Source organism: Archocentrus centrarchus, chromosome 21 (assembly GCF_007364275.1).
Source record: "Archocentrus centrarchus isolate MPI-CPG fArcCen1 chromosome 21, fArcCen1, whole genome shotgun sequence".
In the NCBI taxonomy this organism is placed as follows: domain Eukaryota; kingdom Metazoa; phylum Chordata; class Actinopteri; order Cichliformes; family Cichlidae; genus Archocentrus; species Archocentrus centrarchus.
Window position 1 is genome coordinate 1214839 of NC_044366.1, and position 72089 is coordinate 1286927.

Genomic DNA, 72089 nt, shown 5'->3' on the forward strand with positions numbered 1-72089 from the left:
TGCGTGTTTAAACCTTTACACCAAATGACTTTGGCTTTGCAGTAAATGTATAAAAACAACCAGAAAATCCTGATTAAATAGAAATTTTTTTTTTTAAATCTATGGAGAGAAGCCGGGAGGAACCTCGGGAACAGCTGCATGTGTCCCAGCTGTCCTCCTGAGCTCTTAATTTGAAGCCCAGTCACTTCCTATTGGTGGACAGAGAGCACTTGCCGAACGTCACTCGGTGGTTTCCGAATGCTCTTTGATGGGGGCGGCAGTAGGGGGCGCTGTGGGAGCAGCCCGGGTCTGTCCGGCTCTCAGGTCCCTGATATCGGCCCACCGTCAGCAGCCACTGCGGGACCCGCGGCCCGCCCGCCGGTGCAGATCCCGGTGATGTACCTGCGTGCTCCTCCTCACATGCTGGAGCTGAGACGAAGCCTCAAAGCTCTGAGGTCACCTGCCGCCTCCCGCTGGAGCCGGAGCCCAGGGAGCTTCAGGGGACGCTGGAGGCTCCTGTCCGGGGGGGCTCAGAGACGCGCTGAGCTTCATTGGCGTTTAAGTTCAGAAACTTTGGTCTTGAGGAGGGCCGTCTCCCCCAGAGTCCCGTTAAATGAAGTAATCAGACTTTGTGGTTGTTCAGCAGGCTTTGTGTCAGTTTTGTCCCTTTACTGTGGTTTCTGTCTTCTTAAAAAAATCTTTTCTTTCTTTGTATTTTGCTCATTTATAATTTTTTTTTTTTTTTTTTAAACATTTATTAATTTCTTTTGCACGTTTTTCCTCTTTGGTTCCTTTTTTGTAGAAGAATGAAATGAAGGGATTCATGGCCATGATAATACTCAGTGATAATACGCTGTGTCAGTCTGAGGCTGTACTGGTCAAACTGACAAATGCTCTAAATTAAGATGAGTTCATCATCATCATCATCATCAAAGGATTTATTTACTGGAATAAAAGACTTGAAATAACTTAATCTGTGTCTGAAGTACAGAACGAGTGTTACAAACTGCAGAATAAAACAACCACCGCAGCGCTTTATCAAACTTTATTACTCTCAGCTTGATGACCTGTTTATGATGTTTGCTCCAAATTATATACAAATCAAATACACAACCAAAGTCACCAAACATGGCAAAGCGCAACACATCTGCCTCTGAGCCACACACAGGGTTAAGGTGCTGCAGTGAAGATGAAGGGAGGAAAGGAAAGGAGAGAGGACAGGAGGGAGGAGAGGAGAAGTGGAGGGAGTGACGTCAAACCCAAAAAACCCGCTGAGCTCATTTTCACCCATTTTGTGGTGGAAAGTTCCAGAGGCTTTGAGCACACAGCTTCCCTGCCTGGCCTCCATGAACTGGCTGAAAACCATTATGGTGGTGTGGAATCGCCCAGTTTAGCAGACGGGACATCAGGAAAAGCTGTGGAAAAATCCCAGTCAGAGCGCCGAGCACTGGCTGTGAATGTGAGCGCGCGCTGTTTGTGTTTATCAGACCAGCTGAGCTGCAGCCTGTTGCATAATGACATGTGTTTCTGCTCAGGAAGGAGGACGCGTTCCCGCAGGCTCTGATTCCACAGTGCAGGATGGAGCCTGACAGTCACAGAGCAGGGAGAAGTGCCCACAGTCGGGTTACTGATCGGGAGCACGGACTGTATATAAAGATGGACACACAGCAGCTCTCCAAAAGAATCACCTTCTCCCTCTGGTGGCCGGTTGCAGTAAAGGTTATAAACCCCGCCCAGTCCAAATAAAGTAGACCTTAAATTTTAGCTTTTCCCAAAAGCAGTTTTTATTCAGGCTCTGATTGCTAACCATGTGACATTTTGGACAGGCCTAGAGACCCAGTGACCATCAGGAAACCTCCAGGTGGGAAAAAGAAGTGTTCCTCACCATAGCCCTCACTGTGATTGCTTCGGTCACTGTAGTTTGCATGAAATGGTGCAGCACGCTCTTTGTGACCAAATTCACCCAGCAACCATCCAGCAACCATCCAGCAACCGCACAGCAACTCACACATGATCTTTCATGTTATCAACTGCTTAGGTGGGACTGGGCCTACAAAACTTTGGGTGCTTAGCAGAGTTTGGTGTCAGGACACTGTTCCACGGTCACTGTGAAGGTTGTTAACATAATATTTTGATACCGTCATCCTCGAGCAACGTGTGCATGACACCACAGGAGAAACCTGAATATCGCCCGTGTTTGTCTGCATGTTCATTTTCCTGAAAAGGGAACATTTCTGGTTTTACAGAGGAGGTTTCAGAGGGTTCCTGTCAGTAATTTAGGCTCTGCTCCACAACAACAGACCTCTGTGTTTACATTTGCACAGGAAATGAAATCATTTTAAGCTTATGGCTTAAATCAGTTCCATATACAGCCACTAGATTGAGACAAACTACCAGGAAACAAAGACGAAAAGTGATCTGCACATCTTTATGCACAGATTTGCACCGGCAGCGGCTGATACCCCCCCGCTGTGTGATGCAGCACAGAGACGCCTGCACAGGTCCGTCTGAAGTGCAAAGGTCTCAGAGGGCTTTGCTGCTCCTTTGTTTCCTGGACAGAGAAGTGAAACTGCAGGAAAGTGAACCCTCTCTGAACGTGTTCACACCAGATTTTTGTGCATAATCAAATCCAGTTTAAGAAAAGGGAGAAGGCCCTCTCCTGGCTTTGATCATGCTAGCCTGGACTGGACTTCCTGCTGTGAAGGAAAATTTGAATCTGGAAAGCAAATCAAAGCATTTTCTGACCAAACGGGAATCAGAGAAAAAGTCATTTAACAGCTGGAGGCTCATTCTGCACTCCAGTAAACCTCTCAGACCCACAATGCACTGCGCACAAGCATGGCTCTGAAGTTTCTGTTTGCATGAACATTTGCACAGAGGCACCGAGCAGGGTGCAAACTAATTAAGGAAGAGAAAGCAGTGTGGGTGTGGAGCGTCTGCTCTCCTGGTTTCCACGTTTCTAACTCCCAGCTTTGATCCAGTTTGAGCGGATGTTTGATCCGGATGATACGATTCCCTCGTCGCACAGTTTTAATGAGGCTTTTGTTGCTCCCACCGTTTACTCTGAACTGTGATTACACGCTGACACGTTCACAGCGATGCTGTGCACGCACACACACAGACACACCCACATGTTTGTGTGCACGCAGAGAAAGCCAGAGGCCTCTGAATGATCTGCACAGCACAAGTGTTGGCCCCAGTTCGTGTTTGTGAGAGCAGCTTTCACAGAGGCTCTCACAGGACATGAGCCAGAGAGCCGGAGCTTCAGCCTTAGAGCGAGTGAGAAAATCTCCCTGAAACAAAAACACAGAGTCCTGACAAACAGCTGCAAAGAGCCGCCCGCTCCGCCCTCACGGAGCCCCGCTGGTTAACGGCGGCGCGGTTCGGCAGAGCCGGAGTCACGGTCTCCGTCCGAGCCGAGTGAGACCTGTTGGCTGCTGACAGGAGATCCTAACCCCGGGACTCTGTTCATCGGGCGTCCATTTTAACCTGTTTCCAAACAGCTTGTTTTATTAGGCCATCTGCACGCAATGAGAGCAGCTGGAAAAACGCAGCAGCTTCATAACACAGAGCCTGCAGAGCCGCTCTGTCCTCGTCTCTCTGCTTTCTACACATTCTCTTTACATTCTGTTTGCCAAAGGCGTCGTCCTTAAATCTACACAGCCGTTTGTCATAATTCATGCTTTCAAAGACAAAGCGGCAGACAAAGCTTTCTCTCAGACACAATCATCCAGCTCGGGCTCAGACACTGACCCCTCTCTGGAAGCGATCCAGCCAGCATTCACTGCAGCCAGCTGCCGCAGTACGTCTTGTTTTCATCGTGCTCTGTACCGACAGTATTTCAACATGTGGCAGGTGGAAGATCAGACACAGAAAAGCTCCTGCACAATCATTATGTAACACAGACTCTACAAAGACTGAGCTGTGGTCCACAGGAGATGAGCACATCTCTACTTTTTATTATCTGTGAGCAGCTCTCCAAGTGAGTCACGAGCTCCTGATTTTAAAGATGGGCGAAAACTGAAAGTAAAAAACAGAAACCATGAATCGCCAAAGCAGCTTCAGTGCTTCACTCTCTGTCATAATCATATTATCTCTTCAAATGTCTCATAATATGGTCTTCATCAGTAAATGGAGCCACGTGTTGTGCTGAATGCCCCTGACCCACCCAAAGAGCTCTTATATGGGGCTCACTGCTGTCCTTGTCTCTTGTGAAGAAGGACCTTTGGATGTGGAGGTCCTCTGTGATGGTTCTCCAATCTTGATTCCCATTCGCTTTTCCCTCCACAGTTCTAAAGGTCTCGACTCAGAGTCAAACAGGGATCCTTGTGTTCGTCCTTGGTGGGTAGCGTCCTGAGGAGGATTCCCCTCACCCACCCTGAGCTCATTAATGTAGGGTCTTCAAGTCTAGGAAACCCATTTTTATAAAGGATATCCCTGCAGATGAGGCTGTGATGATGGAGAGGTGTTCATCAGATTTAGGATAATCAAACCGAGCAGTGAGTGCTCGGGTTCTCTGATTTGTGTTTTTGCTTTAAGTTGTCGCCCATTTAAATTTAAGAGCTCAGAACCATCTACGATCCGACAGACCGCAGGGCCCAAAGCGTTACTGCTGTTCTGCTCTAACACCTGGATTGGACGGAGAGCTAACACCCACTTGGCAGCTGAAGCAGACTCTGGAACATCTCTTCTGTCTCTGGGAACAATCCTGTTGTTTGTCTCTCAGACATGCAGGAAGCCTGCAGGCTGTCTGCACAGTAATGACTTTATAGTTACAGTTGTTTAATCACCGTATGGCACCTAAGTCCACCACAGCTTTCAGTAACAGGTACACAGCACTCCTGAAAGTCTCATAAAGATCTAGAAATCTGTGATGGAGCCTAAACAACCTGCAGCTGATAGCTGGGAACACGAACCTTCACTGGAAAGGTTCAGGAAACTATGATCTGCTGTATTTTGGAGTCGTGATCTTCTAGATGAAATGTAAACGCTGGAGGAGAAACCTCAGTGAGACAAAGAGCAGACACCTCTGTGAGGGCTGCACCGTGTAAAAGCTCTGCAGCACTGAGTCATGTTAACACCTCATCCCATTTCAGCTGTTTCTTACTGCGAGCTGGACGAGTTTCCATTGAGTCACTCATACCTAATGGGGCACCTTTAAAGGGGCTGAATTTGGATCATTTACTAATGCTTTACAGATCACTTACAAGTCAATAACAAGCCAAACCTTTGGGGTGCCAGGCTGTAAAAATTCTTCTGGCTGTGGTTACAGCATCGTTTATTAACGGTGTAAATAAAGCTTTATGAACTCCTAACACCAATGAGTGAGCCACCAAGTGCACGGTGCATGTGACCGGGTCGGGTTATGGGTTACTTTTCGTTTTAGTCACATGCTAAAGAGGCATATTATCAGGATGAGTCTCCAGTGTCCTGATGGATATGGTTAACAGTCAGAGGTAAAAACAAACTGTATATTATTCTGCAGATATTTGGCCTCATAAAACTCCCAGCAGTTCCCGGCAGGTCTTAGTGTTGCCTGTAGATTCCCATAAACCTGAAGTCCCACGCTTCATGAAACCCAGAACCTCTGAATGGGTTCTTCTTCACCGGTGAAGGATTATTATGTAACTGGTTGACCATTATAAAGCTATCAGTTTCTACTTTAACTGGTACATTCATTATGGGCGTGTTACATGGTTCAAAAATGACAGTCAGAATATGTACATGCATGTAAAGATGCTCCTCCTTTGAGGCCGTGGTGTCGAACTCAGATCAGCTTCATACTGCGTTCCTGTTAGCTCATCAAAATTACAAGTTTTGGAGTGATAGCTAAAATAATATGACCGCTGTAAACATTCCCAAATCTCATGAATGCAGAAAATTAGAGGCAGTTCCTCTCCAGGACAGAAAGCCAGCAGCAGGTAGGTAGAACACCTGTACAATGTTAGTCAACAGTTTCGTCAGGGAGAGAAAGACGTCCACCTCGTCTGAGACAACGTTTAAAGACAGCAGAAGAAATGAAACACATCCCACCGACGCGGCAGTGCACCGTAAACTCCCAAATGTCGCACCTTCAGTACACGAAGGTAATGAGCAGGTCCTGCAGGGGGTCTGCACCCGTCTCACTGGGGTCATCAGAGGTGGGTGGAGTAAAGGGTAGGAGGGGGAAGTGCTGGGAAAGGGCGGGGGCAGGTGGTCCCGCCACACTGTACGCCTTCAGGGTGGAGAGCCCGTTCAGCACGGCGACATCCAGAAAGGTCATGTGTAGGAAGGAGGAGTCAAAGGCGAGGGCGTCCAGCTCTGCTGTGACCCCTGCTGGAGGGGAGATGGTCATTTCCTGGTCGGGGTAAGGAGCTTGGGGCACTGCGCTGTGGATCCCGAGAGTCCGCAGACCCCGCAGAGCCAGGTACCGGCTGTCCACAGGATTTGATCCACAGAAGGACAGCCGCAGGTGGCCCACCGTGCTGCTGTTCAGCAGCTCCTCCAGGACCCAGAGTTCCTTCACCCACACCGTGAGCGGCCCTGGCTCCCGGAGCCCAGCAGGGGGCAGAGCGGAGCGAGGGACGCTGTGGCATCGGCACAGCGAGTTGGCCAGCGCTTCGTTACAGTCTCGGATGGGGACGGAGCAGCTGCAGTTCCGCAGGCTGTGGCTCGTCGCGGCGCCGCTTTCATACAGCAGCGTCGTATTGGCTGGCAGAGGAGCTGCGGGGGCGGAGCTTGTTGTCTGGGGGCGGGCGGCGGTCAGAAAGAACAGCAAGCACAGTGACCATGGCAACAGGGCAGAGACTGAGTTTGGAGACATCTCCATGGAGATCAAACAGACTACATCTTCATCAGTTTGAGAGAGACGAGAGGAGAGGCCGACGAACCTGAGAACACACAGAGGAAGAGGAGGAGGAAGAGCGTTAGCATGGACACAGAAACTCGCCCTCTGTGTCCTCCAGTAACCTGCTCTGCTTTTCTACAACATGTGGAGACCAACTGAGTCCAGCACTTTATTTCCATCCAAGCCCTCTGCCACACACACACACACACACACACACACACACACACACACACACACACACACACACACACATAATTGAGCCACTTATTCCTTGCTCTGCAGCTTTATGGGCTGTTTTGGTTCCAGGCCTCGGGCTGGCGTTGGGCTGCTTATGAAGGTTTCCTGTGCCACGCTGCGCTGCGGTTAGCGAGGCAGCAGCCAGCCGCATTAAACGCTCAGGAATGATGAAACACTGGGTTCTTTATTCCTCCGTTCAGCAGCCGTGGAAAAGTGGACTGAATAAGCAGTCTGGACCTCCAGAGTCAAACTTTCCCCACTCCTCTTTTTCTCTGAAGGAGATTTTCCAGAGTTAATGCTGGACAAAAAATAATAATCTGCATTTAGTAATTTTATATTTTAGGCATTAAAATGGCTTCTTATGCTTCACCAACAATGCCAGCCTTTAAGTGCATGATTCTTATAACTGAGTTTCCATCAGTCTGCTGCTCCCCAGGCTGATGGAGCTGTGGAGACGTCAGCGCTCCACCTGCGAAGCCTCTGCTGAAATAAGGACCCACAAACCTGACAGCAGCTTCGTGCAGCGACTATGAAGAGGTCACTTTAGACTCTCTCCTGTCAAACCTTTAATGATAATGAGACATATTTAACATTTCCAAAACCACGGGCATGGAGAGGAGAGATAACCACGATCATGTGCTCACGTCTCCTGTCAGCACTCGAGTAAAGATGAATCATTTCTGTGCAGTTGCAGCAGAGGCTCTGAAACACTGCAGTCATTGTTCCCACACAGCCAGACGGGCTGAAACTGAGAGCTTGGTTGGAACCAGATGCATGCAGGGAGGTTGCGACATCTTCAAATCTGATTTTATTTTATTCTGAAGGCTGCACCCTCACTCTGCCACCGCCGGCCATTACAGTGTGATCAGCACTCTGATTGGTCAGACTGACTGACGGCCTTCAGGTTTTTTCACCAATCATAAAATCATCCTGTGGACAGGTGAACACATAGAACTGTGACAACACACCTGGCTGTGCCACATTCAACTTCCTGTTAATCCAGTTCTTCTGAAAGTGACCGAAAATAGAAGTGAAAGCAGCCGAATTGCTAAAATAAATATTCCCACCTGATTCTATGCAAAAACATTTTATTTTGGTTTCCACAAATCCAGCACAGGTCACATGTCTGAGCTGAAATACGACTCCTCTGTCCTTTTCTCTCACTGAAGCTGATTTTACCAACAGCAGCATTCTGCTCACGCCTGCTGATTGGTCTGTTAGAGGTCAACGGGACATACATCCATCCCATGCCATTTATATAGCTCCAAATCACAACAGTCGCCTCAAGGCGCTTTGTATTGTGGGTAAAGACCCTACAATAATACAGAGAAAACCCAACAGTCCAAACGACCCCTTATGAGCAGCACTTGGTGACAGTGGGAAGGAAAAACTCCCTTTAACAGGAAGAAACCTCCATCAGAACCAGGCTCAGGGAGGGGGGGTCATCTGCTGAGGGGGGGAGAGACAGAGATTAATAATAACTAATGATTAAATGCAGAGTGGAGTATAAACAAAGTAAATAAGGTGAATGAAAAGAAACAGTGCATTATGTGAACCCCCCAGCAGACTAGGCCTATAGCAGCATCACTAAGGGAGGGTTCAGGGTCACCTGATCCAGCCCTAACTATAAGCTTGATCATAAAGGAAAGTTTTAAGTTTTAAGCCTAATCATAGAAGTAGCGATAAGATGGGGCCTGATTATTCAAGACCTTGTATGTGAGGAGAATAATTTTAAATTCTATTCTAGATTTAACAGGGAGCCAATGAAGAGAAGCCAATATGGGAGAAATCTGCTCTCTCTTTCTAGTCCCTGTCAGTACTCTAGCTGCAGCATTTTGGATCAGCTGAAGGCTTTTCAGGGAGCTTTTAGGACAGCCTGATAATAATGAATTACAATAGTCCACCCTAGAAGTAATAAATGCATGAATTCAGCATCACTCTGAGAAAGGATGTTTCTAATTTTAGAAATATTGCACAAATGCAAAAAAGCAGTCCTACATATTTGTTTAATATGTGCATTGAAGGACATATCCTGGTCAAAAATGACTCCAAGATTTCTCACAGTGTTACTGGAGGCCAAAGTAATGCCATCCAGAGTAAGTATCTGGTTAGACACCATGTTTCTAAGATTTGTGGGGCCGAGAACAAGAACTTCAGTTTGATCTGAATTAAGAAGCAGGAAATTAGAGGTCATCCAGGCCTTAATGTCTTTAAGACATTCCATCCATCCATCCATCCATCCATAAATAAATAAATAAACAAATAACTGTTTGTGTCCCCATAGATGTACAAACTGATTATAACATCAGGACTACTTTACTGATCCTGGAATAGAGAAAACAGATGAATGAATTAGTTTAAACTGAGTGAATCTCAGAGCTTTTAATATGTTTATTACTGTTTTATTGATGGAGTTATTACTGTTAATTTGAGTGTTTCCTGAAGCTGCACTGAAACCAGTTTGCGGCCTGTTGACTGTCCTTCAGTGTCTGTGCTGTGAGTCGTTAGTGCTTATGTGCTGGGTGGGATTCGGACCTTTGGCCTCGTGTGACACTGCGAACAGTCGGGATTTAAAGCAATTAGCAGGTTTACGAGGCAAACTCCGGCTCACTGTTTCAGGAAACACTTCCCATCCCTGCACAGCCGCTCCAGCAGCCACATGGGACGCTGTTTATAGAAACGTTCCCAGACTTTATTTCTCAGAACACACAAACTGTTAACCTGCCAGCATTTATGGAGTTCAGTGCAGTGTAAACAGTGTGTGTGTGTGTATGTGTGTCTGCTGTAAAGTAAAGCCAGCCTTTTACGGGTCTCTTTCATGGAGTGTGTATATAAAAGCTGGACAGACTCACAGCTCATGGCCGCAGTGCATCAGCTGATGCTCGCTCAGACTCAGATACCTGCTAATCAGTAACATCCAAATAAAATCCCAGAATTCACTCAGCAAAGCTGGAGCTCCGCCTTCTTGGACGCTATGACGTTAAAGACATTTAACCTGTGGGCCTCACTGCTGGAGCCTCTGGTGGACATTAGAGGAACTGCAGATGGCTGATGATCCTAAGATTTGATTTGGATGTTAATTAGCTGTAATTAGCAGGTCACATGGAGTCTACATGGACATGGAGTCTTCCTCCATCTTTTACATACAGCATAAAGCAGTTAAACTGTGTTTACCATGAAAGTCCCGTTTCCGCTGTGATGACTGTGCAGCTATAAATAAACATGACTTCAGCGCGGCTGGTTTACAGTAGCAGCTGCCCTCCATCCTCCACCTCCTTACCTCACTGCTAATATTAGTCATCGTCTTTCCAGCTGTTCCCAGCATCTGGCTCTCCCACTCATGATATCAGTCACTTGGTGTGTTCCCTTGCTCTCTCTACCACTCCCTTTTCTCTTGTCTCTCTCTGTCTTTCTTTCCTCCATCTCCGTCTTTTAATCCCTGCAACGAGCTGCAGCTGCAGGGCCGGATGCTGGAAGGGAGGGCCGAACGAAGCTGAAAATCGACCACTGAAAACACATTCCACACACTGACACCACACTTTAATTCATCTCATATGAACTGATGTCATGTTTAGTTCTTTTGTCACACATGATGAACACACACTGGTTCTGTGTGAGTCTGTGAGAGAGCAGCACAGGCCGACCTGAAGGCAGAACAGTGATGGCGAAACGGGGTTGAAGCCTTGGTGCGAGGTGGCCGGCAGGAGAGGCTCAGCACATTCCTCTGACATCATGCTCCGCCACAGACACCACCCTAATCCACCCTTCCTCCATCTCCCTCTCAGCAGCTGCAGCTCTACAGGCGTCTGCAGGCTTCACTGCACCGAAGACCAAATGCAAACCGATTATCTAACAAGATTTATTGATTTATCCCCGAACGTTTTTTTTCGAGTTCTCGTGACCCAGTGGGCTACAGCGCGTGCTCCTTTGACTGCCAGCTTCAGACTTTATTGTGGTCCCTTCATGGTAACATCTCTAAAAACAACTCCCTTTTCACACTTGAGTAGCTCACAGCAGAACACAGGAGAGTTTGCAGATGTGGATAATAAATGCTGATGGAGCTGAGCCCTGTAGGAAGCAGCGGTCTCGCCGCGGTTTGCATTCATCGAGCAGTTTGGGCACTTCAGCAGATCTCTGGTTCGAGACTCCAGCTGTTTGTTTACAACTGCAGAAAATCTTAAAATGTGACACTGTGATATTAACCAAAGAGATGGCACAAGTTTATGAGTTCATGTTCCTCAGCACACAACAAGACGAGCCCAGACACGCCTGTCAAGTCTCCTGTTTCAGCCAGGAAACTCCTGTATTTTACCCCTCTGTCCCGCCTTCCTTTCCCATAAATTTACCGTATTATAATAATTTTTAAAAAAGCATTCCTCTGCCTCTCCAAACTGAATTATGTCACTAGCTTCGTGAGAACTGCCACCTGTAGTGACCTGGGTGGCAGTTCTCACGAGGTTAGTGCAGACAGCCGGAACAAACCCAGAACAACAACCGGACCTCGGTTGGGCTCAGTGTTGCCAACTTAGCAGCTTTTTAGACTTTTTTCCAAAAAGTGACTAGCAACAAATTTAGTGACTTTTTTCCGGTGATGGTGACTTTTGGAGAGTTTTGGAGATAAACGAGATAGACCTGAAATCCTCCACTGTCGCCGTGTTTTGTCTACATAAAGCCTTCGTATGCTTTGACATTGCCCAGACCTCGCTTCAACTCCACCCGCCAACTCCCGGGCCTCACTTAAACACTGAGGCCACCCACCTGCTCCCGCTGCCCCTTGCTGTGACAGCGAGGGGGACCCATCTCCATCCCCGGACCTCGCTTCAGCCTTTATCAAGCTTTGAGATGGCCGACAGCGGGTTTTCTTACACAAGTTAGCAACAGTGGCCCAGATAAAGGAGGGTTGAATGTAGCTAGCAGTCGCACCTCAGTGTTTTAGTTACATTTGATATTCTAACATTAAACAATGTTAGATATTGTGTGCCTTGGCGCACAATGACAATGAGTTGAATCTATCTATCTATTTAAGATAAGATAAAACTTTAATGATCCCACGACGGGGAAATTTGTGCATTGCAGCAGCTCAGTACAGAGAAAAAATGAAAAGGATGAGTAAGAACACATAACTAAACTAAAACTAAAATAGAATAGAATAAAATAAAATAGCAAAAAAACTATACACATATACATAAGCACTATATACATAAAATATATATAAATGTCAATACACACATTTACATATACACACATATATACACACATCAAAACACTATATACAGATATCAAAATATTATATACATTTGTAGCTGGTAAGGTACACAGCATACTACAGGACATCTACAGGACAAAATTGATCTATGTAATGTGGGTCTAGGCAAAGCATTAAGTTAAGTTATTTCCTAAAGTTCATTTGTAGTTCTAAACACATTAAGGGTGTTTTTTCTTCACTTTTTGTCTCTCCAAAGCTGTTTTTCCTCTCTCCTACAGCCTCAATTGTAACTATATGCAAATCACCAGTTATGCAAATTAGGTGATGATGTCATATAGCAACTTCTATTTTGGGCAGAGGCAAATTTCCCTTATTTTTAAATACAAATCTTGACAGGTATGGTCAGAGATGGAGAGCCTCATTTGGCCTCAGTCATGATTTGGTGCCTAAAAAACGAGCGTCGCTCCAAAAACCCCGAAAATCTGTTCCCACTGGAAACACACTGACATGTAAAACCAGGCTACGACGGAGGAGATCATGGCAGCTGCAAACTTCCTTTAGATGATCCCAGCACATTTATTCAACCTCAGAGTCACAGAAGCTATGCTGATGATTAAATGTGTGTCAGGATTCATGGAAGAGCAGGAAGAGGAAGGCTGAGGAACAAAGAGTTTACAGGCAGAGAACCAGGAGAACACAGGAACACTGATCGCTTTGGTCCACGCCGGAGTGAGATTACTGTCAGACAGAGGCACTGAAAACAATGAGCCAGGCTCCAATATTCAAATCAATAAGATAAGATAAGATAAGATAGTGTTTATTCATCACATGCACAGTTATACACAGTACAATGCACAGTGAAATGTATTTTGTACTTGCAACCATATATACACACACACATATAAATAAGAAGAATAAAAATAAAAATAAGTAATTCACACTATACACTATACACACTTTTACGTGGAATTATAGATTATAAATTATAATATTTACATTGTGCAATGATAGTCCAGTTAGGGCTCAGAGTTGAGCAGACAGATGGCTTGTGGGTAAAAACTCTTCTTCAACCTTTCAGTCTTAGTCCTCAGGCAGCGGTAACTCCGGCCTGATGGGAGCAGGGAGAAGAGAGAGTGTCCGGGGTGGCTGGGCTGTTTTAGGATCTTCATGGCCCTCAGCCTGCACTGCTTGGTGTAAATGTCCTGCAGGTTGGGGAGGGTGGTTCTGATGGTCCGTTCAGCTGAACGAACCACCCTTTTTAGTGCCATGAAGTCCTGCTTGGTGCAGTTTCCCATCCAGGTGGTGATGCTCCCACGCATGATGCTCTCGATGGTGCAGGCGTAAAAGTTCCTGAGCACCTTGAGTGGGAGCTTGAAGTCTCTCAGCCGCCTGAGGAGGTAGAGACGCTGTCTGGCCTTCTTCACAGTGATGTTTATGTGATGAGTCCAGGACAGGTCCTGTGAGATGGTCACTCCCAGGTATTTGAAAGTGTCCACTCTTTCCACCTCAGCACCACTGATGACAAGTGGATGGTAGTCCCTCTGCTGCTTCCTGCTGAAGTCCACGATCAGTTCCTTCGTTTTGCTGACATTGAGCAGGAGGTGGTTCTCCCGGCACCAGTTCTCCAGGCGGGAGACCTCTCTCCTGTAGGCTGTCTCCTCATTGTGGGAGATCAGTCCCACAACAGCAGTGTCGTCAGCAAACTTGATGATGACGTTGGACTCTGACGTGGCCTCGCAGGCATGGGTGTACAGTGAGTACAGCAGAGGGCTGAGCACACAGCCTTGGGGATATCCAGTGTTGAGGGTGAGGGAGGATGAGGTGAGGTGACCCACTCGTACCACCTGTGGTCTGCTGGTCAGGAAGCTGTGAACCCACCTGCACAGGGATGGGCCCAGGCCAAGGTCCAGCAGCTTAGAGACCAGCCTGGAGGGAACTATGGTGTTGAATGCTGAGCTGTAATCTACAAACAGCACTCTCACATAGTTCCCCTTACCAGTGTCTATGTGTGAAAGGGTCTTGTGGAGGAGGAAGGATATGGCGTCATCTGTGGATCTGTCTGGCCGGTATGCAAACTGTAGTGGGTCGAGGGTGGTAGGCAGTGAGGAGGTGATGAATGTCTTGATGAGTCTCTCAAAACACTTCATCACCACAGAGGTGAGCGCTATGGGCCTGAAGTCATTGGGGCTGCTGGGGTGTGGTTTCTTTGGGACAGGGACTATGATGGACTTTTTAAAGCAGGTGGGAATCACACACAGTTTCAGTGAGAGGTTGAATATCAGTGTAAACACAGGTGCCAGCTGGTCAGCGCAGGCCTTAAGGACACGTCCACTAATACCGTCTGGTCCAGCCGCTTTCCTGGTGTTTACACGTCTAAACGCCCTCCTCACGTCGCGCTCCGTCACAGTGAGTGTCTCCGCCCCTCCGGCCGGGAGCGCAGCGGGCTGTCGGCTTCCCGACTCAAAGCGCGCAAAGAAGATGTTGAGTTCATCAGCCAGAGAAGCGTCGGCACTCACCGGGTGTGTGTGTGGTGCTTTGTAGTCCGTGATGGTGCGTAGTCCCTGCCACAGTCCCCTGGAGTCAGACTGTTGTAGTTGCTGTTCCAGTCTGCGGCCGTAGCGATGTTTTGCCTCTTTCACCGCTCTGCGGACGTTGTATGATGCAACCTTGTAGTCCTCCATGTTCCCAGAGGCGAGGCTGGAGTTGTAGGCAACGGTGCGGGACCTCAGGGCGTCGCGGACAGATTTATCCACCCACGGCTTCTGGTTGGGAAAAGTCCTGATGGTCCTCCTAAGTGAAGTGTCATTAACAACTTTCCCAATAAATCCCACAACAGTTTCCGTAAACTCCTCGATGTCTCCGCCCGCGCTGCTGCGAAACATGTCCCAGTCGGTTGAATCCAACGCACCCTGCAGAGCGGCCTCTGTTTGATCAGACCACCGTGTCACTTCTCTCACAGCAGGGGGTTCCTGCCTGAGCCGTTGTTTGTATTTCGGCATGAGAAGGACAGAGGTGTGATCTGACTTTCCAAAAGGCGGAAGAGGCTTTGCTTTGTAGCCATCTTTGAATGGAGAGTAGCAGTGGTCTAGGGTCCTCTCTCCTCTGGTGGGGCAGTCGATGTGTTGAATCAACTCCGGTATTACCTTTTTCAAGTTTGCACTGTTAAAGTCCCCGGCTACGATGAGAGCCGCATCACGCTGGTTAGCCTGATAGGTGGAAATAGCCTCATGTAGCTCGGATAGTGCAGTATTTGTGTCCTGCCTGAGGTGGAATATAGACGGCGCTGAAAATGACCGAAGTGAACTCGTGGGGCAGGTAGTGGGGGCGGCATTTCAGGGTTAGGAGCTCCAGGTTAGGTGAACATGATTGTTTCAGAGGGACAACATTCCTACTGTCACACCAGTTGTTATTAATCATTAGGCACACACCTCCTCCTCTTGATTTTCCAGACTCACTCTGTCCGTGCGATGAACGCTGAAGAACTCCGACGGCTGTACGGCGTGGTCCGGTATGAGGGGGTCAGCCATGTCTCCGTGAGACAGATGATGTTGCAGTCCCTTATGTCCCTCTGAAACTGTATCCTGGCCCTGAGTTCGTCCAGCTTGTTATCCAGTGACTGGACATTAGCCAACAGGATGCTCGGCAGTGGCGTTTGGTGCGCTCTGCGCCTCAGCCTCTCTCTTACGCCGGCTCTTTTCCCTCGGGGCCTTGTCCATGACCTGGGTGCTCCGCGCCATCCTTTGTTTGAGCTGGCCCACTGGAAACGCAGGATCTCCTGGGGCCAAGCCGGGTCAGGAGAAAAAGGTGTCAGAATACAGCCAGAGTGCTGTAATAACGACCAGACCCCGGGACCCTGACTACATGAAAGTTTGACAATCATGGAGTAAAAGCCCAAAATTCCAACTCTTTAATCCAAAGGCTCAAGGATGGCAGACGGTCTGAATGAGGAGCAGGTAAAAGCAAACCTCATGAAATCATCCATTTAACAATCAATAACAATCCACAAATTTTCAGGGACCAGATGTCTGACTATGAACAATACACAGTGATGCAGGCAAAAAGCTGAATGCACACTCACAGGCACATGTTAGCATGTCATTAGCATTTTATTAGCATGTTGTTTATGTGCCATTAGTATGTCGTTAGCGTGTTGTTAGTATGCCGTTAGCGTGTTGTTAGCATGTCGTTAGCATGTCGTTAGTGTGTTGTTAGCATGTCGTTAGTGTGTTGTTAGCATGTCGTTAGTGTGTTAGCATTTCATTTGTGTGCCATTAGTATGCCGTTAGCGTGTTGTTAGCATGTCGTTAGCATGTTAGCATGTCGTTAGTGTGTTGTTAGCATGCCGTTAGCATGTCGATAGCATGTCTCAGTGTGTTGTTAGCATGTCGTTTGTGTGCCATTAGTATGCTGTTAGCATGTTGTTAGCATGTTAGCATGTCGTTAGTGTGTTAGCATGTCATCAGCGTGTCATTAGTGAAGATGCTCATCACTGAGTGTAAACATAAAGTCCACATGATGAAAATCTTCCTAAAAACAAAGCTAATGATGTTCTCACCCAGCAAACATTTTAAACAAGGTAACAAAGGAAAAGCTGCTAAAGCTAAAGCTAGCCAGAGCTCAGGGCCTCAGATGAGCAGTGAAAGGATCAAAGCAGTCAGGAAGGACATTACCGAGAAAAAAGAGAAAAGCCTCGATGTGCTGTTGTGTTGTGAAGTTGTAAACACTGCTGGAAAATGATGGCAGATTGTGTTCTGTAAATCTGCAGCAGGTAAAAGCTGTCAGGTAAAGGTGAGCATGCAGCAGCTTTAGCAGAGCGCTTCGTTTCAGTGGTTTCTGTGAGAGAAGATCCTGGAGTTTACTGCAGTGTGAGGGAAATGAAAATAAAGTTCTTAGAAAGAAATCGTTATGGGTGGGTCACGCTCAGAGAAAAATCAGACACTGCAGTCGGAGTTTGGATGCAGAGGTGGCAAAAGTACTGACATTCTGTACTTAAGTAGAAGTACAAGTACTTATGTTAAAAAATACTTTAGTAAAAGTCGAAGTACTGGTTCAACTTCTCTACTTAAGTAAAAGTAAAAAAGTACAGGCTCTGAAATGTACTCAAAGTAAGAAAGTAAAAGTAGTTTTTTGGAGGATGTTTCTACCTGCTACTTTTGTGTAAAACAAACCGAACCTCATTATATATTATTGTAATAATATAAAATAGTACATGAGAATACAAATGTTATTCCAATCTAAATTTTAATCCTAATGAATGCACTCAGCTTGAATCTGTTCTGTAGGACACAAACTGTTAAAGGGAATTTAAACACAGCTCTGTTCTCTGTGTCCTCCATAGTAGAGGGTGACTGTGCCTCCACCTAAACACCAACATGAGGATACTCAGGGGTTACAGTGGGATTCAGAAGGTGGAGGAACCCTAAGATCAGCTGTAGTGGCTCTGCATGGGGAGAAGAATCACAGCTTTCTATTGTGAGCTGCAGTAAATGATGTTGGTGTGCAGGCTGTGATCAGCTGACCTGCTGCTGCTGCTCTGAGGTTTACTGCTCTGTGTGGATGAAGTGAACTCACAAAGATGTAACCCAGTATTTCACAGCTCTCTGAGCTGATCTCCATCCCCTACACTGACAGCATACAGGCTGTAGAAATGTTGGATTCAGTGATCTCAGCATCAGCAGCTTTGATTCAAACTCATCTCTGCTGCACTGATGTAACCTGTAACTCTGACCATGAACACAAACACTGCGCTCCAGTCCAACACAGAGCTTTACTGTAAATACAGTACAACAAACTAACCTATTTATTACACACTAAACTGCAGCATTTTCATACAATCTTTGAATTACACAAAGTCAGCATCCTTCAGTTTATTTTCCAGTCCTTACCTTTAACTCTAACCTCTCTTCTTCCTCTCCTGTCCTCTTTCTCCATCTCTGAGTGAACTTCTCTCTCTTTGCTCTCCCTGAAATACAGCAGCTCTTCTTTTAGCTAGCAGACACACTGTGTGACAAACTGCACACACTTTGTGTGTTTGCTGATATTTGTTGAGCATTTAGAAATGTTGCATTTACCTGACACACGTTACTCCCTTCATGCTCGCTCCTCTTCAGTAGCGCTAGCTAAGCTGTTTATGTGCCGCAGCGCAACTTACGGACTCGGTCCGGCCCGATTATAGCGCTATAAATGATACATTAATTATATGGGTTTGCGTATTTAATCCCTTTGTACGAGATAAGCCCCGATGATGGAGGATACGCAGTACGATTGTCTCTTATGTGTTATTATTCCTCCATTTAGGCTCAGATCGTTTTATGTTTGAAGGCGCACTGACCGGAAATGCAAACTTCTCTCTGACGTTAAAAAGTAACGAGTCTGTTTGAAAATGTAAGAAGTAGAAAGTACAGATACTTGTGTAAAAATGTAGGGAGTAAAAGTAAAAAGTAGTCAGAAAAATAAATACTTAAGTAAAGTACAGATACCTGAAAAATCTACTTAAGTACAGAAACGAAGTATTTGTACTTCGTTACTTCCCACCTCTGTTTGGATGTTATGGTTACATGTATTTATAAAGTGAGCAAGTTTAACAGAAAAATTGTATTTCTCTGTATTTTTACCTTCTCAGCAGTTATTCTGCAGCAGCTGTTTAATACTAAGAGATGTTTGAAACAGATTTGGGGAACCTTTTAGTTCTCTGCTGCAAGCAGGAACTCAGCTGCACTTTGGTTTCTCAGATCAGCATCATCATCATCTCTGAAGAGCGCGGCTCTGAGAGGACAGGAGATGTTGGAGCAGCGTGAGGCTGTGAGGCTGACAGCAGACCTGCTTCATCACGTTGTTTAACAGCTCCTACTCGTCACTAACCCTCCATCAGCCTCTCTGGATCTCTGCACCTCTGTTTCCAGCAGCTGCTGCTGCAGACGCCCTCTCATGCATTTCTCCTTCATTTAGACTGCAGCCCGTTTATTTTCATGTACAGTAGAAACAAGTTAGCAGGCTGTAAAACTAAACTCCAGAGTCTCATAAGTGGCTGCTGTCCACCTCAGCTCTGAGCTCCAGCACAGCCCTGCTGTCTGAGCAGGGATGTTAATGAATGCAGAGGTGCAGCGCTCTGTGAGAACAGTGTGTTCAGATCCTCAAACACGTCACTGTGTGTGTGTGTGTGTGTGTCATTTAACCTGAAACACTCTGATTTAAAGATTTCAAACAGCTGCAGCGCGTCAGCCGTCACAAAAAATCGACTCTGTGATGGTGGATCCATGAATATATTCTTCATGTCTGCTGGATTTATTTCACTCAAACTGGGAGCAGACGGGAATGTCTGAATAAACACTGAATAAACACATAAAACAGAACAGCCACATCCAACCATCACATCCAACCACATGACGGGTGGATGGATGTGATGTTTCCAGAGGTCCAGCCTTTACTGAATTACTGATCAGATTATTAAGAAATTAAACACGTGCCCATTATTTCTTCCCAATGATTGACAGTGAATCTGGGATCTGAAGAGCCGGGAACTGAACCACTGACCTTGTGACACCACACTAAGTCACTTGTCGTTAGCTCCCCCCGATGACCCGTGTTAGCACAAACCAACACGTTTTTACGTGGTGCAAAGACTCAGATGGCTTCTCGCATGAGGTCTGACGATGATATCACAAAGAGCAAAGACAGTCGGCTTTACTGACGTAAATTTGTTGCCATCTTAAAACTTGAACATGAAGTTATCGGCTGTAACGCAGTGTTTCAGTCCAGGAGCCCCGAGGGTCTCAGAGCCCCGAGCTCTGAATGCTAAAACTGTGCTGAATCACTGAAGGTGCCTCCACACAGGCTGGAACATCTGCAGCAGTAAACACTCCAAACACACTCATCTCTGACGCGCCTCTGACACATCACAGGGTTTCATGGAGAAGATGTTTGGTCCAAGCTCTCCTCACCAATCAGGCGTGAGGAGGCTTTGACAGCACACAGGTAAACAGTCAGCCTGGGATTTGATATCTGACTCCTCAAACATGTGAGAAATGACTAGAAAAGCAAAGTAAAGCAGCTTCTTTGAGCTGACACGATCAAAACGTCCTGAACAGATATGCTTTTATGGATTTAGCTGTTATCAGCCACCAGGGCCCATCAGATCATGACTCAGCTGGTTCCTGTGATCTCAGCAGCGTCGGTGTGTGTGTGTGTGTGTGTGTGTGAGAGTACTCACACGGACGGCTCAGAGCTGGTTCAGGTAGCATGCTGCTGCCGTCCGGCTCCGGGCTGATCCGTCCAGCTTCCTCAGGCAGCGAGTGCAGCAGCAGCTTCCACATCTGTGTGCAGGCTGGCAGGAAACAGTCATCCCTCTGCCTGGAAGCAGAGAGGGAGGGAGAGGAGGTCAGGATGGAGGGAGGGAGGAAGGGATGAGAGGAGGACGGAGGTGAGGGAGACCTTACTTTCTGAACACTGTGTGGAAACTTTCTTCATCAGATGGAAGAGCATGGCAAGCTCCCTGTCCATTTTCTCTGCCCGCTTCTTCATCTCCTTCTCCTACTCAGCCTCGCTCTCCTCCTCTTTTGGACCCGCCTCCATGCTGGAGGACACAGCTTCTTCTCCAGCAAATGTTTAAGAGTGCAGCCATCCTGTGGCTCTGCAGGGTATTACAGGAATAAAGACTTCTCAGGGGGAGGGTGGAAAAAGCGAGGAGCACAGGATTTACATCCAGCTATGAGATCATTACTCATGTTTCATGCTTCTAAGTGTGATTGTCCACTTATTTGAGGCCACAGGTTGTGTTTAGAAAAAGAAAAGCTGGAATTCATATAAAGTGAATGCAGTACTAATGCTCAGTCTGCTCAGAAACATCTGTATTTACTCAGCCTCACTTCCTGTGAATAAAAACCCGTTTTTAATGGAAGGTTACATTGACTCACTGCACCATCTTGTGGAACAAATTGGTATTACATAAAAGTGCCAAGTTTCAGCACCAAGATTAATATAAATCAGGCCAGTCTCATATCTGCTGTGTCCATGTGCACAACGTGAAGATTTAACACTTTTAAAAGGGTGAAAAAGTCTGACAGTGGCCTCAATTCAATTTTATTTATATAGCACCAAATCACAAGAGTCACCTCAAGGTGCTTTATATAGTAGGTAAAGACCCTACAACAGGGGTATTCAAATAGATGTTAAAGGGGTCCAGGCACAGAAAATTTCACGAGGCCAAGGTCCGCAAGTCCAACTATTTAATTTGAGCTCAAAGCATTATAGTTTATAGTTTAGACATTATAGTTTAGTTTTAGTTAGTTTTCAGAGCGGTTTTGCTCATTTTTATTAGTTTTTATTTTTGGTTTTTGGTTTCATGCTTAGTTTTAGTTTAGTTTTCATTAGTTTTAGTTTTTCATACTTTGTCAGGTGCAAGAGTGACTATTGTGTAATAGAAACTTGACAAAAGATATTGTTTTAAAAATTACATTCAACAACCAACTGTTCACAAAATAGCAGCATAACATGCTTAATGTGTGTAATATTAAAGACACACGAACATCAACAGGGAGAAACATAAAGAAAAACACGAACTCCAAAACTGAATAAACTCTACAATAAAATTCATCGTCAGTGCAGGACACGTGGTGTAAACCAATCAGAACACAGCGAATGTCTGACAGAAACAAACTCTTTGAAGGAGTCAAAGGTCAAATCCAGCTGCATCCTGATGTTATCCACCACATGGAGCTGCTCAGAGAGCTAGCTTGGTTTGATGCACCCTAATCAGACTTGCAGCCTCTGTACACAACCTACGGTGTTTTTTTTCTTTTGGTCCTCGCTCTTTATGCTCAGTTTTTTGGCTGCAAACATATTTGTCCCTGTTTTTTCACTTTCTTCATTTCCTCACATCCATCCCGATAGTTTCAGCAGTCTCCCTCCAGGAATTTGCTGACATTTGTGAGTCCTTATACTGATGCTTTGATTATTATTATTCCTGATTGTTATTCTCTCACTGATAAATTCAAACAATGCGGCAAAAAGTAGCCGGAAACGTACAAGGGCTGAACAGGTTAATCACATCGTTGCAGGCTGCATGGACCCAACAAAAAAAACCCCTTTATGTTACTCTGTCGCTTTCTCGGCAGACCGCTGTCAATACTTGTGCAGTGAGCACGCACAGCTGCCCGATGGCACTCTCAGCTTTAACTGCTAGAGCGGAAAAAAAGGATCATGGGTGAAGGAATGAGTTTACCGTTGGGGGAACACATATCGGAAACCTGACAGATCCATAAATACACATAAAAAATGCGCAATTAGGGAAAAGTGGAGAAACCGAGAGGGAAAGGCGGAAGACGGAGCAGAATCTTCTGCTGTCAAAATGTCTGATTGGTCAAATTATCCCGGTGGACTTAACTTCAAAAAACTCTTTAATAAATTTTGAGAAGTCAGTGGGGTATCCCAGATTAATCCCAAAGGCGTGGCCAAGTAAATACATATAAAACAGGACATTATCCACGGACATCCTGACCACCATGTGCAGCAGGTGCAGAGTCGGAAAAAATATAAAATCACACAAAATTAAAACCTCTAACAAGTTTACAGCTCAATGAAAAAAATGTAATACCACAAAAATAAATAAGCTGAAAAAGTAAATTGTTATTATGATTATTATCATTGTTGGGATTGTTGCAGAGAAAACAATTCCATATGGATGTTGTTGTTTCCATGTGTAGAACACAGACATATATACGTATATAATAGGGGTGGAACTTGTTAAAAAAAATTAATCAAATTAATTACAAGCTTTGTAATTAATTAATCGAAATTAATTGCATTTTAATCACATTTCAATATTTGACATGAGAAATATTAATTTAAGTTTGGTTGATGAATGAATCAATATACATAAGCTTAAACTTCAAAATTTAGTTTATTTTCCCACCAGTCTGCTACACAGACCAACGAAGGGCGGAAACTCCTGACATTAAAGTTCAGCATCATAACTGGATAGTTTTAGTCAATATTAATGTCTCACTTAATATAGTTGGAAATTAATCGTTAGCTCAGCTGTATTCCTTGATGTTGAAATGTGTTATGCTTGTTTTAACAGCTTATTTTCAATAAAAAACTTAAATTAAACCACAAAAAGGAGAAAAAGTTGGTTCTCCGTTTAACCAGCTGCTTTACACAGCTGTGCTTCGCACTCACGTTGCTAGGCGACATGATCTACGCAGAGGTGAGGGCAGGTGACGCTGATATGAAGGCTAGCCGCTCACTTCCGGTCTTTGCGGTCTTCGTGAGCCGGGTCCTTCGAACGATGCGGCCGCCGTATCTGGACATTGTGCGTCGATATAATCTGTATGCCTGGAACTCGTGCACTGAGAAACGTTCCACGGTGCAAAGTCCGATTAAAATGCGTTAAAATTTTTAATTCGTTAATTTCTCCATAATTAATTAATCGAAATTAACGCGTTGAAGTCCCACCCCTAATATATATGTATATATATGGTATATATGTCTATGGTGTAGAACGCTCGGAGCTAAAATGCACATTCTACAATGCTGCCTTTGATGTAGCAATAACTTCCAATTTCTCACAGTAAAAAGTGCTGAGCAGAGTTGCTTTGAAGCAGAATGACGTCATCGCCCATCAAAGCGCTGCACAGTGACGTTGCAGAGGCTGTGGCACCAGAGGGTATATAGACCAAACTCAGCAAGTTTTTGAAAATCAGGAGATTTAAGAAACCAGTATCAGCGTTATTGAGCCAGCAAACCAACGACAAAACAATGTCAGACAATTCATTCACGAGCTATATATTCAGGAGATATTTAATGAGGAACTATTATTTCCGGAAATATATCTTAAAGAAGGACTTATTCAAAATGAATACATTCTGGAAGAATAAATTCAGGAAGAATAAATCCAGAAAGAATAAATCCAGGAAGAATTTCTTCAAGAATGTATTCAGGAGACCAACGAGAGACGAATCACCGCTTGTGCCAGTGACAGAAATCATTGAGTCTGTGGATCTTCAGGCTGACGATGACGAATATGCGACCGCTGCTGACAGCCAGGTAAACATTGTACCTGCGGAGCAGAGCGAGACACGTCTGGAAAACCCAGCTGAGACATTTCAGGAACTAAACCAAAGTGAGGCGATTCTGAGGGAGATGGTAACTGGGCTTGAATCTCAGTTAAAACAAAACAAAGCAGAGAATGAAAATCTGTTGTCACAGATTCGCACGCTTGAGGAAAATGAGAAAATCCTAACTCAAAAAAACAAGAGTGTCACTGATGAACTCGCCGATCTCCAACACCTTACTCAGCAAAAACATAAGGAGATTGCACATTTGAAAGAACAAATTAATGATCTTGAGTGGCAGGTGGACGAGGCTGTACTGGACAGAGAGAACACAATGAAATTTCTGAGCGCAAAAATGGAGAAAGAGATTAAAACAGTTCAGATGAAACTGCATAATCTTCAGGAAAAAGAAGATTTTCTCCTTTCTCAAAACAGCAGCATTGCTGCTGAGCTGATGGAGGTGAGGCAGCAGAGAGACAAACTAAAGGAAGAGAATTTAGAGCTCAGGAAAACTGTACGAGAGCTTAAAGATCAGCTGAGTTTGCTCCAGGAGGAAAAGAAATTGGCTGACTCTGAAATGAGGAATCCTGCTGCAGAAGCGCCTCCTAACAGAGGTTCGTGGTTTCCCAAATACCTACTTACAGCAGGTTTGGGTGTTGCTCTGGGGGCCCTTCTAATGTTTTCAGCTTTCTAGGCCGCCTCAGTGTTTTAAAGCTACAATGCATGAAGCAGCTTCTCTTCATGGGACTGCGCCTGCAGTCTCCTCCAGCACTGCTGACACCTTCAGCATGGTCCAGTTAAATAAAGAGCCTTCTGACTTTGACTCGGGTAATACAAGCGTATCACCCGAGTCAAAGTAGATGTGTGTGCTCCCCCCTCAGCCCCAACCGGTCCCAGCAGATGACCGCCCCTCCCTGAGCCTGGTTCTGCTGGAGGTTTCTTCCTGTTAAAGGGAGTTTTTCCTTCCCACTGTTGCCTCGTGCTTGCTCAAAGGGGATCATTTAATTGTTGGGGTACAATACCGGTCAAAAGTTTGGAGACACTCAAACATTCATATGAATGGGTACATTTTGACTGACGCTGTATAGGATTTGTTTTAAATTGGCCTGAAAAACTGAAGAACTCAGGTTCTCAGAACAACAGGCAGTTGTTTTCACTCTATGTATATACTTCTTTATTTCAATAAAAATACATTTCTATACAATTAAACCTATCAGCACTTGTTCAAAACTTATTTCATTTTTGTTATGATCTGTACTTCGTACACATTTTACCACAGGCAAGTTGGAGTTTACATCCATGTCTGTACAGTCATGACACAGTGTACTTATGTAGTAAATTATGGTCCAAACCTCATCTTTGACCATCAAATTGCATTCACTTCATCAGTGAGTCTAAGCAAACATTTTTCCTAGATTAAAACTGTCCTCGGCTCTTCAATATAAAGTGCCTTGAGACTAGGGCTGCTCCATTATAGGAAAAAATCATAATCACCATCATCCATCCATTTCTATCCATTTGTCTGGGGCAGGGTTATAATAGTTTTGGATTTTACATTATAGTTTAGTTTTAGTTAGTTTTTACTTTTGTTTCTCTAATTCAGTTAGTTTTAATTAGTTTTCAGAGTGGTTTTTCTCGTTTTTATTAGTTTTTATTTTTGGTTTCATGCTTAGTTTTAGTTAGTTTCAGTTAGTTTCAGTGTTAGTTTTAGTATTTTCATACCTAATCAGGTGCAAGATTCAAGGCACAAAAGTGACTATTGTGTAATGAAAACTTGACAAAAGATACCGTTTAAAGAAATATATTCAACAACCAACTGTTCACAAGACATGCTAAATGTGTGTAATATTAAGGACACACATGAGCATAATAAGATAAGATAGTGTTTATTCGTCACATGCACAGTTATACACAGTACAATGCACAGTGAAATGTATTTTGTACCTGCAACCATATATACACACACATATAAATAAGAAGAATAAAAATAAAGAAGTAATTCACACTATACACTATACTCTATATACTATACACTATACATACTTTTACGTGGAATTATAGATTATAAATTATAATATTTACATTGTGCAATAATGGTCCAGTTAGGGCTCAGAGTTGAGCAGACGGATGGCTTGTGGGTAAAAACTCTTCTTCAACCTTTCAGTCTTAGTCCTCAGGCAGCGGTAACGCCGGCCTGATGGGAGCAGGGAGAAGAGAGAGTGTCCGGGGTGGCTGGGCTGTTTTAGGATCTTCATGGCCCTCAGCCTGCACTGCTTGGTGTAAATGTCCTGCAGGTTGGGGAGGGTGGTTCTGATGGTCCGTTCAGCTGAACGAACCACCCTTTTTAGGGCCATGAAGTCCTGCTTGGTGCAGTTTCCCATCCAGGTGGTGATGCTCCCACGCATGATGCTCTCGATGGTGCAGGTGTAAAAGTTCCTGAGCACCTTGAGTGGGAGCTTGAAGTCTCTCAGCCGCCTGAGGAGGTAGAGACGCTGTCTGGCCTTCTTCACAGTGATGTTTATGTGATGAGTCCAGGACAGGTCCTGTGAGATGGTCACTCCCAGGTATTTGAAAGTGTCCACTCTTTCCACCTCAGCACCACTGATGACAAGTGGATGGTAGTCCCTCTGCTGCTTCCTGCTGAAGTCCACGATCAGTTCCTTCGTTTTGCTGACGTTGAGCAGGAGGTGGTTCTCCTGGCACCAGTTCTCCAGGCGGGAGACCTCTCTCCTGTAGGCTGTCTCCTCATTGTGGGAGATCAGTCCCACAACAGCAGTGTCGTCAGCAAACTTGATGATGACGTTGGACTCTGACGTGGCCTCGCAGTCATGGGTGTACAGGGAGGCGGGGCCAAGATGGCAGCGTGATAACACGTAGTTTGTTGAGCTCTCGGCACCAAACTTTAATATAAACTTTCCACATTTGTAAGCAAAGTTTATTCTAAATATACTCCTGCTTGAACTAAGTCTGACAACCTTTGGAGCCTTAAAAATGTCAGCCAGTCAGCCAGAAAAAGTGATGCCTGCGGTGAGAAACAAAACCAAGCTAGCATCGCAGCTAACGACCACAACTATAATGGCAGCATGGACTGCACGGTGCTTCCGCCGAATGAAGAGGACTTCCCGCCGCTGCCGATCACCCCAAGTAAGCCTCCTCCTGCCAAGAAACCCACTCTACTCAAATCCCATGACACAGACGTCTTTGGCTCGGACAATGCTGTCCGCACATTATCAAACCTGATCAACTCCAGAAGCGACGCGCTCGAAAGCTTGGTAGACACCATTCGCACTGAGTTAAAAGTGATGAACGAAAAAATGACTCTAATTGAAAAACGAGTGGAGAAGAATGAGGCGTCAGCTTTGAAATGCTTTATACGCATCGCTGACCTGGAAAGCTATGGCAGGCGGTGGAACCTGAGGCTGCAGGGACTTCCAGAGGACGAAAAGGAAAATGTACGTGCGGAAGTCATCAGTATATGTCAACAGGTGCTTCCATCTGAGAAAGAGAAACTTCTCGACGCCATAGATGTAGCTCATCGGCTGGGGAAAAGGCGCCATGACAACCCGAGGCCTCGTTGTGTTATCATCAGGTTTGTGTCCCGGCGGCACAGGGAGGAGCTGTGGAAAGCAGCGAAGAACAGTGCCTTTCTACAGTCAAGAGGTCTGCGCTTCACGGAGGACCTGACCATGGAAGAAAGGGAGCACAGACAAAAACTGTGGCCCGAGATTAAGAAAGCAAGAGAGGAAGGGAAGACGGCCTACTTCGTTGGGGGGAGAGGTTTTATCAATGGCGCAGAGATACGGCCATAGTGGTGAAGAGAATCTATTTATCCTAAAGAAGTACGGCAGCTGTTTAACCAATTTTGTCAGGCTCATTTTGTTCTTAGGTTCGTCTGCCTGGAGTATAGTTAGCCACCATTTTCTTTAAAAAAAAAAATAAATAAAAAATTAAGAAATAATAACGAGGGGGGATTAGAAGTCGTTAACACTGTTTATTCTATCCCTAATAGAGCTGTGTTTTCTAAAAAGAGGGGCTCTATATACATATTTAACTGTTTAAGGCTTTATTATAAATTTAAGGAACTCAAAAGGAAAATGAAGGTTTCACTGAGTTACTGTTTAATCACTTTTCCTGTTTAGTGTAATATAGCATATTGGTGCTGATCTCAACGTTGCACACTAAAACTACTTAAAGTTTACTCGAAGTTTTTTCTTTGTTTACTATTGCTTTATTCTGTTAAGTCTATCTCTAATATCTCTTAATGCTAGGGGTTTGCGTAACAATGTTAAGCGCAAAGCTTTATTTCTTTTTGCCAAGCAGTTCAGAACAGACCTTGTCTATCTACAAGAATCTCACTCTGTGCCAAATGATACCAACTACTGGAAATCGCAGTGGGGTAACTCCATTTGGCTCTCTCATGGCACAGAGCATTCAGCGGGGGTCACTACATTAAAGAACAGGTTTAATGGGGATGTTTTATGTACTAAGTGTGACCCTGCTGGTCATTTCATTTGCCAAACCATACAATGTAACGACCAGATATACATAATATGCAACATGTATGGGTACAATTCAAGACAGGAAAATAACAATCTCATTGCATCTATAGAGGATATACTGCTAAGCTGTTTATCCAAATTTCCAAATGCTAAGTTACTGTTAGGAGGTGACTTTAATATTGTACTTGATAGTGCCATTGATAAATGGCCTCCAAGGTCAACAAATAGAACAAATACAAATTTCACTGCATTCATGGATAAATTTAATCTTGAAGACATATGGAGAGTAAAATATCCTAATAAAATGCTTTTACATGGAGCAATAAAACAGGGTCCAAGCAATCTAGAATTGATTTTTGGTTAATTTCCCAGGGTTTTAACAAAATGACATTGAGGTGGGCATACACCCCACTCCCCTCACAGATCATAAGGCTATATATGTTAAAATAAAATTATCCGTCTCTCAATTAGGTGCTCTCCATTCAGGATACTGGAAACTTAACAGCTCAGTACTAACGAATGAGGTGGTAAAGAGAGAGGTGATGCGTATGATTTCACACTTTTGGTCTAAAGCCAGAAAAGAGGAACAATTTGGCGTCAACTGGGAGCTTCTGAAGTTCGAGCTTGGTACTTTTTTAAGAAAATTCAGCAGTGATTTAGCCAAATCTAGAAAAATTGAGGAGTTAAATGTGGTGTCAAGGATCACTTGTTTGTCTAGTAAAACCCCAGATACATTGTCAGAGGGTGAAAGACTAGAACTCTCAATTCTGCAAACTAAATTAGACACACTGTATAATCTGAAAGCTAAAGGTGCCTTTGTCAGATCTAGAGCAAGATGGCTGGAGGAGGGAGAACAAAATTCTCACTACTTTTTCAATTTAGAGAAACACCACTCCAAGATTAACAGTCTCAATAAGCTAAATGTGAATGGGGTGCTTACAGATGATCATAAGATAATATCCATATACTGTAGTCAATTTTATGCAGAATTATACAGTTCCAAATTTTGCCAGAGGTCGGCTGATGCCTTTCTGAACTCCGTAACAGCTAAAAACATCTCCGAAGATGAGATGGAGCTGTGTGATGATCCTATTAGACTTGAGGAGGTTATAGATGCAATCAATCAACTAAAAAATAATAAGTCACCTGGCACTGATGGTCTGGTCTCAGAATTTTACAAATCTTTCACGGAAGATCTGGCTCCCTTTCTCTTTGAGGTTTATTTGGAAAGTATAGAAAATGAACAACTTCCTCCAACCATGACGCAAGGACTAACAACACTAATTCCCAAAATCCAATAAAGACACTTCCCTGATTGATAATTGGCGCCCAATATCATTACTTAATAATGACTATAAAATATTTGCTTTAATTTTTGCAAGAAGATTGAAAATGGTACTGGGCTCAGTAATTGAAGAACACAGTCAGGGTTTATGTCTAAAAGACACATAACAAACAATATTAGGCTAGTTATGGACATTATAGATTACTCTGATATTCTAGATGATGATGGATTTATTCTGTTCCTAGATTTCTATAAGGCCTTTGACACAGTGGAGCACCAGTTTATCCTACAGTCTTTGCATAAATTTGGCTTTGGTACTTATTTTTCTTCTGCTATAAAGACACTTTATAAGAACAGCAGCAGCTCTATTAAATTACCAAGTGGCACATCCCCCAGATTCAATCTTTCTAGAGGAATAAGACAGGGCTGTCCTGCCTCCCCCTACCTCTTTCTGTTGGTGGCACAGCTTATGGCATATCATATCAAAAATAGTACTGTGGAAGGCATCTCCCTCCTTGGCAGAGAACTAATTTTAACACAACTTGCAGATGACACAACACTCTTTTTGAGAAATGAAGGCCAGATCCCTGTAGCCATTAATGTAATTCAGGAATTTTCAAAGGCATCTGGTTTGTGCCTCAATCTTAATAAATGTGAACTTATGGCTATCAAGAACTGTACAAAACCTGAACTGTATCGCATTCCCATAAAGGAGGAAGTGCAATACTTAGGAATCTCAATAATAAAAGATCAAAACAAAAAAAGCACCGCAAATTTCAACCCAATTATACAGAAAACCCAAAGTAAATTAAATCAGTGGCTCTTACGAGACTTATCACTGAGAGGAAGAGTTTTGCTCAGCAAAGCAGAAGGAATATCTCGGCTAATATATGCAGCCTTGGCTCTGCATCTCTCTGATGAGACCCTAAAAGTTATTGATAAAATGCTCTTTAACTTTGTCTGGAAAAATAGGAATCCCTATTTGAAGAAGTCAGTTGTCATGAATGCATGTGAAAATGGTGGTCTCTATATCCTGGATTTTACACTTTAAACAATACATTCAAAGTTAATACTTTAAAGCAAATCTTAGAAACCCAACTTCAATTTGGAATATTATTCCTCTCCATATATTGTCTAAGCTGGGTGGTATTGAGTTTTTTCTTGTTTGTAACTATGACATCGATAAAATCCCTGTTAAGATATCTGCTTTTTATCGCCAGGCCTTTCGCTCATGGTCCCTCATCTACAAGCATAATTTCTCTCCCCACAACTTTCTGATTTGGAATAACAAAGACATCTTATATAAACAGAAATCTCTGTTTTGGAACACTGGTTTCAGAACAACATCATATGGGTTGACCAGCTATTCAATAGCAAAGGCCTTTTGCTCACCTATGAAGAATTTCTTAGAAAATTTAATATCCCTGTAACTCCTGGAGACTATGCCAGGGTATTTGGAGCCATCCCCTCTGGTGTATGTATGCTTTTTAAGGGCCAAAAGAGACTTGACGTTTATGACCTCACCTGTCTGTCTCCAGCAGACACACCTGTAGGGAAAATTTGTCTATCTGATCAGCGAAGAAATAACAGAGCTATAAGAACATTATTTCTAGATAACCGCACAACACGACCGGATGTTATTCCATACTGGAATGGGTTTGTGGATGGGATACCATGGAGAAAGGTGTGGCTTCTCCCAAATACATATCTGATTACAAATAAAGTTAAAGAAGTCTCTTTTAAAATTATCCATAAGATATATCCTGCTAAATCTTATGTAAAAAGCAGATTCAAGAAAGATATAGATACTAACTGAAGCTTTTGTGATACATGTCCTGAAACTGTTGTTCACCTGTTTTGGTATTGCCCATTTGTTAATGCATTTTGGCAAGAACTGTGTGACTTTATTCACAGTAACATAGAAAAAAACTTTGTCTTATCGTGGAAGGCAGTACTGTTTGGTCTTGTTAAAAACTGTACACAGAGAAATAACTCTGGCTACTTGATAAACCTTCTGTTGTTAATGTCAAAATATCATATTCATTGTTGCAAATACTCTGGAAGGAAACCACTTTTTATTGCTTTTCTCAATGAGGTCAAGCAATACATTCGGACAATCAAAGACTCAGACAAACAAAAGGCACTTCGAACCATTGAGGAATGTACTGCTTTGAATGTTTTCTTATGATCCTGAACCCCCCTAGCATTCTCTTTTCTTTTTTGTTAAGTTAATTATCTCCTTGGACTGTGCAGTATGACTATTGTGTGTAGAATTGTTTTTTCTGATACTTACTGTATGCTATTTCTTTCTGTTTGTATCAGTAAACAGTCCGAATTAAAAAAAAAAAAAAAAAAGTCATGGGTGTACAGTGAGTACAGCAGAGGGCTGAGCACACAGCCTTGGGGGGATCCAGTGTTGAGGGTGAGGGAGGATGAGGTGAGGTGACCCACTCGTACCACCTGTAGAGACCAGCCTGGAGGGAACTATGGTGTTGAATGCTGAGCTGTAATCTACAAACAGCACTCTCACATAGTTCCCTTTAGCTCTGAATGCTAAAACTGTGCTGAATCACTGAAGGTGCCTCCACACAGGCTGGAACATCTGCAGCAGTAAACACTCCAAACACACTCATCTCTGACGCGCCTCTGACACATCACAGGGTTTCATGGAGAAGATGTTTGGTCCAAGCTCTCCTCACCAATCAGGCGTGAGGAGGCTTTGACAGCACACAGGTAAACAGTCAGCCTGGGATTTGATATCTGACTCCTCAAACATGTGAGAAATGACTAGAAAAGCAAAGTAAAGCAGCTTCTTTGAGCTGACACGATCAAAACGTCCTGAACAGATATGCTTTTATGGATTTAGCTGTTATCAGCCACCAGGGCCCATCAGATCATGACTCAGCTGGTTCCTGTGATCTCAGCAGCGTCGGGTGTGTGTGTGTGTGTGTGTGAGAGTACTCACACGGACGGCTCAGAGCTGGTTCAGGTAGCATGCTGCTGCCGTCCGGCTCCGGGCTGATCCGTCCAGCTTCCTCAGGCAGCGAGTGCAGCAGCAGCTTCCACATCTGTGTGCAGGCTGGCAGGAAACAGTCATCCCTCTGCCTGGAAGCAGAGAGGGAGGGAGAGGAGGTCAGGATGGAGGGAGGGAGGAAGGGATGAGAGGAGGACGGAGGTGAGGGAGACCTTACTTTCTGAACACTGTGTGGAAACTTTCTTCATCAGATGGAAGAGCATGGCAAGCTCCCTGTCCATTTTCTCTGCCCGCTTCTTCATCTCCTTCTCCTACTCAGCCTCGCTCTCCTCCTCTTTTGGACCCGCCTCCATGCTGGAGGACACAGCTTCTTCTCCAGCAATGTTTTAAGAGTGCAGCCATCCTGTGGCTCTGCAGGGTATTACAGGAATAAAGACTTCTCAGGGGGAGGGTGGAAAAAGCGAGGAGCACAGGATTTACATCCAGCTATGAGATCATTACTCATGTTTCATGCTTCTAAGTGTGATTGTCCACTTATTTGAGGCCACAGGTTGTGTTTAGAAAAAGAAAAGCTGGAATTCATATAAAGTGAATGCAGTACTAATGCTCAGTCTGCTCAGAAACATCTGTATTTACTCAGCCTCACTTCTGTGAATAAAAACCCGTTTTTAATGGAAGGTTACATTGACTCACTGCACCATCTTGTGGAACAAATTGGTATTACATAAAAGTGCCAAGTTTCAGCACCAAGATTAATATAAATCAGGCCAGTCTCATATCTGCTGTGTCCATGTGCACAACGTGAAGATTTAACACTTTTAAAAGGGTGAAAAAGTCTGACAGTGGCCTCAATTCAATTTTATTTATATAGCACCAAATCACAAGAGTCACCTCAAGGTGCTTTATATAGTAGGTAAAGACCCTACAACAGGGGTATTCAAATAGATGTTAAAGAGGTCCAGGCACAGAAAATTTCACGAGGCCAAGGTCCGCAAGTCCAACTATTTAATTTGAGCTCAAAGCATTATAGTTTATAGTTTAGACATTATAGTTTAGTTTTAGTTAGTTTTCAGAGCGGTTTTGCTCATTTTTATTAGTTTTTATTTTTGGTTTTTGGTTTCATGCTTAGTTTTAGTTTAGTTTTCATTAGTTTTAGTTTTTCATACTTTGTCAGGTGCAAGAGTGACTATTGTGTAATAGAAACTTGACAAAAGATATTGTTTTAAAAATTACATTCAACAACCAACTGTTCACAAAATAGCAGCATAACATGCTTAATGTGTGTAATATTAAAGACACACGAACATCAACAGGGAGAAACATAAAGAAAAACACGAACTCCAAAACTGAATAAACTCTACAATAAAATTCATCGTCAGTGCAGGACACGTGGTGTAAACCAATCAGAACACAGCGAATGTCTGACAGAAACAAACTCTTTGAAGGAGTCAAAGGTCAAATCCAGCTGCATCCTGATGTTATCCACCACATGGAGCTGCTCAGAGAGCTAGCTTGGTTTGATGCACCCTAATCAGACTTGCAGCCTCTGTACACAACCTACGGTGTTTTTTTTTCTTTTGGTCCTCGCTCTTTATGCTCAGTTTTTTGGCTGCAAACATATTTGTCCCTGTTTTTTCACTTCTTCATTTCCTCACATCCATCCCGATAGTTCAGCAGTCTCCCTCCAGGAATTTGCTGACATTTGTGAGTCCTTATACAGATGCTTTGATATTATTATTCCTGATTGTTATTCTCTCACTGATAATTCAAACAATGCGGCAAAAAGTAGCCGGAAACGTACAAGGGCTGAACAGGTTAATCACATCGTTGCAGGCTGCATGGACCCAACAAAAAAACCCCTTTATGTTACTCTGTCGCTTTCTCGGCAGACCGCTGTCAATACTTGTGCAGTGAGCACGCACAGCTGCCCGATGGCACTCTCAGCTTTAACTGCTAGAGCGGAAAAAAAGGATCATGGGTGAAGGAATGAGTTTACCGTTGGGGAACACATATCGGAAACCTGACAGATCCATAAATACACATAAAAAATGCGCAATTAGGGAAAAGTGGAGAAAACCGAGAGGGAAAGGCGGAAGACGGAGCAGAATCTTCTGCTGTCAAAATGTCTGATTGGTCAAATTATCCCGGTGGACTTAACTTCAAAAAACTCTTTAATAAATTTTGAGAAGTCAGTGGGGTATCCCAGATTAATCCCAAAGGCGTGGCCAAGTAAATACATATAAAACAGGACATTATCCACGGACATCCTGACCACCATGTGCAGCAGGTGCAGAGTCGGAAAAAATATAAAATCACACAAAATTAAAACCTCTAACAAGTTTACAGCTCAATGAAAAAAAATGTAATACCACAAAAATAAATAAGCTGAAAAAGTAAATTGTTATTATGATTATTATCATTGTTGGGATTGTTGCAGAGAAAACAATTCCATATGGATGTTGTTGTTTCCATGTGTAGAACACAGACATATATACGTATATAATAGGGGTGGAACTTGTTAAAAAAATTAATCAAATTAATTACAAGCTTTGTAATTAATTAATCGAAATTAATTGCATTTTAATCACATTTCAATATTTGACATGAGAAATATTAATTTAGTTTGGTTGATGAATGAATCAATATACATAAGCTTAAACTTCAAAATTTAGTTTATTTTCTCCCACCAGTCTGCTACACAGACAACGAAGGGCGGAAACTCCTGACATTAAAGTTCAGCATCATAACTGGATAGTTTAGTCAATATTAATGTCTCACTTAATATAGTTTGGAAATTAATCGTTAGCTCAGCTGTATTCCTTGATGTTGAAATGTGTTATGCTTGTTTTAACAGCTTATTTTCAATAAAAAACTTAAATTAAACCACAAAAAGGAGAAAAAGTTGGTTCTCCGTTTAACAGCTGCTTTACCACAGCTGTGTGCTTCGCACTCACGTTGCTTAGGCGACATGATCTACGCAGAGGTGAGGGCAGGTGACGCTGATATGAAGGCTAGCCGCTCACTTCCGGTCTTTGCGGTCTTCGTGAGCCGGGTCCTTCGAACGATGCGGCCCGCCGTATCTGGACATTGTGCGTCGATATAATCTGTATGCCTGGAACTCGTGCACTGAGAAACGTTCCACGGTGCAAAGTCCGATTAAATGCGTTTAAAAATTTTTAATTCGTTAATTTCTCCATAATTAATTAATCGAAATTAACGCGTTGAAGTCCACCCCTAATATATATGTATATATATGGTATATATGTCTATGGTGTAGAACGCTCGCAGCTAAATGCACATTCTACAATGCTGCCTTGATGTAGCAATAACTTCCAATTTCTCACAGTAAAAAGTGCTGAGCAGAGTTGCTTTGAAGCAGAATGACGTCATCGCCCATCAAAGCGCTGCAACAGTGACGTTGCAGAGGCTGTGGCACCAGAGGGTATATAGACCAAACTCAGCAAGTTTTTGAAAATCAGGAGATTTAAGAAACCAGTATCAGCGTTATTGAGCCAGCAAACCAACGACAAAACAATGTCAGACAATTCATTCACGAGCTATATATTCAGGAGATATTTAATGAGGAACTATTATTTCCGGAAATATATCTTAAAGAAGGACTTATTCAAAATGAATACATTCTGGAAGAATAAATTCAGGAAGAATAAATCCAGAAAGAATAAATCCAGGAAGAATTTCTTCAAGAATGTATTTAGGAGACCAACGAGAGACGAATCACCGCTTGTGCCAGTGACAGAAATCATTGAGTCTGTGGATCTTCAGGCTGACGATGACGAATATGCGACCGCTGCTGACAGCCAGGTAAACATTGTACCTGCGGAGCAGAGCGAGACACGTCTGGAAAACCCAGCTGAGACATTCAGGAACTAACCAAAGTGAGGCGATTCTGAGGGAGATGGTAACTGGGCTTGAATCTCAGTTAAAACAAAGCAAAGCAGAGAATGAAAATCTGTTGTCACAGATTCGCACGCTTGAGGAAAATGAGAAAATCCTAACTCAAAAAAACAAGAGTGTCACTGATGAACTCGCCGATCTCCAACACCTTACTCAGCAAAAACATAAGGAGATCGCACATTTGAAAGAACAAATTAATGATCTTGAGTGGCAGGTGGACGAGGCTGTACTGGACAGAGAGAACACAATGAAATTTCTGAGCGCAAAAATGGAGAAAGAGATTAAAACAGTTCAGATGAAACTGCATAATCTTCAGGAAAAAGAAGATTTTCTCCTTTCTCAAAACAGCAGCATTGCTGCTGAGCTGATGGAGGTGAAGGCAGCAGAGAGACAAACTAAAGGAAGAGAATTTAGAGCTCAGGAAAACTGTACGAGAGCTTAAAGATCAGCTGAGTTTGCTCCAGGAGGAAAAGAAATTGGCTGACTCTGAAATGAGGAATCCTGCTGCAGAAGCGCCTCCTAACAGAGGTTCGTGGTTTCCCAAATACCTACTTACAGCAGGTTGGGGTGTTGCTCTGGGGGCCCTTCTAATGTTTTCAGCTTTCTAGGCCGCCTCAGTGTTTTAAAGCTACAATGCATGAAGCAGCTTCTCTTCATGGGCCTGCGCCTGCAGTCTCCTCCAGCACTGCTGACACCTTCAGCATGGTCCAGTTGCCTTTAAATAAAGAGCCTTCTGACTTTGACTTGGGTAATCCAAGCGTATCACCCGAGTCAAAGTAGATGTGTGTGCTCCCCCCTCAGCCCCAACCGGTCCCAGCAGATGACCGCCCCTCCCTGAGCCTGGTTCTGCTGGAGGTTTTCTTCCTGTTAAAGGGAGTTTTTCCTTCCCACTGTTGCCTCGTGCTTGCTCAAAGGGGATCATTTAATGTTGGGGTACAATACCGGTCAAAAGTTTGGAGACACTCAAACATTCATATGAATGGGTACATTTTGACTGACGCTGTATAGGATTTGTTTTAAATTGGCCTGAAAAACTGAAGAACTCAGGTTCTCAGAACAACAGGCAGTTGTTTTCACTCTATGTATATACTTCTTTATTTCAATACAAATACATTTCTATACAATTAAACCTATCAGCACTTGTTCAAAACTTATTTCATTTTTGTTATGATCTGTACTTCGTACACATTTTACCACAGGCAAGTTGGAGTTTACATCCATGTCTGTACAGTCATGACACAGTGTACTTATGTAGTAAATTATGGTCCAAACCTCATCTTTGACCATCAAATTGCATTCACTTCATCAGTGAGTCTAAGCAAACATTTTTCCTAGATTTAAAACTGTCCTTGGCTCTTCAATATAAAATGCCTTGAGACTAGGGCTGCTCCATTATAGGAAAAAATCATAATCACCATCATCCATCCATTTCTATCCATTTGTCTGGGGCAGGGTTATAATAGTTTTGGATTTTACATTATAGTTTAGTTTTTAGTTAGTTTTTACTTTTGTTCTCTAATTCAGTTAGTTTTAATTAGTTTTCAGAGTGGTTTTTCTCGTTTTATTAGTTTTTATTTTTGGTTTCATGCTTAGTTTTAGTTAGTTTCAGTTAGTTTCAGTGTTAGTTTTAGTATTTTCATACCTAATCAGGTGCAAGATTCAAGGCACAAAAGTGACTATGTGTAATGAAAACTTGACAAAGATACCGTTTTAATAGAAATATATTCAACAACCAACTGTTCACAAGACATGCTAAATGTGTGTAATATAAGGACACACATGAGCATAATAAGATAAGATAGTGTTTTATTCGTCACATGCACAGTTATACACAGTACAATGCACAGTGAAATGTATTTTGTACCTGCAACCATATATCACACACATAAAATAAGAAGAATAAAAATAAAGAAGTAATTCACACTATACACTATACTCTATATACTATCCTATACATACTTTTACGTGGAATTATAGATTATAAATTATAATATTTACATTGTGCAATAATGGTCCAGTTAGGGCTCAGAGTTGAGCAGACGGATGGCTTGTGGGTAAAAACTCTTCTTCAACCTTTCAGTCTTAGTCCTCAGGCAGCGGTAACGCCGGCCTGATGGGAGCAGGGAGAAGAGAGAGTGTCCGGGGTGGCTGGGCTGTTTTAGGATCTTCATGGCCCTCAGCCTGCACTGCTTGTGTAAATGTCCTGCAGGTTGGGGAGGGTGGTTCTGATGGTCCGTTCAGCTGAACGAACCACCCTTTTTAGGGCCATGAAGTCCTGCTTGGTGCAGTTTCCCATCCAGGTGGTGATGCTCCCACGCATGATGCTCTCAATGGTGCAGGTGTAAAAGTTCCTGAGCACCTTGAGTGGGAGCTTGAAGTCTCTCCGCCGCCTGAGGAGGTAGAGACGCTGTCTGGCCTTCTTCACAGTGATGTTTATGTGATGAGTCCAGGACAGGTCCTGTGAGATGGTCACTCCCAGGTATTTGAAAGTGTCCACTCTTTCCACCTCAGCACCACTGATGACAAGTGGATGGTAGTCCCTCTGCTGCTTCCTGCTGAAGTCCACGATCAGTTCCTTCGTTTTGCTGACGTTGAGCAGGAGGTGGTTCTCCTGGCACCAGTTCTCCAGGCGGGAGACCTCTCTCCTGTAGGCTGTCTCCTCATTGTGGGAGATCAGTCCCACAACAGCAGTGTCGTCAGCAAACTTGATGATGACGTTGGACTCTGACGTGGCCTCGCAGTCATGGGTGTACAGTGAGTACAGCAGAGGGCTGAGCACACAGCCTTGGGGATATCCAGTGTTGAGGGTGAGGGAGGATGAGGTGAGGTGACCCACTCGTACCACCTGTGGTCTGCTGGTCAGGAAGCTGTGAACCCACCTGCACAGGGATGGGCCCAGGCCCAGGTCCAGCAGCTTAGAGACCAGCCTGGAGGGAACTATGGTGTTGAATGCTGAGCTGTAATCTACAAACAGCACTCTCACATAGTTCCCCTTACCAGTGTCTATGTGTGAAAGGGTCTTGTGGAGGAGGAAGGATATGGCGTCATCTGTGGATCTGTGTGGCCGGTATGCAAACTGTAGTGGGTCGAGGGTGGTGGGCAGTGAGGAGGTGATGAATGTCTTGATGAGTCTCTCAAAACACTTCATCACCACAGAGGTGAGTGCTATGGGCCTGAAGTCATTGGGGCTGCTGGGGTGTGGTTTCTTTGGGACAGGGACTATGATGGACTTTTTAAAGCAGGTGGGAATCACACACAGTTTCAGTGAGAGGTTGAATATCAGTGTAAACACAGGTGCCAGCTGGTCAGCGCAGGTCTTAAGGACACGTCCACTAATACCGTCTGGTCCAGCCGCTTTCCTGGTGTTTACACGTCTAAACGCCCTCCTCACGTCGCGCTCCATCACAGTGAGTGTCTCCGCCCCTCCGGCCGGGAGCGCAGCGGGCTGTCGGCTTCCCGACTCGAAGCGCGCAAAGAAGATGTTGAGTTCATCAGCCAGAGAAGCGTCGGCACTCACCGGGGGTGTGTGTGGTGCTTTGTAGTCCGTGATGGTGCGTAGTCCCTGCCACAGTCCCCTGGAGTCAGACTGTTGTAGTTGTCAGGGAGATCAGGGAGAAACAAAGAAAAACATGAATTCCCAAACTCAATAAATTCTACAATAAACTCCACAATAAAGTTCAGCATCAGTGCAGCAGATTAACAACACCTACATGTGGTGTTTGACAAAAACAAACTCTTTGAAGGAGTCAAAGCTCAAATCCAGCTGCATCCTGATGTTCTCACCACCTGAAGCTGCTTCTGTTTTGGAGCTAGCTTGGTTAGATGCTGCTAATTAAACTTGCAGGGTCTTTGTACACAACCTACGGAAGTGTCCGACCTCACGTCCACATTTATGCTTGTGTAGCTGGATTGTGTGTTAATTACCTTGTGGTCGTGTGCAGGTGTTTTATATGCGGTGCAGGCTGGAACTTCTTTTTTGGTCCTCGCTCTTTGTGCTCAGTTTTTTGGCTGCAACATATTTTTTTTTTCACTTTCTTCATTCCTTCACGTCCATTTCGATAGTTTCAGCAGTCTCCCTCTAGGAATTTGCTGACAGTTGTGAGTCCTTATATTGTTGCTTTGATTATTATTCCTGATTGTTATTCTCTCACTGATAAAGTAGCCAGAAACGCACAAGGACGCAACAGTTTGAGGTGGACTTTGATGTTGCTGGTTTTTCCAGGCTGACAAATGTTCCACACATTTTTCATCATCCACAACAAGACTTTTAATTCTATCTGTGCTCTTGTACTCAAAGAACCTCCATACGGGACTTTCCGCTTTCTCTGCAGACCGCAGCCATTACTTTGCGGACCAGCGCGGTGAGCACGCACATGCGCACTCACACAGTTTTCCGATGGTGCTCCCAGCTTAAACTCGGAGAGCGGAAAAAATGATTCTATACCAATCCACAAGGCTTAAAAAAAAAAAAACAAGTAAATGAAAGTCAGTTTATCGATAATTTCAGTTAGTTTTAGTTAGTTTTGTAAACTCACAATTCAGTTTTAATTAGTTATCGTTTTTTCCTTTTAATTATAGTTTTTATTTATTTCAGTTAACGACAATGCTTTTTCAATTTCAGTTTTCGTTATTTCGTTCGTTTTCATTAACTATAATAACCCTGGTCTGGGGTTGTGGGGCCAGCAGCATACTGACTTTGTAAACACCATGGATTAATTTCACTTAAAGAACAGTGAATACCCTGAAATCTGGTATCTTCACTCTCTAAGCTGAAAATAAATTACAGAATATATAAACATGAAAAATAAATTGCAAAATAAATGCATTATAGATAATAATAAAGAAAAGTGATGATAAAATGTTAATGGCCAGTTATCATGACTAATACTAGGAAGAAATGGGACCAAATTATTTACAGCCCTGAATCCAGTCAGGCTGGTCTGTTCTTTCCTCAATATACAGGTGCTGGTCATAAAATTAGAATATCATGAAAAAGTTGAATCCTTATCCTCTCAAGGATATTCGAGTGTGCGTGGGAGTTTGCCCAACCAGTCTACATGTGCTTTGTGGACTTGGAGAAGGCATTCGACCGTGTCCCTCGGGGTGTCCGTTGGGAGGTTCTGCGGGAGTATGGGGTGTCTGGCCCATTGTTGCGGGCCATTCAGTCCTTGTACAACCACAGTGAGAGCTTGGTCCGTATAGCCGGTAATAAGTCGGATTCGTTTCCTGTGGGTGTTGGACTCCGTCAGGGCTGCCCTTTGTCACCGATTCTGTTCATAATTTTTATGGACAGAATTTCTAGGCGTAGCCAGGTGGCGGAAGGCTTCTTCCTTGGTGGCCTCAGAGTCTCATCTCTGCTTTTTGCAGATGATGCGGTTCTGTTGGCTTCATCAGGGAGGGGCCTCCAGCTCGCAGTGGAACGGTTCGCAGCCGAGTGTGAAGCGGCTGGCATGAGAATCAGCACCTCTAAGTCTGAGGCCATGGTCCTCAGCCGGAAAAGGGTGGAGTGCCATCTCCGGCTCAGGAACGAGTTCTTGCCTCAAGTGGAGGAGTTTAAGTATCTCGGGGTCTTGTTCACGAGTGATGGGAGAAGGGAACGGGAGATCGACAGGCGGATCGGGGCTGCTTCTGCAGTGATGCGGACGCTGCACCGGTCCGTCGTGGTGAAGAGGGAGCTTAGCGTAAAAGCGAAGCTCTCGATTTACCGGTCGATCTACGTTCCTACCGTCACCTATGGTCACGAGCTTTGGGTAGTGACCGAAAGAATAAGATCGCGAATACAAGCGGCAGAAATGAGTTTCCTTCGAAGGGTGGCTGGCCTCTCCCTTAGAGATAGGGTGAGGAGTGCGGCCATCCGGGAGGGGCTCAGAGTAGAGCCGCTGCTCCTCCACATCGAAAGGAGCCAGTTGAGGTGGCTCGGGCATCTGATTAGGATGCCTCCTGGCCGCCTCCTGGGTGAGGTGTTCCGGGCATGTCCCACCGGGAAGAGGCCCCGTGGTAGACCCAGGACACGCTGGAGAGATTATGTATCTCGGCTGGCCTGGGAACGCCTTGGGGTCCCTCCGGATGAGCTGGAGGAGGTGGCTGGGGAGAGGGAAGCCTGGGCTTCTCTGCTTAGGCTTCTGCCCCCGCGACCCGGCCCCGGATAAGCGGAAGAAAATGAATGAATGAATGAATGAATGAATGAATGAATGAAAAAGTTGATTTATTTCAGTAATTCCATTCAGAAAGTGAAACTTGTTCATTCCAGTGATTTATTGGAAACTTTGGATTTAATGGGGTTGGAATTTTCGGCCAAAAGGAGCATGGAGACCCTTAAAAATGTTACCAACAGAAGATGTGATACGCCAGAGCCAACAATTCAGAAGAGCTGAAGGTCACTATCAGAGCAACCTGGGCTCTCATAACACCTGAGCAGTGCCACAGACTGATCGACACCATGCCACGCTGCATTACTGCAGTAATCCAGGCAAAAGGAGCCCCAACTAAGTACTGAGTGCTGAACATGCTCATACTTTTCATGTTCATAGTTTTCATGTTCATACTTTTCATGTTCATAGTTTTCATGTTCATACTTTTCATGTTCATACTTTTCAGTTGGCCGACATTTCTAAAAATCCTTTTTTTGTATTGGTCTTACAGTGGCTTGTAAAAGTATTCATACCCCTTGAACTTTTCCATATTTTGTCACATTACAACCACAAACATTAATATATTTCACTGGAATTTAATGTGACAGACCAACACAAAGTGGTTACAATTGTGAAGTGGAAAGAAAATTATACATGATCCAAAACATTTTTTACAAATAAAAAACTGAAAAGTGCGGTGTGCAAAAGTATTGAGCCCCCCTGAGTCAATACTTTGTGGAACCACCTTTTCCTGCAATTACAGCTGCAGGTCTTTTAGGGCAGTGGTCCCCAACCTTTTTTGAGCCGCGGACCGGTTTAGTGTTAGAAAATATTTCCACGGACCGGCTTTTAAGGTGTGGCGAATAAATACGTCAAAATAAATGATACGACCATAACCAAGTGTGATATTTTCTACGTATAATAATAAAAAACGGGAATCCACTTTGTATTCGTATGCAACTCTATCAGCAGCGTTCTCGTAACATCCCGCCTCAACATGAATAACAGGCTCTCTGCCCACAGCGCTCCCTGGTCAGCTGTTAGAGCCATGGTAAAACATGCCTTCAAAATAAGATACACCGCAAAAACAAACAGTAGAAATCACCTCAGTCGGATTCAAATGGCCCAGTTTGGGGTCTATTATCATCAGTGTCATCAGTGACTTTGTCGGCTGGTGTGAGAACAACGCACTCCAAATCAACGCCAGCAAGACGAAGGAGATGATCATAGACTTCAGGAGGAAGCCACCCCCTACAGCACTGGTGAACATCCAGGGAAAGGACATTGAGACAGTGGTCTCCTACAAGTACCTGGGTGTTCATCTCAATAACAAGCTGGACTGGAGTACAAACACAGACGTCCTGTATAAGAAGGGCCAGAGTCGACTACACCTGCTGAGGAGACTGAGGTCCTTTGGTGTCTGCAGGACTCTGTTAAAGACCTTTTATGACTCAGTGGTAGCATCTGCCCTTTTCTACGCAGTGGCCTGCTGGGGGGGTGGATGCACCGAAAGGGACAGGAGCAGGATTGACAAACTGGTGCGGAGGTCTAGCTCTGTGTTGGGATGTCCTCTGGAGTCTGTGATGGTGATGGGTGAGAGGAGGATGTTAGCAAAGCTGACATCCATCATGGACAACCCCCATCACCCTCTGCATGAGACCGTGGGTGAGCTGAGCAGCTCCTTCAGTCAGAGACTGAAACATCCTCGCTGCAGGAAGGAGCGCTTTCGCAGGTCATTCATCCCAACAGTAGTTAGACTGTATAACACATCATAATGTCTTGAGTCACTTGGACACTTTACCTCCACTGCCATCACTTTATCCATACAGTCAGATACATTTTATTTATTACACTCACCCATATAATGCATACCGTGTATGCTGTGTACCTTACCTTACCGGCTACAAATGTATATAATATTTTGATATCTTTATATAGTGTTTTGACGTGTGTGTGTATATGTGTGTATTGTAAATGTGGGTATTGACACTGATATATATATTTATGTATATAGTGCTTATGTATATGTGTATAGTTTTTTGCTATTTTATTCTATTTTATTTTATTCTATTGAATTTTAGTTTTTAGTTTAGTTATTTGTTCTTACTCATCCTTTTCATTTTTCTCTGTATTGAGCTGCTGTAATGCACAAATTTCCCCGTCGTGGGATTATTAAAGTTTTATCTTATCTTATTATCGAATTTCGCTGCAATGGCTTCTGCTTCATCTATGAATTTGCTTCTGCAAATTTTATAATCTGAAATTTTACTCGTAAGTGCAAGTTTGTAGCTTACACTTGCCACGATTGTCCCCGGTGAAATGAACTGATACAAACACTAAAACAATTTCAAGGCGTTGTTAGTGTGGTGTAGTTGTGCACGAACGAGCCGATGCATGGAAGTGGGCGGACAGGAGCTGAGGAGGGTTTTAGCGCTAAACTCATCCAGTTTATGCGATCACATTTAACTGGAAATTTATTACAATGGGACCAGATTTTTCATCCGAGGTAGGTGAATATCCGACGGATTTATGTGATGATTTTTTTGGAATTAATGTTAGGAAAAATCAGGACCTGCAGATGCCATCCAACTAGAGCGAAAACCCGATTTGTGCGACTTCGACTTAGGTGATTTTTACTGTATAAAGCGCATGAAAAATACAACTCACCATAACACTGAATCAGTGTAAGCCCCCTGAGCTTGTTTCTCTGATACTCATTTTTGCTGGCTTCTGGTTTGACTGGGTTCGGCCGATTTCACATGGAGCGTGGCTGCAGAGCCGCGGTGTCAAGCGCTGGAGAGTCAGTTTGATGGCTGGGTCTACCTCACTGCTATCCCCGGTGTTGATAAATAAAAATGGTAAATGGACTAGTTCTTACATAGCACTTTTCTACTCTTGTTGAGCACTCAAAAATTTAAAGAAGCGTTATGTAGGTCAACCAACCGATTTCGTTAGACAGGCCTGAAGCTTCTGGGTTTAATTTTAGCGGTGCCGTATCATGTGAGCAGAAACGTCTTGACACGTCAAGAGGAAGTCATGGAGGGAAGTAACGGAGCGAATCCGCCCATTTTTCAAAATAAAATATAGTTTAGGCGCAGATAATAAGTAAAACGGAAATAATTTAAGTTATTTATTCTTTATGTACGGCCCGGTACCAAATGTCCCACGGCCCGGTACCGGTCCACGGCCCGGGGGTTGGGGACCTCTGTTTTAGGGTATGTCTCCACCAGCTTTGCACATCTAGTGACTGAAATTTTTGCCCATTCTTCTTTGCAAAACAGCTCAAGCTCAGTCAGATTAGATGGAGAGCATTTGTGAACAGCAGTTTTCAGATTCTGGATTGGGTTTAGGTCTGGACTCTGACTGGGCCGTTCTAACACATGAATATGTTTGGTTTGAAACCATTCCATTGTAGTCCTGCTTTATGTTTAGGGTCGTTGTCCTGCTGGAAGGTGAACCTCCGCACCAGTCTCAAGTCTTTTGCAGACTCCAACAGGTTTTCCTCCAACATTGCTCTGTATTTGGCTCCATCCATCTTCCCATCAACTCTGACCAACTTCCCTGTCCCTGCTGAAGAGAAGCAGCCCCAGAGCATGATGCTGCCACCACCATATCTGACAGTGGGAATGGTGTGTTCAGAGTGATGTGCAGTGTTAATTCTCCGCCACACATAGCGTTTTGCAGTTTGGCCAAAAAGTTCAGTTTTGGTCTCATCTGACCAAAGCACGTTGTTCCACATGTTTGCTGTGTCTCCAACATGGCTTCTGGCAAACTGAAAACGGGACTTTTTATGGTTTTCTTTTAACAATGGCTTTCTTCTTGCCACTCTTCCATAAAGACCACATTTGGCCAGTGCACGACTAATAGTTGTCCTGTGGACAAATTCTTTTTATAGCCTAATCCTACTTTAAACCTCTCCACAACCGGGGAACTTCCGGAGCAAATGGAGTAGACGGGTGCGTTAGAGCCCTCTCCCACCTTAACTTCAAAATATTCCGTTCAAAACTCGTTAATCCGCTCACGGTTTCGATAAAATAATTTATGAACGGGAGGGGAAACATGTCGAGCCATAAAAAATCGACAAAAATGCCTAAAGCTCAGGATAAAAGTGCCCTAGTAGCTAAGGCTACCATGTGCCTGAAACAAGCTAACGACAACGTGGCTAGCTCAGACGCTGAAAGCACTGGAACGAACATGGACTCGGAAGGAATTCTTAAGGCTATCGACGATTTGAAGACTGCCTTAAAGGGGGATAATGCAAAGCTACAACAAAATATCGACCATCTGGGACATGAGATCAACGGTAAGCTGGACAATATCGCCACTGAAGTACAGGGCCTGGCAGAGCGTGTTGATGAGGCGGAGGCCCGCGTTCATCAAGTAGAGACCTGGGCAAAGGAGGCAACGGAGGCGCTGTGCTTCTGCATCGAACAACAGAGGAAAACACAGCTTAAAGTGCTTGATTTAGAGTCCCGTTCCAGAAGAAGCAACGTTCGTGTATTTGGGGTGCCAGAAGGTCAGGAGGGGAACTCCACTACACAGTATATCGAAACGCTTTTGAGAAGCCAGCTACAACTACCGGAGGACCTGGACTTGAAAATACAGCGCGCACATCGCACTCTGACAAGTAAACCCCCACCCGAATCACCACCGAGGGCTATTATTGTCAACTTTCTGGAATTTTCCACAAAGGAAAAGATCTTAAGAGAAGTGTGGAAAAAAGGCAAGATCCAGGTGGGCTCTTCAATTATTCACTTCGACCACGATTATGCACCCGAGATAGTGAAGAAGCGCAGAGAATATAACGCTATCAAGAAAGCGCTCAAAGTGAAAGGCATCCGCTTTCAAACACCGTTTACCAACATAAGGATCCACTGGGAATCAGGAACTCGCACATATTCCAGCGCCCGGGAAGCCTACAACGAGCTGAAGAGACGCGGAATCCAGGCGGAGGAACCGGCGATAGCTGACGGTGTTTCCAGAGCGGAGTGGAAGCTTCGGGAGCTGCTGGGCTGGCAGCCGGTGGATAACAGCGGCGCTGCGGTGGCGCTGAGAGCCAAGAACAAACTACAGGATTTCCAGCGGAGCATGATCGAATGAAAATAGGCAGAACAACATGACATAATGCAGTATTATTTTGACTAGGCTCTGATTTACTACTTCGTGGGAGAGGTCACTGTTTATCTTTTTTCTACGTTGGACTAATAGGATGGACGTGTTTTTTCCCAAAGGCGCTTCTACCGTCCTTTTTGGGCCCTCTCAGTTTGAGAGGTTTAACCCTCGACTTGCCAACGGGGTCAAGAGCGAGAAGAAGGAGCTTCTCCTCACCTTGGAAGTCAGTTTGTTACTGTTTTGTTTTGTTACTGTTCGTGTTTTGGATTCAGGGGCCAAATCAGTCAAGGTATTTATGTACAATACTGTCATATAATTTAAAAATTGCTTCCTTGAATGTAAACGGTTTGAATAGTCCAGTGAAAAGAAAAAGGGTCTTAGCCAAATTGAAGAAAGATGGGATACAAATTGCTCTTTTACAAGAGACACATATGTCTAAACAAGAACATGACAAATTTAAGTCACTTGGTTACTTAAACACGTTTTATAGCTCTTGTAGAAACAGTAGAAAGAGGGGGTAATCACCCTGATTTCTAATTCACTGAACTTTGAATTGATATCTGAGAAGGGAGATAAAGAGGGCAGATTTGTTATTATAAAGGGGAGAATTGATAATGTTGTGGGATAGTTAATGTATATGTACCGCCAGAGAGCGACAGGACTTTCTTAAAAACGTTCTTTGACATCATTATCTCACTTAGCGAAGGAGTTCTTATTTGTGCTGGAGACTGGAACACAATCCCTAATTTTGCTCTAGATACGACAAGCCATAAGAAACAAAAAACTGGTAGGTCAAAAGACCTAAATATCCTGATCAGGGAGATGGGCCTGTTTGATGTCTGGAGGGGTCTCCATATTAAAGAAAGAGAATTTACCCATTTCTCTTCTACCCACAAAGTCCACTCCAGGATTGACCTGTTTCTGATGAACACCATTGATAGATCTAAAGTGAAGGAATGCTTAATTGGAACATCTGATATTTCAGACCACAATATTATCTATTTGTCCATCTGTCTGACTAGTAGGCCTAAAACAACATTATGGCGCTTAAATATAGGTATTCTTAATAATGAATCCACAACAAAGGAGATTAGAAAAGAAATAACGGAATGTGTAAAAGACAATAATAATGGGCAGGTAAATCCCACCTTAGTTTGGGACACGGTCAAGGCAGTAATGAGAGGGAGACTAATTTCTAGAACTGCTTACCTCAAAAAAATAAAGAGGTTAAAATACGATGAACTGGAAAAAACTCTGAGGAACTTAGAACTAAAACAGCAAATGACTAACAATGGAGAATTTTTAGAACAAATAACAAAAACTAAAAACAAAATAAACGATATGATATTCGAGGAACTTGAGGAAAATTAAGATTCTGCAAACAAACATTCTACGAATCAGGCCCAAAAGCTACCCGGATCTTAGCCAGACAACTTCGTAAACACCATTTGAAGCATTCGATTACCAAAATTAGAGAACCCTCTGATGGTAATTTAACCTATGACATGGATAAAATACATAAGACCTTTGAAAATTATTTTAAAACACTATATTCTGCCCCAAGATCAGTTAACATAACTGATATGATAATTATTTGGCATCTTTGGATCTACCTTCACTAGGTCTAACCCAAAACAAAACTCTAACTGCCCCCATCACACAGGAAGAATTAGATACAGTTATTGGACATTTGAAAAGTAATAAGTGCCCAGGTAGCGATGGGTTCCCAAATGAATGGTACAAGACGTTCAGGAAGGAGCTATCTCCTGTCCTGCTTGAATCTTTGAACTGGACATTGAGCAGAGCTGAGATCCCACCATCTTGGAGAGAGGCTGTAATATCGGTCCTCCCTAAAGAAGGGAAAAATGTTGAATACTGCGAATCATATCGCCCAATCTCAATTCTGAATGTCGACTATAAAATTTTTACATCAATAATTTCTCGGAGAATGGAGTATTATTTGTTAGACCTAATACATGAAGACCAGACGGGATTCATCAAAGGCCGACAAACCCATGACAGCATAAGACGAACATTGCATATATTAGACCAAGCTAAAAAGCAGGGCCTCAGTGCCGCATTAATTAGTTTAGATGCAGAAAAAGCCTTTGATAGGGTCAACTGGACTTTTTATATAAGGTACTAGAGCGCCTGGGCTTTAATAACCAGTTTATTAGGTGCTTGCGATCACTTTATGATGAACCACGGGCCAGGGTAAAAATCAATGGGCACCTAACAAACAGCTTCCAACTACACAGAGGAACCCGTCAGGGATGTTGTCTAAGCCCATCGCTTTTTGCAATATTCATTGAACCCTTGGCACAGGCCATTAGAGAGGATGATGGATAAAGGGAGTTAGTTTTGCAATATAGAACACAAGATTGCCCTCTTTGCAGATGATGTAATCACATACCTCCAAAATCCAGATACAACGCTCCCCAGAGTTATGTCAGCATTAACTGAGTTTGGTCAACTGTCGGGCTCAGTCTAAACATCACAAAAACACAGGTTCTGACAATTAACTACTCACCTAGTAAATTTATAAGAAGACATATGGACTTAGGTGGGATGCCAAAAAGCTAAAATATTTAGGAGTATTCATTTCTCGAGACTTGGATGAGTTATTTAGTTTGAACTTTGATAATCTTACTGAAAACATACAAAAATTTGACAGCCTGGGCAAGGTTATTGTTGGACTTCACAGCTAGAATGGAAATAGTGAGGATGAATCTACTTCCTCGATTTTTATATCTTTTCATGTCATTGCCTACTAGAATATCTAGCGCACAGTTTCATGCCTGGGACAGATTGATCTCCAGATTTATTTGGTCCGGGACCAGACCAAGAGTAAAATTTAAAACACTCCAAATTAATAGGGACCAGGGGGGTCTGGCTCTTCCAAATTTGAGAGAATACTATTACGCATCTCAGATGAGATTCATGGTCTGCTGGTGCTCCTTGGAAATGGAGACTAGATGGAAACAGATTGAACTTAGCCAGGGTGGGGCCCAACCTCAGACACATCTGGGAGGTAAAATAGTTACAGACAAAAATGGGAATGGTATAGTTGAAGATACGTTGTTAATCTGGAAAGAAGTGGTTGATAGGTACAGATTGGCAGATGTCACTGGACTTCTGATGTGGCCCTCCTGTAACTCAAATTTCCGACCAGGAGAATTAGATTCTTCTTTTTTAGATTGGAAGATAGAGGGCTTGTGGCTTTGTGCCAGTTTGTAGAAGGTAACACTTTTAAAACATTTGAGCAACTGAAAAGGGATTACAACCTTGAGAATAGAGATTTATTTAAATATTTCCAGGTCAGGCACTTTTACAATTCAAAAATTAAAAAAGGTGTTCCTCCAGAAGGTAATACTATTGTGAACATTTTTGCAAATGCTTATACGCACCTCCCATGCAAAACTGTTTCCAAACTATATAAGGGGTTGCAGAAACATAATGGAAATAACACCTTGAATATTAAGTCTAAATGGGAAAGGGAATTGGGAGTAAAAATTACAGAGGATGCTTGGCTTTCTATGTGTGTGGCACAACAGACGTCTACCAGTTCTAAAAGATGGAGGGAATTTGGATGGAAGTGTTTAATTAGATACTTTATTACACCGCAAATTACTAGTAGATATAGAGGGGAAGAACAGCAATGTTGGAGACAATGTGGATATCGGAACGCCAATCATTCTCATGTATTTTGGTCCTGCCCAAAGTTGGCAGCTTACTGGGATGGAATCTGTCAGACTACTGGGATAATTTTGGGGTATGTCATCCCCAAAGATCCTAGAATTTTTCTGTTGGGGCTGATATCTGGAGAATTGTTTCAAAAAGAGGATGAGTACCTTTTTAAAATTCTATCAATTGCTAGCAAAAAAGCAATTACACGATCTTGGCTAAAGACACTCCCCCCCCAGCTGGACCACTGGAGGGACGTCGTGGAGGAGATTCATTCTATGGAAAAACTGACATTTCTTTTACGTATGAAAGGACATTCTTACAATAAACGTTGGTCTAAATGGTTAACATACAAGAGCAAGGAAGCATAACTAGGTGTAATATCTTGTAATGTATATATATACTTAACTAAGAATCAGTGCCCCAAGTTCAGTGTGTGTTGTATGTTTTATTGTAATGAAAAATGTTAAATAAAGAGTATAAAAAAAAAAAAAAACCTCTCCACAACCTTCTTCCTGACCTGTCTGCTGTGTTCTTTGGACTTCATGATGCTGTTTACTCCCCAATATTCTCTTAACCAACCTCTGAGGCCGTCACGGAGCAGCTGTATTTGTACTGAGATTAGATTACACACAGGTGGACTCTCTGTAGTCATTAGCAGTCATCAGGCAACTTCTGAATGCAACTGGTTACACTCAGAGAAAAGGGGGCTCAATACTTTTGCACTTTTCAGTTTTTTATTTGTAAAAAATGTTTTGAATCATGTATAATATTCTTTCCACTTCACAGTTGTAACCACTTTGTGTTGGTCTTTCACATTAAATTACAGTGAAATATATTAATGTTTGTGGTTGTAATGTGACAAAATATGGAAAAGTTCAAGGGGTATGAATACTTTTGCAAACCACTGTAAGACCAATACAAAAAAAGGATTTTTAGAAATGTCGGCCAACTGAAAAGTATCTAATTTTGTGAGATACTGAATTTGGGGTTTTCATTTGATAATTGACCTGTTTGGCCAATTATTAAATGCAGGGCTGTAAAGTGCAACAACACACTGTGTTGTCAGTGAGGCACACAGCTTGTCTATTAAATGTGAGAGGTATCATTTATTTACAACTGTGGCCTGGCAAAAGGCGAAGCCTTTTGAAGGGAAAGGAATAAAAGAATTAAAAAAGAAAAAGAAAATAGTAACAGTAAAATTACAAGACAGTGTACAACAATAACAATCATAAAATGAATCTAGCCACATCTTGCTGATTTTGTGGCTCAGGTTCATGCGCTGTTATAACGATGTTATTAACAATCCAGAGGCAGGAAGTCTGCCAGCACCCATGTGTCTGATATAAATGACTGTATATGCCTTTGTTTTATTTAAATTTTTAAAATGTGTCATTTAAAAGTACATTGTTTTTTTGTTTGTTTGTTTTTTGTTTTGTTTTTTTGGAACCTCGTAAGGTGTTCATAATGAACACAGTATGAAATGATTTTTTTAAACCTACCTACCGGTAAAACGGCTGCATGGCCTCAGACACCTGCCCCCCCCCCCTGTTTGTTCTGTTGTATTTCTCTTGGATGGCTGTTCTGGAACGCAAATTTCGTTATATGTTTACATATAATGACAAAGTCTCTTCTTCTTCTTAAGTACATTATATAAAAATTCAGTTTTTTCAGTTTGACCTTTTGACCTCGGATGGGTTTTGTATAGTCTCATATTTATAGCGTCACCTCTGTCTGTTTTACATTTGTGTGACTGTATTATTCACTTTCTGTAGGTTTTAGGCTCATCATTCAGCACTTCAAATAACTATTTTAAAATAAGTGATTTAAAAGCATTTCATATCTGATTTATGACAAAGTGCACCAAAAACCGCCAAAGCGATGCGGGTTAAATTATTTCTCGAGTCGGCATTTTCTGTTTTTAACAGCTGTGCATATGATATGATCAATAACAGAGGCGTGCCACTGATTAGGCGCCCCTGTGCTCCTTCACCTCCCCTCCTGTTTTCATTTGAATCGCGCTACGACAGGTAACTAAAGATGGAGAGGCAAAGAAAGCTCTCCGGGACCCAAAACAGAAAACGGAAGAGGGAGTGGAAAATGTAGTTGGGATAAAACAAAGGTTTACAAAACGGTTTAAAGACAGTCAGTAAGTTATGTCAGTGTATCAAGAGGAGGCTTTTAAATACTCACGTTAGCTTAAATTACTAGTAGTAAAATAACAGGTCACTGTTCTGCAACTGTGTGCTGTAGTTACAATATAACAGGTCATAACAAGAAAAATAAAAGAACTTGTAATCATTTGTTTATCTAGACCAGGGCTCTTCAACTCCAGGCCTCGAGGGCCGGTGTCCTGCTGGTTTTAGATGTGTCCCTGATCCAACACACCTGAATCAAATGGCTGAATTACCTCCTCAGTATGCAGTCAAGTTCTCCAGAGTCCCGCTAATGACTTCTATATTTGACTCAGGTGTGTTGAAGCAGGGACACATCTAAAACCTGCAGGACACCGGCCCTCGAGGCCTGGAGCTGAAGAACCCTGATCTAGATGGTGAATCATAAAACACATAAATGAAAGAACTTGGCAGTGATACACTTGGGTTTAAATGTCTTCACTCAATATAACACCACAATGTTGTTGTGATGTATCTGATAAGTCTGATCAGCAGCATCCTGTCAGTAAAAGGATATCATTTTTTAAAATTAAAATTTCATGTTTTTTATATGTGGTTTGACTGCCGTATTTTTTAAAAATACTGAAACAAAGTTCATGTCATTCAGCTGTGAGGATGGAGAGAAAGAAGAGACAAAGAATCAGGACAGACAGCTTGGTCTAATATTAAATAAAAGTGTAGGAAAAGCCACTTCATCCCATGTGATTAATTTAAAAATATTTATTTTTAAAAAGTGCATTTGTAACATCTGTAATTAGTTTAAATCTAATATGTAATGCTTTTTTTGACCATATGACCTAGTGGAGAAGGAGACAGACATGAGGTCGATGATGGTATCTGCTATAGAGGAGACCAGTGAGGACATCAGGTAGGAATAATTAAATTAGGAGGCCACAGAAACCTATATACCCACTATGGTTTCAATTTGTGATTACCACTTTTCACTGTGTCCAGGCAGATCTGGCAAGTCAATCAGCACAGAGAAGAATGTGGAACAGGGAGTTGCAGATGAGGGAGAGGAGCAGAGAGGTCCAGATGATGATGAAGAGGGAGAGGAGCAGATAGATGCGGCAGAGAGTGCTGGTGCAAGGCCTTACCCAGAAGATCCAGCTGAATGGTCTTCACCCAATGAAATGGGGAGCTCATTTAGGCAGTACATGATTGAGAATGGCCCACAGAAATGTTCTCATGGGCCATATCCAAGATCAGAGAAGAGTAAAAGGTGTTTTTCCAAAGCATACTGTTTTCATTTACTGTCTAATGGAGAGAAAGTGGAACGTGATTGGTTACTGTACTCCAAAAGTAGTAACAGAGTCTATTGTTTTGCATGTAAGCTATTTGGTGAAGCTAAAGTTGCTGACACACGCCTTGTGGTGGGGTATAATAACTGGCAGTGTCTTTCAAAAACTCTGATGCACCATGAAACCAGTGGTTCTCACATAAATGCTAATCTGATGTGGAAAGAACTATCATTCGGTATATTCATACAGATGACAAGAAGAAGAAGGTCACGATTGCTGAGTCTTTTGTGGGGTTCACTGCTGTGAAGGACACAACTGGGAAAGGCCTCACAGATACACAGGGGTGCTGGATGGTCTGATATTGGACCTGGCTAATTGTAGGGGGCAAAGTTACAATAATGGCTCCAATATGAGGGGAATAAACAAGGGTGTCCAAGCTTTGATGCAACAGCGATGTCCTGAGGCTCTGTTCACCCCTTGCTGTAGCCACAGCCTGAACCTTTTGTTATGTGATGCAGCTGCATCCAACACAGAGTGTCTAACCTTCTTTGGCACTATTCAACGATTGTACACCATCTTTTCATCTTCTGTGAAGAGGTGGGATATTCTCACAGAGTTTGTTGACATCACACTGAAGCCTCTGAGTGACACCCGGTGGGATTCTAGATGCACTTGAAAAGCTTGAAGAAGTGACAGGAGACGGCAAAATTGTCTCAGGTGCCGTTTACATGACACCGTTTTCATTTTGAAACGGTGTCGTTTTGATGCGTTTCGCCCTTCCGTTTACGACACAGAGTGAAAACGATGTGTTTCGGAAACGGGGTCCAGAGTGGAGCATTTCAGATACGCACTGGCTTGCGTTCTCGTGTAAACACTTGAAACCAGGGTGATTTGAAAACGCTCGACTCGCACACGCGCACTATGGTTGCGACGGCCACAGTTTTTCGCACACGTGCAAATTGATAAACAGTACTCGCGGATTCACGAGTGCTTCTTATGCTTTTCTTGTGTTTTTACCGTTTTGTAATTCATCGTTGTGTGCAGCAGCGATCCAACCTCATCGTCAGTCCACACAAAACCTCTCACATTGGCCGTTTTGTAAGTAATGAACAATTTGCCGCACTACCTACTGTGTCACTCCACGTCTTGCATAAACAAACTTTGCAAAGAGAAAACCAACGCCAACTTGTGGCCTGGCATGGGAACTACATCGTTTTCATCATTTCACATGTCATTGTGTAAATGCGGATCGTTTCTGAAACGCCATCGTGTAAACGAAAGGCTGAAACGCATCAAAACGACACCGTTTCCAGTGAAAACGGCTTTGTGTAAACAGCACCTCAGAGTCCATCTGACGAGATTGTTAGTATGGAGTTCCTGGTGTGCCTCTTAGTTTGGTGTGACCTATTATAAGAAATCAACTTTGCAAGCAAGGCACTACAAGCAGCAGATGTCTCACTGGACACTGCCATTAGGTTACTCGATTCTCTGAAAGAGGTTTTGCTCAAGTACAGAGAAGAGGGATTTCAGAAGTCACTTGACATTGCAGGCAGGATAGCCATTGAAATGGATGCTTCTCCAAAATTTAAAGAGAGACGTTTTAGGAAGCAAAAGAGGTTCCAAGATGACAATTCCTGCACTGCTTATCATGAAAAGGAACCTGAAAGGCACTTTAGGTGTATGGTTTTCAATGTCATTGTTGACACAAACCTGCAAGAGCTGTCTGAGAGGTTTTCCAGTCTTCAGCCAGTGTCTGAAGATTAAAATGGAGCACATGACAAAAGCTGAGTTGGAGGAATCAGTGACTGCACACACCCTGACTACCAGTGATGTTTCCAGAGATATCATTCAAGAAATATACCCAGCAAGCCGTCTACTGAAGGGTTACAAGGCTCTAGAGAAGTTAAATTTCCTCATACAGGAAAATCTTGATTTGGTTTTTTCCAAATTTGACAGTAGCCCTTAGAGCAGGGCTATTCAATTAGCGGCCCGGGGGCCACATCCGGCCCGCGGACTCCCTTTGACTGGCCCACCCTCCGACTGACCCAACGTAAGCTGCAAAAACGCAATTAAATCATATTTGCTGTGTGAATTTTAAAAATTCCCGCCCTTCCTCTTGTACTTGAACGCACCGCTTCCGGTATCGTAGCAACGCCAGCCCAGAACTCTCTCCAAGTACGACAACCGCGAAAATATATCACTGACAGGTCAAAAACATAAAATTGACAATGAAAATCGCCGTTTTAACCCTGCTTGGACTGATAAATGTGTTTATTTTACCCCAAAGACTGAACTCATTAAGTCTGCATTACTTTGAATATGCAGAAGAAGCTTTAATTTTACAGTTTTAAATGTTCACTTGGTGCAGTTTCTTTTGTTGAAATATTTAATGCACTGCCTCAGTTGGTCTTTCTAGTTCAACAAATGCACTTTTGCAAATACATATAAAATGTTATAGAAGACTTTACTGTTGCAAAAGGTTGTTATTATTACATTGTTTTGTTTTTTTTTAATTAAACATATGTGTGGTGAAATTTGCCTTGTTAAAAATATTCTAGTCAAGGTTTGGGCCAAATGTTAAAATTTGCAATGCGCTTGAATTATTTTGCTCATCAATGAATGATGCAGTATAAAGCCTTTATTGTGAATTCTTTTATTTATTTTTATGATTTAGTTCAATTGGTAGCATATTTAGAGTTAAGTCTCAAGAAATTGTAAGTAGGGGTCTTCGGCCCAGTGGCATCTCAAAATTTTCAAATCTGGCCCAGAAGAAAAAGTATTCCTGACCATGCCTGTGACAGCTGCATCTGCCGAGAGATCTTTTAGCAAGCTGAAGCTTATCAAAACATACCTTCGTTCGAGTATGAGCAATGATCGCTTGACTCAGTTAGCAGTGATCTCTGTTGAAAACAGAGTGGCACGGTCTATTTCATATGATGCCATCTTTGACAAATGGGCAAGTGCAAAGGCACGAAATGTAACAATTTCATGTGGAAAAATGTCCCCGGGATCCAGGCTGTTGTTCCGATTTCATAACTTCATATTTTCACCACAGAAAATTTGTTGAGCACTGGGTGCCACACTGTTACATTTTATTACATTGTTATACATTTTCTTTTGTTTGTGATTGAGCTGCTGTAATATGTGACATAAAATAAAAGCCTGAAATAGAACTCGTTTATTTAAGTCCATGAATAAGTGAGATCTGCACACATGAACACAGTAAACCTTGAGAGGGTGCGTTGTGTTGTGCGTTGGGTGCGTTGGGTGTGTGTTGCGCGCGCACGTGCGCATGGGTTTGGCAGGGGGAGCGGGACTAAAAGTGTGTCCGCATACACCTCAGAAAGTATATAGCTGCACCCCTGCAGAGGTCTGCACTGGGAGCATTTTGGAAAACAGAACCGTATAAGATCTGGAAACTCGGGAAGGAGGCCCAGAAAGGAGAGGGAGGCTGATTTCCACTCCTCACTCTGGTCCACAGGCTGCTTCAGCAGGTTCTTCTGTCAGCATTTCTGTTTGTTGTTGTGTGAGATGCTTGGCTTCTCCAGTCCTGTGAGGGATGAGGGGCATGAAGGACTCACATGAAACATACCTGCCACACTGTACATACACACAGCTCCTTTGTTCCCTCACAGCAGACACACCTGAGCCTTACCTGCCCACATTTGGCCCTCACAGCTCAGTGACAGCACTGGAAAACATCATGTGGTCCAAACATGGGTCAGCTGATTTCAGCAGTGCTGCAGGACGTGATCCGTGTCAGGTAGACCTGTGAGCACCAAACATTAGGCAGAGCAGGGCCAAACATTCACTGCTGCAGGGGTCAAAGTACACGTGTGTGAGTGTGTGTGAGAGTGTGTGTGTGTGAGAGTGTGTGTGAGTGAGTGTGAGAGTGTGTGTGTGTGTGTGTGAGTGTGTGTGAGAGTGTGAGTGAGTGTGTGTGTGTGTGTGTGTGAGTGTGCGTATGTTTATAATACCTTGTGGGGACAATTTTCCTGACATATACTACGTTGTGGGGACCAATTGCTCCTTGTGGGGACTGGAGCCTTGTCCCCACAAGGGGAAACCCTGTTTTTGGGTCAGGGGTCAGAGTTAGGGCTAAGGTATGAATTGAGTTTAGGTTAGGGTTAGGGTTAGGTATGTGATGGTTAGGGTTAGGAAAAGGGTAAAGGTAAGGTTTAGGCTGTAGAAATGAATGGAAGTCAATGGAAATTCCCCACAAAGATAGCAAAACACACTTGTGTGTGTGTGTGGTGTGTGTGTGTGTGTGTGTGTGTGGTGTGTGTGTGTGTGTGTGTGTGTGTGCTCTCTGCTCTCTCATGTCTGTAATTGAAGCTGTATCAGAATCATTAAATCCTGGTATGGATCAGTATACTCAGCCATGTCCCACATGCTGATATGAGCCTTGAAAATTTCCCACAATGCATTTTTTTGAGGTTTCCTCCAGAGAATGATCACTAACAGCTCAAAGATGGAGCTCGTTTCCTCGGCACCGTGGACGGTTTATTCAGACTGAGGCCAGCAGGGGCGCTGCCTCTAAGGCTGACCTCAGGGCGACAGGAGGCTGCAGGCAGAAATGAAGGACTGAAGTGACCTTTGACTGACAGCAGCTGCCATCACAGGCTGGAGTACTTTGGCTCATTTTCAGCTCCTTACACAAAATTTGGCCTCAGTAAAAGTTGCCTCGAGTCATTTTTCCGCGATAAAACGAATAATTCTGCTCCCAGTTTGACCACAAAACTAACGGCCCGATGCTGCAGTCACACCGACGACCCTCTGATGAAATGTCCTCACACACAAGCGTCTCCGGAGGTTCAGTGTCTGCTGCTGATTCCTGGAAACTACGTCTGTTTCCTCCCAAACAGAAGAATCAGCTGAGCCACGCTCAGCTACTTTCAGTTCTTCGATGTTTCCCGATGCCGCTCTGACGTTTGTTGGACGTTCGTGGTTTTCACACGCTGTCGTGTTTCCCGTGGATTTGCAGAAGCAAACAGAACCACAGAACCGAGGCAGCGCTCAGGTTCTCCTTTTTCTTCTCAGAATTCTGAGGACTAGAAAATCACACTATTTTGGCTGCAGATCATTAAAGTTTTATCTGAGACATCACCCTTTCCTGTGGCTGAGCCAACATTTAAGAAAAGTTCATCGATGTTTTGCAACTGCTCGCTCAGTTCCAGATGTTTGCAGGCTGAAGTTAAAGCAGAGGCTGCTGCACAGCTGGAAACACTAACAGCTTGGGGACGTGCCGCTGCCATCAAAGTCAGAACGAGCTGAGAGTTTTCCTAAAACGTTTCAAAGTCTAAACGTTCCCGTGTGTTCACCTGCAGGCTCTGCTTCACACACGATCAAGAGTTTGTCTAAATAACCTGAGACCCTCAGAGGCTCTGATGGCACCTCTCAGCCTCCTGTGCACAGAGTAAAGGTGTGGCTGCCTGCTCACCACCATTTTACAGTAAAATGAGCTGTCAGTCAAATGTTGAGAGAGTGTGTGTGTGTGTGATCAGTACATGTTTGCATGTAACTCGTGGTGCCTCTTCCTTTGAAGTCCCTCCCTGTGTGTAATTCCTGGATCAGTGTATCTCATTCAGCCTGTTTGCTCAAAGGTGTGTCCCATTATTCCTGCTTCCACTGAGACAGACCGTGTTCAGGTCTAACCTCAGCAGGAAGAGTCTGCTGAAAAGAGTCAGTTTGTTCATTTTATGTTGGTAAATAAAATTTTTTTTCATGCTTAGTTTTGGTTTTAGTTCATATAGGAAATGAGTTATGGTTCAGGGACCCAGCTATGGAAACGAACGAGTTTTCACTGTTTACAGATTTTATGAATTACTAAAACACTGAACTCTGTTCTCCAAACCAAACTGTGAGCGGCCTGAACTTCAAACCTGCCAAACCTTAAACACCCTCTCTCTGTTTTTAAGATTAGGCTCAAAACTTTCCTTTATGAACACGTTTACAGTTCGGGCTGGATCAGGTGACCTTCCTTCCTCCACCTTCTCTGATCATGTCTAACATCCTGGTGGAGAAGCAGGTGCTCCCTCTGTGCCCCTGATGATGACGTCCGTTTCCTCACTCCTTCTTTTTTACTATATTCCTGCTTTTTTCCTGTCCTGTCCAGTGTAACCGTGCTGAACTTGGCCGTGTATTAATTCAGCTCGGTCCAAATAATCATAACCCAGTTCTGTGTTTCCATTCGTCGTATAGTTTGTGTCTGCGTTGTGTTCAATGACAATCAGGAGACAGGATGAGATGAATGCTGACTTTATCTGCCTGCATGAAACGGAACATGTACTGGTCAGAATCATGGGCTCATCATCGGGTACAGCACCTCGTGCTCTTCTCCCATACACTGGCAACGAGGTCTAATACATTTATATTGAAATAAAATACAATATCATGAAATAAATACCTGCATGAAACGGAACATGTACTGGTCAGAATCATGGGCTCATCATCGGGTACAGCACCTTACAAGGAATGGCATTTTCCATTAACATCAGGCTAGCGAACTTTTCCAACTGTGTGTTATAATGTTATTAATCTCATCAAAGGTACAATATGCAACTCATTAGTGTCCTGGTTGCTATAAGTACATATTACAGTTAGCCAGTGATCATATATGAACATACAGCAATAATACACAACATTTTCCACAGTGCTAATATCAGCGAACCCACCTCGTGCTCTTCTCCCATACACTGGCAACGAGGTTCCTGTGTCCACTACCCTTATCGCGGCTAACCACCAAGAGATGGCGCCGTTTCACCCGCTATGCATAAACCCAAAATGAAAAATAATGACAAGTGGAATCCAATACAATATTAACTGTTACACTCCCCTCTGCTGAATTCCACTTGTCCCATTGCAACAAACAAAACAACAAAAAAATGACCAATACAATAAAACCACAGGTACAATCACACAAAAAGGTGCACAACCGCTATTCTAATGCACAGGAAACCAAGACAGAACCACCGTTTCCAAAATTGCTGGTGAGGTATTATCACATCAAAATCACAGTTACAATTACCCAGTCACAAAGACTATCCCATGAGGATCAGTATGAGAAAAGGGTTGGCCAGACCCTATCTACACACGTAGGGGAAAAAAATATGCCCATATACATATTAAATGAACATGTAGCTGCAAAACACACCTCTTGAATAGCAAGACAAACAGACAATTGATCAAAAATGTCACAAAACCTCATCAAGGTAAAATGAGAACAAACAAAACTGTAATTCTATAACAAGAACTCATGAGACCAATGTTTGGTTTCTGGTGCATCATTTCAATAAGTCTAGTCACTGGTCTCAACAACCGCCCAGCTCTAGATCTACGGTGAGTCGCACCGTCAGTTACTGTTGCGTGGCAGCCATCAGTAGCAGGTATATCGGTAGGAGTGTCAGTATTAGGAGCCGTAGAGTCTCTGGGCAAACCGCCAGGGATGCCCGGGCAGCCATAGTCTGGTGAACTGCTGTCCATCAACGTAGCTTCGTCAGTGGGTGGCAACTGATCAAAAACTGGCTGGCCTTGAGGTAACGCACTGCCCCTGGACAAGACATCAGCAGGTTCCAACGCTTCATCCAGCTCCACTGCTCAGCATCCTCTGCACTTGACCCACTGGCCTGCTCCCAAAGGTAGTTCAGACACCCACACTCTTGTTCTAAACTCTGCTGAGTCAGAAACAGTGTCACCGACAACTGACCTCTCGACACTAAGGTCAAGTTCACTTGAAGATGGAGACAATACAACCTCCTCCTGGTCATCAGAGTCATGTTCGGACAGAGGGAGGAAGTTTACTGGCATTATTAGGTTGCGATGGACCCACTTTCACTTGCTCTGTAACAGGATTCTGAATCCTAAATGTGTGGCTCTCGTTGTCCTTTCCGACCACCACATACACCGTGCTTTCCCAGCGGTCAGCAAGCTTCCGTTTGCCACGTTCCTTTCTGTTGGCCAGCAACACTCTGTCGTTTACTTCCACCGGTACAACACCCGTACCTTACGGTTGTATAAATCAGCGTGACGCTGGAGCTGTTTAGTTGCCGCTGACTGAGCTACGGCCATGGCTTCTCTCATGTCCCTTCCGCAAGGACTCAATGTAGCGGTCATAGTCCACCACCTCTGGATCACTGAGTACAGAGCCAAATATGACATCCACCGGAAGACGTGGCACCCTCCCAAACATGAGGAGAAACGGTGCATATCCAGTTGTTTCATGCACTGTACAGTTGTAGGCGAATGTCAGGGATTTCAGGGCCTCGGGCCAACGGTGTTAGCTCTTGGTGGCAGCGCTCGAATCATGTTACCTAGAGTCCGATTCATCCTTTCACACGAGCCATTTCCCATAGGGTGATAAGGCGTAGTGTGTGACTTTTGCACACCTGCCACATTCAATAGCTCTGCAATTAGCGAGCTCTCAAAGCTGGCCCCCTGATCTGAATGTAGCCGCTTGGGAAACCCATAAATGCAAAAGTAGTTGTTCCATAACTGGTGCGCAACTGCTCTGGCTGACTGATTGGGGCACAAGAAGGCGTGTGCCATCTTCGTGAAGTGGTCAGTAGCCACTAGCACATCCAACGAACTATTTGACGAATCCTCAGCAGTCCAGAAATCGACACTGACCAGTTCAAGAGGTTCAGAGGTCATTATATTTTTCAATGGGGCTCTGGCTTCAGGCTCTGGTGACTTGCTGACTACACAGCGTCTGCAGTGTCGTACATACTCCATAACATCACGCAGCAAGCCTATCCAATAAAACCTTTGTCTTGTCAGATACAATGTCCGCTGCTGACCCTGGTGGCCAGCCTCATCGTGAACACCTTGTAACACCTTACTGCGCAATGAGTGAGGAACAACAAAAAGGTAGGTCTTTCTCTTTGTGACAGGATTTTTAGATACCCGGTACAGAACTCCGTCTCTCAGTACAAGCTTATCCCAGCTCCTCAAAAGCTTGACGACCTCAGACGATTCCTTGGCATGTTCCCTCCTGGATGGTCTCCGCTTTCTCTCCACAAAGAAGATTACTTTACTCAGAACAGCATCAGTTCTCTGCTTTTCTTTCAATACATCATGCGAGAACACCTCAGAGTTGACCTGCGGGGGTGTTAGAACCGTCTGCGAGAACTGTGGCAGGAGAAGGGCATGTGGGCACACCACAGCGTCACCTTCACTGCATCCATGAAGTGCAGCAGCCACCTCCAGCGATGATACTGTCCCTGACTTAACAACTGCCACACCCTGAGATATCTGTTGGCCGCACTCAGATGCTACTTCAAGTGGGTTAGCTGACCAGCGAAACACCTCCTGAACTCCATTAGCACCAAGTGCTGCAGCCTCTGCCAGTAGCTTGTCATAAGGTACTCTTGTCAAACGGTGAGATGTACTAGACTGTACGAAGGGCTGCCTGCTAAGAGCATCAGCCACCACATTCTTTGATCCAGGAATGAACTTGATGTGAAACTGAAATGGCGCCAACTTAGCAATCCACCTCTGTTCATATGCATCTAGCCGAGCCTTGGACAGAATATAGGTCAGCGGATTATTGTCTGTCCACACGGTGAATTGATGACCCCTCAACCAGTGATGGAATTTGTCACACACCGCCCACTTTAAGGCGAAAAACTCTAGCCGATGCGCTGGATACTTAGACTGGGCGTAACTAAGCGATTTACTGGCGAAGGCAATTGGTCTGGCTGTTGAACCACCAGCAGGTACCTGTGACAGGACTGCACCAAGTCCGTCAGAAGAAGCATCCACAGACAGCAGAAAGGGCTCACTAAAGTTCGGGTGGGCCAGCATGACCCGATCCAGCAAAGCCTGCTTAAGTTGGCAGAAAGCTTGCTGACAATCCCCAGTCCAGTCCTCAGCATGGAGCTGTTTACGGGCTTGGCGACGTTTCCTCCCACCTCCACGTGGACCTTTAGAACCTGAGATTAGTTGAAATAATGGTCTGACCATGGCAGAACAACCCTCAATAAACGGCTGGTAGTAGACTGCCATGCCAAGGAAGGAGCGGATCTTTCTCTGAGAAGGAATATTCGTGCCATCCTCCATAAGGTCTGACTCAGAGCGGTGATAGCAGACACTTTGTCAGGATTGGGCTGGATCCCATCTGTACAAATGACATGACCGAGAAACTTCACTGACCTCTTCAGAAAGTGACATTTCTTTGGGGCGAGTTTGAGGTTATGGTTCTGCAGCCTCTGAAAGACCATTTTCAGACGCTCGAGTGCCAGCTCCTCTGTCGGGGCAAACACCAAGACATCATCCAGATAGCACAGTAAGCTCATGAAGTTCTGGTCCCCAAAGATATTTAACATCATCCTCATGAATGTAGCTGGACTATTACAAAGTCCTTGAGGCATCCGATTGTACTCGTACAATCCAAATGGCGATGAAAAGGCAGTGTACTTTCGATCAGCCTCATGGACTTCCACATTGTAATAGCCAGAGGTCAAATCCATGGTCGAAAAAAATGCATTGCCCCCCAAGGCTGCTAGAGCATCAGCTGGATGAGGGAGCGGGTGAGCATCCTTGATAGTGCGTGCGTTGAGCCAGCAGAAATCATTGCAGATCCGCAGGTCACCCGTCTTCTTCCAAATGATCACCAGTGGAGATGCAAACTCACTGCTAGACTTTCGAATGATTTCACGCTCCTCCATCTCATCCAACACCTCTCTCAGTTTTTCATACTGGGTGGGCGGTATGCGTCTACATGGTAACCGGAATGGTTTCTCATCCATGACTCTGATACGGTGTAGGCAACCAGTGGCCTTACCACAATCTAGCTTGTCCCTCGAGAAAATCGACTGGTATTCGACTATGAGTTCCGCCAGTCTAGCCTTGTATTCGGGGGCAACGTCACACGACTCAATGTCTACATCAGAGAGGCCCAGTTCACTTAGCTTTGACTGGGGAGGGTCGGTTACACATGTTGTCACAGGGTGAGGATGATCTGGTAAGGTGGAGGTCTCCGAAACCAGGCTGTGTCTCATACCATCATCAAGCGGCACCTGTACTTGTTGTTGGATACCGATTTGGGAATCAGCAAACACTTGCACTGAACTGCAAATAGACACATCCGCCAACTTAGCGTTACGTTTCAGAGTAACTGGCTTGTTAGACGGATTAATCACCTTTAGCGGGAGCGAGCCATCACCTCTTAAGATCGACACCGACCTCCCCACTAAGACTGTCCGTGGTTTAGATCTTGCTGTTGTTGGCTCCGCAACAACAGTACTTCCAACCAACATAGTATCAACCCGCGGCAGCTTGCCCCAAATCAGGTGCTCTGTCATGGGCTCAAGTGTAACAGCTCGTTTAATTTTAGCAGTTCCGACCGCATCTTGGATATCTTCATCACCATTTTCCATCCTTGAAAACAAGCTTAACAACCTCTGCCCCACATCACGACTGTCACTGGGTGCTGTGGAGCCCTGGTTCTGAAGATCACTCTTCACCTTAAATCTGTCAACAATATATCTTAGCAGGTTACTGCCAACAATCAGTTCTTCATTCTGGTTCTCAACTACCAATGTTGGAACAATCACTTTGCAGCTGTAAAGTTCCATCTCCAGATCGCACATTCCAGCAGGTAAGGTTCTGGAACCCCACACCCAATCAACCGGTGTCTGTCGGCTCAAGGGTGGGGCCCCTCAACACATGCTGATGTAACAGCCGAGGTATTACATCAGAGCTCAGGGTGCATGCCATTAATCCGCTATCTAACAAAGCTCTGACCGTAACCTCTCCTCCCAGTGTCACATCTTCATAAAACAGTTTGTCATGTTGTTTGAGTCTCTGAATGTTTTGAACTATAGGTGTGTATCCCATCTCTCTCACTTCGCACACACTTTGGCATACAGACTCCATGTCATCATCAACATTTGCGACAGGGGGATCACTTTTAGGCCCAACACTTGCCCCCACCACATGCAGGCCACTCAGTTTTCCTGTGGTTGCGCCCCCTGCTTAGCGCCTCTAGCTTTCCTCACCACGGCCCCCGGACACTCCACTCGCACATGGTCAGGAGCAAAACAGTTAAAGCACAGACGGTTTGACCTGCAGTGGTACTGAGTAGTGTGTCCATCATCGCTGCATACCGCACAAGGTACTACGGGCTTTACTTTCATTGGTTGGTCTCTCTGTGTGCGCACATTGAACTTACTTTGAAACTTGTACTGTTGTGGCTGCTGCTCCAGAACACGTTCGAGCAGAGTGTTGACCCGGTCCAGGCGGTCCGGGGAGCTCTCGGCTGCCTGTCCAGCAGGTGGCGACACAACAGCAGCCGCAGGCACAATCGCACTTGTGAGTGTCGCACGTTGCATAGAAGTGGTGACCTCCTGTTCCTGAGAAGGCAAAACATTGGTCACTCTGTGTTTGGATAGTCGCTTGCGAGCTCTGCAGTGTTCAACGAGCTTCTCGTGAATTTCTGCAACTGTCCATTCTTTCAGCTGTCTACACTTGAATATGAGCGACAGTTCAGGATCAGGACAGTTCTGGATAAACATGGCAGCTAAGTCACGTGACAGATAGTCAAAAGCCTTATTTTGTCTCTTTAGAGAGTCCTCTGTCACATCAGAGCTTTATTAAGTCTCAGCCAATAGTCAAAGGGGTGCTCGTCAGGATGGGGCACAGTAGCATAAAAATCAGCTAAGGGCAAGCTGGAGGACATAGTATCACTAAAGTGTTGCTTCAGTAACTCAAAAATGGGCTCAGGTCCTTCACACAGATTCAAAACTGGCTTACTGCGTATGCCCACTTTAACCACTTCATGTGCCCTCCCCACAAGCTTAGATGCCCTTCTTTTTCAAATAGGATAACATCATGACTTCCCACTCTTGGACTGAACATGAGTCATGATCCCCTGTAAAACTCACAGGTTCTTTAACATCAGGGCGAACAATGACATTTAACATTGCAGACTCATTAGCTGTATCCCCAACTACTCCTGAACACAGTGTATTATTAAGGCGGGTTTCAATGCAAGATGCAATACTTTCACCAATAGAAATTCCAATCTGTGAAGCTATATCACCCAAACGTTTATCATTAACATCACTTTGTGGTGCATCAAAAGTGTCATTAACATTTCCACCCAAATCTGCATAACTTTGTATTGGTGAGGATGAATCTGGAGTGTACAAAAGCACACCTCTCCCTCTAGCAGCTGCAGGCATAGGGGTAAACCCTCTCCCCCTACCAAAAAAATTGCCTGCCATACTCAACACTTTACCAACAACAGCAAAAAAAACAGTCAAAAATAACAAAAAAAAATAAAGCACATACAACTCAAATACAGGGGAACAAAAGCATCCCCATCAGGTCAACAAAGTAGAACAGGGCAACAGAAATCATCCACAAAATAAATACACTCGAAATAGTTGCGTCTCAAAACACCCCTCCTTCACTGAGGTAGAGAGAGCAAAAAAAAAATTTGCGGTCAATGGCGACAGTGCCGCCACTCATAAAACCACAAACAGCTCCAAACAACGGTACAAAGGGTTAAAAATAGCTTTGCATTTACTAAACAAATTACCGCCACACCGCCAAAGCGGTAAAGAGTCCACACAGCTGTCCCGAATCCGAGGCACTTCCGAAGCGAGCGGCTCCAGGAAGTAGACGCAGCCCCGGTACTCCGATGCGAGCGCTCCGGGAAGTAGACTCAGCCCGCGCCGACGCAGCTGAAGAACGGGTCACGGCACCAGTGTAACCGTGCTGAACTTGGCCGTGTATTAATTCAGCTCGGTCCAAATAATCATAACCCAGTTCTGTGTTTCCATTCGTCGTATAGTTTGTGTCTGCGTTGTGTTCAATGACAATCAGGAGACAGGATGAGATGAATGCTGACTTTATCTGCCTGCATGAAACGGAACATGTACTGGTCAGAATCATGGGCTCATCATCGGGTACAGCACCTTACAAGGAATGGCATTTTCCATTAACATCAGGCTAGCGAACTTTTCCAACTGTGTGTTATAATGTTATTAATCTCATCAAAGGTACAATATGCAACTCATTAGTGTCCTGGTTGCTATAAGTACATATTACAGTTAGCCAGTGATCATATATGAACATACAACAATAATACACAACATTTTCCACAGTGCTAATATCAGCGAACCCACCTCGTGCTCTTCTCCCATACACTGGCAACGAGGTTCCTGTGTCCACTACCCTTATCGCGGCTAACCACCAAGAGATGGCGCCGTTTCACCCGCTATGCATAAACCCAAAATGAAAAATAATGACAAGTGGAATCCAATACAATATTAACTGTTACACTAGCAGCCGGACCTCATGAAGCTCTGAGATTTCTGGGACAGAGCTTTCATCAAACTGTCAGGATTGTATCAGAATTTTTTCTGCAATGCTGAAAACAGTTTTTTAAAGTTCCCAGAAGGTGTGAAAGCCTCCCATCATCTGAAAATAGCATCTCCATTCCTGGACGAACCCTCAGACATCTCACCTCATCAACAGGTGCTGTTATTTATGTGATGATCTTTTATCTCTGAGATCTGACCTCTGACCTCTGACACATAACTTCATGTTGAAGCCATAAACACACTACATACATCTCTAAACTGTTCTGTATATAGTGTTTTGATGTATATGTGTGTATGTGTATTGATATATATTTTTTGCATATAGTTTTTGTATTTTTTCATTTTATTTTAATTCATCCTTCTCTGTACTTTAGCTGCTGTAATATGCAAATGTCCTCGTCGTGGGATCATCAAAGTTTTATCTTATCTTAGATTTTATTAATACACCACAATGAGCATGATTTATTTAATCTGGCTCTACAATACCTCAAATGGAGATTTTGACAGAATTGCATAATTATGCTAAAAGATCTGCCAGCTAACAGGACTGCTGTACATCAGATGTGCAGGTGTCAGCACTCCTGTCAAACGAGGCTTCCTGTGATCAGGTTTTTGGTGAATCAGAAACATTCGACACATTCACATTCAATGCAGGACTCAGGAAACAGGATTCAGACCACTAACAGCTTTTTATTGCTGCAGTCTTCCCAAAAACATGATAATAAACGAGAAAGTAAACTTGGCTAAAGCCAGGAACACACATTAAAGAAAAAAACACTCACTGCACCAGAAACAACAAGACGGAGAACGCGGCAAAGAACAGGAGGAGGACGCAGACGATACACCAGAGGTGGAAACAGCTGTGAGGACGGGCGAGCTGGAACACACCAACGAGACAACGGGACACAAAACTAATACAAAACACACAATGCAACAGACTGTCAAAGTAATACAGGATAAGCACAGAGACACAGACTCATCACAACAGACAGCACAGACACGGGGGTGACAGGAAGGACAAAGGGAACAGGTATAATATAGAAATAACTAATAACAAAATACACAAACTATACAAAGAATAAGTAAAGTTATAAACAACAAAAAGAACCAGAAAAGAACTGTGACATGCAGAGTCGGGTAGAAACAGAGTGCATCATGGGAACCCCCAGCAGCCTAGGCCTATTGCAGCATAACTAAGGGATGGTTCAGGGTCACCTGATCCAGCACTAACTATAAGCTTGATCATAAAGGAAAGTTTTAAGCCTAATCTTAAAAAGAGAGGGTGTCTGTCTCCTGAATCCAAGCTGGGAGCTGGTTCCACAGAAGAGGGGCCTGAAAGCTGAAGGCTCTGCCTCCCATTCTACTCTTAAGTATCCTAGGAACCACAAGGAAGCCAGCAGTCTGAGAGCAAAGTGCTCTGTTGGGGTGATATGGGACTATATTCAGTCAGAGGCCATGACAGCCCAACCTTGAAGTCCACCTGAGAAGTGAGCCTGAGCCTACGATGTAACCTGACCAGCACCTCTCGAGAAATTTAACTAGCAAATATTTTTGAGATGTTTGAGCAAATATTTAACTTCTGCCCCGACAGCCAGAAATCTGGAAAACAAAGGTCTTTATCTGCTGCAGTCCTGCATATTAGCTCAACAGTTTTCCTAGCATTGTACTGCACATCATATCTCAATCCATAATCAGAGCAGACTTTCAGGAACTGCTGAAAGCCAGCACTGCTAGGTGAGAGAACAGCCAGATCATCTGCATACATAAAGTGATCAATCAGAGTATCACCAGTCATACATCCAGTTTTACAGAGATTTAAGTGCTTCGACAAATCATCCATGTACAGATTAAACAGGACTGGTGAAAGAAGGCCACCCTGCCGCACACCATTACTCACACCAAAGGAGGCAGAGATGGCATTGCCCCATTTAATCTGCATAATGCAGCTACACAAGAAGAAATGCCGGTTGGTTGTGTACCTAGGCCCCACAAAGCCTCAGCACAGAACAAAGCTAGCTAACTGAGCCGCTAAAGTATGAAAAACTAAACTAAAACTAAGCATCAAAGAAAAACTAGAAAACTTATAAAAATGAGCCAAACCACTCTAAAAACTGAATTAGAGGGGAAAAAGTAAAATAAAACTAATCTATAATGTAATATCCAAAGCTATTTTAACCTTGGTCAACAGCCAACTCCAGGAAATACGTGCACTTCTGCAAAATACTCCTGAAGAATCCTTTATTCCAGTCGAAATTACTTCTAACTCTGCACAGCTTTTAAAACATCCACACAGAGTAAATTTCACAGTGTTAAATATGCAGTGTCAAAATTCATTGACTCTTTCAGAGAACAAATTGAGAATCATATGGGGGTAAACCATTAACAACACTTGAGGAAGATCTGAAGCTACAGGGATGGGGCAGATTTTTTTTTTAAAGTATTTTCTTAT

General features: G+C 43.8%; 1 protein-coding gene across 2 annotated transcripts; it reads right to left on the reverse strand.

Annotated features, from left to right (window-relative positions):
- Positions 1-1009: 1009 nt before the first annotated feature.
- LOC115800868 (uncharacterized protein C21orf62 homolog) lies at positions 1010-33413 on the reverse strand. Of its 2 annotated transcripts, XM_030758457.1 has the most exons (5): positions 33274-33413; positions 33048-33187; positions 20684-20877; positions 20458-20597; positions 1010-6848 (listed from the first exon to the last, which is right to left on the reverse strand). In XM_030758457.1, the coding sequence occupies exon 5, from the start codon at positions 6785-6787 to the stop codon at positions 6053-6055; it is 735 nt and encodes a 244-aa protein (XP_030614317.1). In that variant the 5' UTR covers positions 6788-6848; positions 20458-20597; positions 20684-20877; positions 33048-33187; positions 33274-33413; the 3' UTR covers positions 1010-6052. The 2 variants fall into 2 exon arrangements, with proteins under 2 accessions (XP_030614317.1, XP_030614318.1); XM_030758458.1 differs by lacking the exons at positions 20458-20597; positions 20684-20877; positions 33048-33187; positions 33274-33413 and adding an exon at positions 10323-10372.
- Between the last annotated feature and the right edge of the window lie 38676 nt (positions 33414-72089).

Coding starts and splice junctions, on each gene's coding strand:
- LOC115800868 (XM_030758457.1), bottom strand. CDS start 6,787: ATGGAGATGTCTCCAAACTCAGTCTCTGCCCTGTTGCCATGGTCACTG.